The sequence below is a fragment of the Rhinolophus ferrumequinum genome (assembly GCF_004115265.2).
Source record: "Rhinolophus ferrumequinum isolate MPI-CBG mRhiFer1 chromosome 13 unlocalized genomic scaffold, mRhiFer1_v1.p Super_scaffold_3, whole genome shotgun sequence".
NCBI classification, from domain to species: Eukaryota; Metazoa; Chordata; class Mammalia; order Chiroptera; family Rhinolophidae; genus Rhinolophus; species Rhinolophus ferrumequinum.
In genome coordinates this window covers 416,785-469,480 of record NW_022680356.1, presented here as the reverse complement: position 1 = coordinate 469,480, position 52,696 = coordinate 416,785, and the positions used below count along the sequence as shown (strand labels likewise).

Genomic DNA, 52,696 nt, shown 5'->3' with positions numbered 1-52,696 from the left:
TATTTACATTCAATAATTTTTAAAAAGTAGTTCTCCTTGAGAGCAAGACATTTATTCAGTTTTCACAGCTGAAGATGCAGGGTTAAGTACCCAAGCTCTGCCCCTCTTACCTTGAAGTAATGAGGCAACTTCATGTGTTCCAGAGATGACTAACTGTCCTACCGATGTTCTGCTCCCAGCGCAATGCCTTAGGTTCAACCGACCCCGACCTCAAAGTATTTTCAGGCACTTTACACGAATTTAGAGAACAATCTGAGCTGAGAGGGTCGGGGTAGGGGCACGTACAAAGGACTCCAGAAACTGACACACACCGAGCAGAACTTTAGCGCTCAACTCCACCCCAAGCACCCCGCTAGGCGCCCGACCGCTGCCAGCGTAGTCTGCGACCTGAGCTTTCTGCCTCGGGCCGGCCCCGCCCCCGCTCCCTGACCCCTCCCCCATCCTCCGGCCCCTCCCCCGTCCCCCCTCCGGCTCCTCGGCCCCGCAGCGCTTAGCCCCGCCTCCCTAAGCCCCGCCCCCGTGGCGGCCCGCCACGCCCCCGCTGTGGGCACGCCCTCCTGCGGCCCCGCCTGTCCCCTTCTCACGGTCCCGCTCCTCCTCCAGCTCCCGCCCAGCCCGGCTCCGCTTCCGGGGCTCGACCCCCAGTCTCCTCCGGGCGAAACCGCACAGGTGTGGCCGGCGCTCCGGCGTCCCAAGCCCAGGTGGCTTCCGCGTCAAGATGGCCGCTGCACGTCGCCGCAGGCCGGCCGGGGTCCCGCTGCTGCGCGCCACGCTCTGCCTGCTGTGCTGGGCGCCGGCGGCCGTGGGCGCTGTCCCAGAGCCCGGGCGCTGGGCAGCGACGGTCAGCGACGTAAGTGGCGCGTGTCGGCGTCGGGGCCCCCGGAACCCCGGGAGGACTCTGCCTCACGGGCGCCCTTCCTCCGCCGGCCAGGGCGTGGGGGCGACGGGTTTGCCGCTGCAGGGTCGGCTGCCCTCTGACCGAGCCCCGGGCCTTGGCGCTCAGCCGCGTCCCCGGCAGCCCCGGCGCCACGCCGCGAGGCCACACGGGGGACTCCCGGTTCAGTTCCGGCAGAAACGAGAAGGCGCGGGCCGCTTCCGTGTTCTCTGTAACTGGGAAGGGGACACTTGTGGTCACCCACCCTCTTTCCCTCCTTTTGGGCCGGGAACTGCACAGTCCGGGTAGCGTGTGGATGGAGGCGGAGCGTTTCGGGGGCCAGTCTTCAGGCCGGCGGCCGTGCGACCTTCCTTCCAGGCCAAGCCATCTGAGCACTTGGCATCCTGGTTTCACGAGATGATGTTGGGACGCAGGGGTAGTATTTTGGAAAGTAGGACAGGAAATCGGGAAGAGGCCTTATGTCACGTGTTTCTAGATGGGATGACTCGTCCAGCTCTTTTTGACAGGAGTATTTTCCAGCATGGAAATATGTCCAAACTCTCGAGGCAAAACTTCTACTTTGATTTCCTCAACCAGAAAAAGAAAGTAGTACGAAGCTACGATGCTTCCTACGACAGAAAGGCTGTGCAGAGGGCCAGAAGTAGCTGTTTTTCATCTCTCCCAGGACCCTTACGAGTGGGGGCCCCATTCCCGGCGGCAGCAATAGAGCCTGCATATTTCCGTTATTGCATTTCTCTGGTCAAAAAGGAGCAAACTCAGAGAACAGGGTTTCATACTGCTTCTGGAGTGAATGAGCTGTGTCATAAACTAAGTTACAGGGAACAGTATTGAAAGTGAGTCAGCTGTGCAGATTGGTAAACGACTCTCTGTAAAGATCTTTGCCACGTACCCGCTGGATGGTGAGACTCCAAAGGCCATGGGGAAAGAATGACTTTGCTTCCTGTGTGAGGGAGAGACGTTTTTCCTTGGGTCCCTCATAATTGGTAGTCCTGTATGACTCAAGCTAGTAGCAGTCGATAAAACGATTCTCTGCAAAGAGTAGGCTGATTTTTTTTCCCATTTCAAGTGGCCAGAACTTGTCCTTCAGAAGAGGAAAGGAAAGTTGGCATTTCATGTGTACTGCACATCTATCAAGAAATGGTTGTTTTGATTGTAAAGGTCAGCAAAGAGTCTGAGCACCTACTGTGCGCCATGCACTGCACTGGCCATTGCTGTTGCAAAGCTGAATTTCAGACAACGGCCCCTTCTCCAGAAGCCCACACAGTAGGGACTGCAGATTCGTGAGCAGTTATTACATACCATATGTGGCAGCATCTTGTGTTATTACTGGAGCGCCGAGGGGTCACCTGACCCTGCTTTCTGGAGTCGGTGCCTGGTGGGGTCTTAAAAAACCTTGGTGAGGAAGGGGGGAGTACAGAAGCAGCTGTGCAGGAAATAGTGTTTCTGCTGAGTGTTCCGGCAGGAAGGCCAGAGGGGACTCAGGCAACCATAAGCTTTGCATACCTGAGCCTTGAACCTGAGGCCTAGGGTCTGTCAACGGCCTGCAGGGGCTGAATTAAGTCACACGAGCAAGTGTAGATGGTTCAGGACTGGGAGGCTGCGGGCATGCAGTGGACTGCAGATTGTGTACCCCTTCTGATGAGGGAACCTGCCATTTGGCTCTAGCTAGGGGACACCATGTGGCAGAGGACGCACAGAACTGCCAGGTCTACCTTTTAAAAGTGAAGGCAGAATCCATATTTTTATTATGTCAACTAATTCAAATTTTTTTTTAAAGGCCCCCTTGTGGCCCAAACCCCGTTTATTGGTTGGATTAAGCCCCCAGGCCAGCAGTAGAAATTTTGGGGCGTGAATGAGTGAGAGCCACTGAAGGATTTTGGGTATGAATGCTGATCACTGTGGCTGCTGTCAGGATGAATTCTGGGCCCCGATCTCGAGGCAGAGGGGCAGTTAAGTTATTACACAGTGTGGGCAGAAAGTGTCACAGGTCTGAGTCAGGGCAGTACAGCAGGAAATGGGAGCAGGCGCTGAGATTGGGGGTGTGTGTGTGTGAGATAAAGTGGGCATACTTTGGTCTATGGGCAGTGGAGCTGAGGGACTGGAAGGGGCCGTGGCTAAGGTGACAGGATGGCATCACCTACAAGCAGGGTGGACAGTGCAGGGAGAGTGGTGAGCAGAGAGCGATGTCTGACATAGGGCAGCGTGCTGTGGAATGTCTGCGGGCCATCCTGGTGGACGTGACCTTTAGGCAGTTGGGTATGTGGACATGGGGCTCAGACGAGAGACCTGGGCTGGGGTTTTATTGTTACTGCTGTTGAAACTGTTGGGAGGGGAAAGAGTTTTCAGGAAAGAGTTGCCTGTCCCATCAGTGTTTTGCTTTCATTCCTAACCTCTTGTCCATTTAACACAGTCACGTCTCACAGCGGTTTGACTCTTGGTGAGGGCAGACTAACTAAGTAATACAGTGTTTGAATGGTGGAACCCGCATGAGGGAGGGCCTGGCCTGGCGCGGGGTGTGATGGAAGACTTCCTGAGGAAGGCGCTTGTGAACTGGGCTTTGAAGGCTGAGAAGGAGTTACCACGGAGGAAAGAGACGCGGGGTGGAGAAGGGTTGTAAGTTAGCTTCCAGGTAGACCACTAGGGTCTGGAGGGCAGGAAGGCGGATCATGCTTTGGAGGAGCTGACAGGAAGGTTCTAGAGAGGGGCAGCCCTGATAATGCCCAGCCCTGCGAGCTGCAGTGACGCTGGTCTGCTGTGAGTCCTCAGTGGAGAGCCGTCACAGTGCAGGGGGAAGGTTGGGCGCTTCATCAGAAACACCTTCACTGCAGGGGCACAGGCAGTTCCCTGTGGGAACAGCACTGCTGTGCAGTGTCGGCTGCCCTCAGCTCCTGGGTGTGGCTGGCCCCTGGCTAGGTCGCTGGTGGGAGGGGCATTTCCCCTATCCAGCCTTATCAGTGGGGGGTGCAGGGGTTTAAGCAAGTGAGTGACGAGATCAGATTTACCTTTTTAGAAGATAGTCATTCTGGTCATAGGGAGCTGTGCAAGGACTAGAGCTACGTATTTTACAGGTAAAGCTATACTCAAACAGAGAAAAATGTTTAACGAGATCTTTTTATATTTTCCTGTTTTTCACTTTAGAAATCAGGACCTTTGATATTTAGGAAAATTATGTTTAACTCAACTGAGATCAAATTTTCTGGTAAGTATAGTAAACTATAATGCTAATATAACAATATATTATAAATTAGTAACATAATATATTATAAATTAATACATTAATTTAAGCTAAATTAATGTAAAGTAGTATGATATTTTATAAACTAGGCAAATGTTTTGTTTTTAAGTGGTTCTACATTTTAAGGGTTTCTTTTGTTTCAGTCGAGTCTTGGTTATTTTCAAGAACTGATTTTTCTGATCTGTCTCAGAAAATTATAAATTCTTTTAAAACTATAATTAATTAATATGTAATGAAGTAGGCTTAGCAAAAAAGTATTTGACTGCTGTTAAATTTGACTCTGGATCTCAGCCTTTAAAACTAGATAAATTCCTTTTATGAATATATGAAATGTCATGATCATGATAAAGCCTTTATACTCCTCAAAATTTTCTAAATATACACATGATCATATAATAAAGTAAAATAAAATAAAAATTACTGGACACTACCATTTTAATTAGGATTTTGGGGCATCTGGAAGTGATAGTGTTTGTTAGGACTCGTGTTGTCCACATCAGGGCCGCTGTGTGAGGATTAGCAGGTAAGGCCGGAGATTTTCGGTATTTTGAATGGTTGACTTTGGATCACATTTGCTGTGGTCCAACTCCTCTTAGTGTCTCCAGGATCTTGCCTGGGAAGGTTGGTTGTCAGGGGTAAGTTTTGGGGTAAGGAGTAGTTTTTTGTTGGGCAGAACACATTCGCTTCCTGGGAACCCAGAGTCGTGCCCCTTTTCTCTGTCTCCCCATGCTCTGATCACCTGCTGGTGTCCGCCACATGTGGGTCTTGGCTGAGGGAAGTAGGCCCACTGTCAGCTAGAAAGCAGAGGTGATTCAAAGTAGCTCGGTGACATCAGACCGTCAGTGGTCATAAGACCTTGGTAAGAGGAAATTGAGGCCCAAAGTGAGACCTCTGTGCAGAGTTCTTTCACTCTTCTCTGTGTAGCTCCCAGGCATTGGGTGCTCTGCCCCAGAAATTCTGCCCCCTCAGCCTCTGGAACGTCAGTCTCAGCTCTGTTTGGGTTCCTGCTGCTTACTGGCCTTCAAGATGGCTCACAGTGGTCCCTGCCTCCTGATATTCATGACCTGTGTAGTCCCCTACGATATTCTGTCACCGTTGATCTGACCAGTAGAACGTGGCAGAAGGAATGGCATGGCCCTTCTGACACTAGGTCGTAAAAGACACTGTGGCGTCTGCTCTGCCCTCTCACTCTGATGAGTCGCTCTGAGTGAAGCCAGTTGCCCTGTTGTCACAACACTCCCAAAAGAGCTTTCTCTCAGTCTAGACTTAATCCTTTTCAGTCTGTCTAACCATGCTGCTCTCCCACTTGAAACATTTCGTGGTGCTTTGGAAACTCCTAGTGGAGCATAAGAGCCTTATGCATTTCCTCCAGCTTCCCAGCTGTGTTCCAACCACAGGCACTGTTTCCAGGTGGTCCTGCTGGAGCCATGCTCTCACCCACCCTGGGCCTTTGCATAAACTCAACAGGGCTAACGCCTGCTGTTCTTCACGTTAGAGGCCTCCCCCTGCTCCCCCCCTGCAAGCCCAACAGTGCCCCACTATTTGTGCTCTGCTAGACTGCTGGGGGCCTGTTTAATTATTCACCCCCCCTCTCCGGTGCCTCTTATGGCAAGGATAGGGATTGCTCTCCGTCACTGTTATGTCCCTTCTAGGTATACAGGGGGTGTTTACTTGGTATTTTTTGAATGAATAAGTCAGTGAAGAGAACATTTAAGAGTGAAATAAGCAGTGTCTTGGCATCATATCTGGCTACTCAGCTGGTCTTAACACTGGACACAACATGTATATGAAATGAACACTAGTACAGCAAATTTTGGTTAACTATGATAATTTCATTTAATGAATTTGTCTGATTTTGCAGTGACTTTTGGAAAAAGTAGGTAACATTGTACTCAGTATCTCATCGAAGTAGCCTATTTTAAATTACATTCTTGAAACCTTAAGTTTATAATGGAGTATATATATTGTTATTGTAAAATTAGACTTTCTTTTTCTAAACAGTTAAGTCATTCCATTGTTCCGGGCCTGTGAGGTTTACCATAGATTGGCACTTGAAGCATTATACCTGTCAAAATGAATATTCTCAGCTGGAAGTAAGTAAAACAAATGTTTTAAAAGTTATACTTACTGAGGTAGGGTGGGTTAATAACATCATACACATTTCAGGTGAACAGCCTGTAATTCAGCATCTGTATACTCTCGGGCATGCGCACCAGCCAGGGTCCAGTCTCCTTCCAACCCTGTGCATTTGACCCTCAACCCAGTTCACGCTCCCCCCACAGTCCCCTCTCATAACCAATATTCTGTTGTCTGTGTCTATGAGTTTGTTTGTTTGTTTTGTTAGTTTGTGTGTTACTTTTTGTTTCATATTCCACGAGTGAAATCACATGGTTTTTGTCTTTTTCCATCTGACTTATTTTGCTTAGCATAATAATCTCAAGATCCATCTATGTTGTTGCAAATGGCACTATTTCATCTTTTTTATCCGTTGTGTATATGTACCACTTCTTCTTTATCTAGTCATCTATTGACGAGCACTTAGGTTGTTTCCCTATCTTGGCTATTGTGAATAGTACTGCAGTGAACATAGGGGTGTGTATACCTTTTTGAATTAGTGTTTTAGATTTATTCCAATAAATACCCGGGATTGGGATTGCTGGGTCATAAAGTAATTCTGTTTTTAATTTTTTGAGGAACTTTCATACTGTTTTTTATAGTGGCTGCACCAATTTGAATTCCCCCAACAGTGCATGAGGGTTCCCTTTTCTCCACAGGTTCTCCGACACTTGTTTGTTGATTTACTGATGATAGCCCTTCTGACAGGTGTGAGGTGGTATCACATTAACACAAATTTTTAACGTATGTAAATCCATGAAGGAAAAATTATGAGTATAAAGATTTAGTAGCTCATCAGGTGAGGAGGCTAGAAATACAGATTGTAGTTTCAGGGTACCATAGAATTACTTTGGGCCTTATCCAATAAATGCTGTAATTATATCAAGGTGCATGTTTTCTGAGATGAATACAAATCTTTTAGTTTCCTTGTATCTTATGAAAAATGTTAGTAAATGTTTAAATCAGACATGTAGGAACCATTGATAAAGGGACTGGGTCGCATACCAACAAAAATCAATTTAAGAAAGAAATGTAAAAGTTTCACTTTATTAAAAAGTTAGTAATAGGGAACCTAGAATTTACGGGAGTGCAGGTAGATTTTGTGAATATGAGTAGATCTCAGCAAGACATGAGGAGGGAGGGAGCCATTGGGAAAAGTGGGGGGAGGTGGGTGCTCCTGAGAGAGGCCTGTCGCTGCCCTGCCGCTGGGATTCCCCCGACCCCAGGCTCCCATGCCCTCACCAGGTCCTCATTTCTGTGATGCTCCCGTGGTCTCTTGGGATCAGTTCCTTTTCAACTGATCTGTCATCTGTTGGCTCCTAGTTTGAATAATGTGTGGGTTTCCATTGTTTTATTTATATCATCTTTCCATTTGGTGTGAAAGATACCATTTTCCTTGAATATTGCCTTTTTTACTTTCTCCCTAAGTATTTTGCCCCTTTACACTGAATACCTCATGTATATCTGCTAAGAACAGCGGTACTCACTTAGGCGGTGACACAGCACAATTGTCAAGTTCAGGAAATTTCATGTTGACAATGATACCAACATCTAATACACAGACCTTATTAAAATTTTGCCAGTGTCCCAACAACACCTTTTTTAGCAGGTTGTTTTGTTTTTGTTTTTTCTGGTATGGGAGCCATTCCAGGATCACATGGCATTTGTGCAGCTTATTTTTTTCTTTTTTGGTCTTTTGTGACACGACAGTAATATATTTGAAGTGTACACACCACTTATTTTTACAAAATGCCCTTCAATTTGAGTATTTCTGATGTTTCCTCATGATTAGATTCAGGTTATATTTTTGGCAGGCACACCAAAAAATTCTGGTTTATCCTATTTTTGTGATGTTAACTTTGATCCGTTGGTTAGGGAAGTTTCTGCCAGGTTTCTCCACTGTAAAGTTACTACTTTTCTGTTTGTTATTAACAGTCACTTATGAAGAAGTACTTTTGTATTTGTGTGTAGATACCTATCCTATTTCCTCTTCAATCCTTATTTTCACATCCTCTGATTCTTGCATGATGAAGCAGTTATTACTTGGGTGGTTGCTACATGGTGACTTTCTGATCCCGTGTTTTCTACATTTATTAGCGTTCTACGCTGAGAACGAGCTTTCTCTTTTCCTCTGTCTTCCTGTTTGTCAGTCATGGGCATGGACTCATGAGTTTTTACTTTGTTACGGTTATGATCTGTCACTATTTTTATTTATTTCATTCAAATTGTCCTTATTTGGCCAATGGAAGCCAACTTACCTATTCATGATGACCGGAAGCTGCCCTTGGATTTTACTCTTACTTCCGGGATGCAAGAGCCCTCGGTCCTGGTGTGTAAATGGGCATCCCCTGCCTGCAGTCGGGTTTGCACCTTTCTTCATGTTGCTCAGTGTCTGGTCTGTCTTTCCTCCTGGTTAAATGCTGTTTTCTTTCTCTGTAAGACTTTTATCCCTGAGATAAGATGGAAGGAACCCCAGGACAAAGTAGTTTGTATTTAAAACACCTCAATCACTTCTTTACTGTCAGATGATGGTTGTATTATGTATTACTGTATCTGAGCACATTGAAAGGGCTAAAGTGTTATGATTACCTTAGTTTTGCTTAAAACTATATTCAAACGCTTTTCCTGTTTGGTATGTTGTTCTACTGCATATTTTCAAGTATTCCAAACTAGATGAATTTTTGGTATTATTTAGATATTAAATTTTACTTATCTTCTTGGATAGGAAGTGTGGAAATAAATTATAACAGAATTTTACCTTCGGTAGGAGCTGTCACAGGAGCACGAAAATGTTGGTGAAGACTTTTGTGGTCATTATTTTAAGAACAGCGAATGTTGGACAACAAAAAATGAAAACTTAGATTGCAACAGTGACTTACAGGTGTTTCCCTCATTATACGTGAGTATCTGTCTTAGCACATTAAAACTATTTTACTCCCAGTGAATACAAGTATTAACTTAAATTCTGTTTTGACAAAGTTTTAATAAATGTGCTTAATTTGTTAATTTTTATCTTAGTTCTTTTGTGAGTATGGTAGTATATTGTAAGATGTTGGCACCGTTGTTCCGTTTCTTTGTACCCTTTGCAGCAACACCCTTGGAAAAGGGTCCTTTTGTCATCCTCTCACAAACTGCTGTCACTTTGTGTGTTGTTCTCTCTTCTCTCCACTCCACTCAGACCTGCCCCCACCTTCCCACCAAAATAGTGCTCATCAGCGTTGCCAGTAGCCACATTGTTCAACCTCTCAGGACAGTCTGTCTGCGTTGACTTACCAGCATTTCACACACTTGAACACTCTGTCCTCCTCCTCGCTTGCTCCCTCCCAGCATGGAAGACCAGATTCTAGAATGTTCCCAGCAACCATCCCTGGGTAGTAAGGCTATGGTTCATTTTAACTTACTTTTTTGTTGTTCTGAAAATTCTGAAATGAAAATACGTCTTTAGTAAAAACTTTAAAGAGGTTGCTTAAAAATTTTGTGAAGTGTAATAAACATACAGTAAGGTATGTTAGAAGTATACAGCTTGATGAATTTTCAAAACCTGACATGCCAGTGTAGACCCAGATCAAGTACAGAATATTTTAGCACCTGGAGCTCCTTTTAGTTCCTAATGCCCTCCCCACCAATGGTACCCACTGTCCTGATTAAGGAAGTGATTTTTCAAAGGCAGGATTTTGTTACTCATGTTTGGGCTACAGCGAAATTTGTTCTCGTGTTCAGTTTTCAGATTTTACTTTTTTCATAACACACTTTTTTCTTAATTATTAAAACTATGCCCTTAGAAATGAAGTAATATAAAATGGAATTATTTTATTCTTTTTTCCAGAATAAAGAACTAATTACAAATAACAGAAGTGTTTCAAACCAGGAAGGATCAATGGTAAGTCATTTTATTTGTCTTCAAATCAAATATATACAAGTTACAGTAAGACTGAAAGAAATCAGCTGATGGATAACTATTTGGAGAGTGAAATAAAGTAGGATTATTAGAACTGGGAAAGAAAAGAGAAGCCTTATTTGAAACGGCCTATTTCCTTACACACGTCTCTATGAATTTTGTGTATACTGTTTCTGTCTTTGTTTAAAAATCTCTTTAAAGTGACAGTTGAAGGTTAACTTGTACACAACCTTTCTTTTATTTGGGAGAATTACTGAAAGTCGGGAGACAGGAGGTGGAGAGGGTCAGGAGTTGTGTGGGGACTGGGTGCATGTAGCAGAGCACATGTCAGCTTTCTTTCTGGGACTTTGTGCGTCTTGTTTGTTTCCACCATCGTGTGGAGCGCTGCGACAGTGGGGAGCCCTTCACTCTGCAGTGGCGGGACGGGCTCTTTGCTTTGCACAAACTGTGACAGGTGGAGGGGCAGGAAGTGAAAGGGAAGGACAGGGAATATTCTGGAAGGAGTGGGAGAAGTTTGGCCCAGTTACGTGGGGCATTGGAGGTGTCATGGGCATGACGGCAGCAGTTACGGTCCCAGGGGGCCTGCTAGTAGCATAGCACCGTGAAGAATTTAGACAACTCAGCCCACATACCAGAATGCGAGTCATTTCTCACAGTGCTGTCCGACTCCCCCCCCCCCACAGTTCAATTAAAAACACATTTAAGACGGAATGCTTGATGAGATTGGAGAAAACATGGGAAGACTAATAGGAGAAAAACAATTGGAATGGCAATATTCAATAAAACACAGAATGGGAACACTAGGGGAAAACCTGTAGAAATAAGAAAAGTAGAAAACGTTGAAGAGCGGGAAAGGCTTTCTTCCCCCTTTGTCCCTTTTGGTCTGCATGGATGGTGGCAAAAAATGGGGTCCTTCCCATCCACTGTTACAGCCCCCTCTGCCTTTTCTCTGTGTTTTCTGTTTGTGTTTTTTTAAAGTAACCCAATTCAGTTATTAAAAGTTATTTACAATGTGGTGAATAGTTGTTTAGCTACAAGTATATCTTATAGAGCCATTTAAAAAAAAATAACAATAAAGGTTATTTTTTTGTGTTTCAGGATGTTGTTGCAAGGACACAGAGAGATGGGTTTCACATCTTAATTGTTTCAATTAAAACAGACAAAACAGATGCAAACTGGAATTTGAATGGTATGTTTACTGTCTGCTTTTACTGTAGTCACTATTTTTGTCATTGACCGAAATCTACATTCTCTTTTAAAGCACATTGTACGGAAATGAATTCTGTTAATCACAAAAATGAATAATCTATTTACTTGGGGGACTTTAAACTTCTTATCTTAATGGATTAGAAATTTTAAATTAAGATAAATTTAAAAATTTTACACTTTATACTGGGATACAAAATTCTCCATCCTTCCAAATTAAAAAGAAAATGTTTTTAACACATAGAAATGGGCAGGTAGCATCTTAATTGTATTTGAAGTAGATTATATTCTGTTTCTTGAACATGACCATCATTAGGGGTTGGAAACTGTTGTTTTTGAAGTTTTTTTTAAGCATCACTGTAGCCTAGGAGTAGAAATAGCGTGTCTGGCAGCAGAAGTAGTGTGATCTGTGAGCTCCTGCACTGTGTGGCCCTTCTGTGCCCAGGGCAAGAGTGGGCTCACAGTAAGCTGTTTGCAAGGGCATGCATGCCATCACATGTCCCCAAATTGCTGTAGCTGTCATTTTCTAGAGCGCGCATCTGCTGGGCTGACTGTAGCCAAAGCTACTGAGGATCTGCACGCTGCTGGCTCATCTCCTGGGGACGCACAGAGCTGGGGTCCTGTGGTGGGTCTGGTGGAGATGGCTGCTCTGACGGGGGTGACATATGAGCCAGGCCATACCACACAGAGGGAGCAGGGACTTTGAGGCCCTCGTGCTCCTCGCTGGGACCCTCTCCTCCCGGCAGTGCCTTCCCCGACTCCAGCTGACAGGGCTGAGCTTCTGCAGTTAGTAACTGGAGCCGTTGCTGAGCCCTGCGAGACCTGCACTGTACTAGAAACTGTTATCACCGTCTCGGACAGCAACCCGACGAGACGCTTCAGTTCAGGCACTTAACTCCAGTTACATGGAGAGCCACATCCTCAGGAGGTCAGTGACTCAACAGGGCCCAGGCCACTGCCAGTGTGACTTTGCTCTCTGCGTGAGATCAGTTGGCCCAGGTTTTACAACCGTGCGTATACTGGTGAAGGCATCTTGATAAGATCACATGATCAAACAGCTAGAAAGTTTCCAGCGCGCACGCGCATGTGTATGTGTGTGTGTGTGTGTTGGACACACATGTACCATTTGTTAGCCTGCTTTGTATTCTGGAGCCTTCAGGGAAATGAGCTTGTATTTAAAGCTTAAGAGAAAACTGATTGATTGTTGATTTAACTCTTCAATTTCTTTGTCCCCACGCTCACTATCGCCAGTTTCCCTTTCTATGGTGGGGCCGAAAGGATATCTCTCTGCCTCAGATTGGCCTCTCATGATTGTGAGTATGTCTGTCATTGTGAAAAAAAGAATTCTGTGTCCTAATTGGACTATTTTAAGTTCTAAGAGCTCAGTGGTGGTGATCCCTTAGTAGCTGGTGCTCTGATGTGCCCTCTTTCTGGGTCTGCAGTGACTGGAAAAGCAGGGGTTAACACTTGAATATAGAAATGCCGATTCTCCCCCGGGAGTCTCCCTGACTGCCGCTGCTTCTCTCCCTACAGTTCTACATGGTAATGTGCATCGTGTACATTTTGTACGGCGTACTCTGGCTCATGTGGTCTGCCTGCTACTGGAAAGACATACTAAGGATCCAGTTCTGGATAGCAGCTGTTATTTTCCTGGGAATGCTTGAAAAAGCAGTTTTCTATACCGAATACCAAAACATCAACAGCACTGGGCTGTCAAGTGAGTTGTGACTGTCCCCATAAACATGTTGTGACCACAGGGCCCCGGGCACAGCCACATTGTGGAGGAAGTGGAGGGGGCACGGAGACTGTGGGAGCGGCTGCGGCCTGGGCCAGCATGCCCCTGTCCCCATTCTCCGCTGTCCTTCTTGCTGGTGCTCGCTCACTTTCCTCCCGGGGAGAAGAAAGGTCCTGTTCCTTAAGGTCTGGCTCCCCACAGTTGGATTAAGACGACACGGAGCTCAGGACGGCAGCTTTGGGTGCCACCAATGATGTAACGCATTGTGTTTCTCCCCCATCCTGCCCCCTTCCCCCTTCTCCTTCCCCTCCAAAAAAGAGGAGAAATTGGGCCGCAGGGAGTAAAATGGGTATGGCCCACAGCCTCCTTCCATTCTCTTGCCTCTTCCTCGTGCACAGAATTTCTGTGACCCTCCTTGTGAAGCGGGAGGTCATGTGGCTGGGCATCGCAGTGTATGCCCCAGACTTCTAGAAGGCCAGAAAAGGCAGGGACGGTGAACTCTGTTGCTGAACCTTGGAAGGGAGAGAGCTCAGAGAGCTGGACGTACACAGGCACAAGCTCCAGTGGGGGCAGTTACCATGACCTTGGGGTCGATTTCCCACGGACATGTGTCTGCTATCCGTTTTGAAATAACTCCAGGAAAAAAGAGAGTGCATCGGAACACAGATGAAACAGATTTGGCATAACACTGATAATTACTAAAGCTGAGTGATGGGTACATGGGGATTTATTTACTGCTTCTCTGTGTTGGAGAGTGTTTCTAATTTCCTCACATCAAAAGTCTAAAAGGACTCGTACAAAAGAAGAAGGATGGATGTCCAGGGAGGCATGTGAGAGGTGTCATTCTCTGTAAGGACTGCAGTGATGGTTTTGTGTTTGCTCTAAGCAGGCAAGGTAGGAAGGACGGGATGCTGCTGATGGCTGAGGATGGACGCATTCTTAGATGCCGTCGGTGGCCATCCAGCCCCTTGGCTGTTAGAGGCGGTCACCTCTTATCTGAGTGGTAGGGTGGGGGCACTGCAGGAGGGCATCCAGTGCCGTCCTCGGGGACTCCAAGCTCTATGTCTGAGATGACAGCGAGGGCTGAGTCGAGAGTCCCCGGGCCACTGTCAGTGTCTGGGGAGCCCTGAGGAAGAGGCGGGGTCCCGGGAGGCTGGCGGGCTGTGTGACTTCCCAGCTGGGGTTCTGTGACCTTGGCTATCTCGCTGAGCATGGAACCTGGAAGGACAGAGTTCAGAAACCCCCTAAGGGGAGGGAACAGCACTGTTAGGACCCACCAGGGAGCATGTCAGAAACAGGTTGTGCCAGGTCGGCTTCTTTCCGTGGTGCTTCTAAGTTGGCAGTGGGAAAAGGTGGTGACTGAATGTGTCTGACGTCCTTGAGTTATTTGTCGAGGTCTCTCGTGATTCTTGTGCATAAGATGGAGGATTGTGAGCGAGAACGATGAGATGGGGCCGCCTGGTGCTTGAGTATCTTCCTGACCCTGCCCGTCCTCACTGCCAGCACTCTGAGCAGTTTCTCCCAGAGCGACCCTCATGGGCAGTCCGGTGGCCCTCGAGCCCTCAGGCAAAGCAGTTGTGATGGAGCGAAGCTGTCTGTGTGTCCAGGGCCAGCACATTTTTTCTGCAGAGGCTGTATAGTAGATATTTCTGGCTTCTCAGGCCTCCTGGTCTCTGCTGCAACTGCCCAGCTCATCCACAGGCGACAAGTGGGTCGTGTGCCAATAAAAGTTTATTTACAAAACCAGACGCAGAGACAGATTTGTTCCTTTTTTACTGCCTTGTGTACTGTTGCTGCCCTTGGCCTCAAGCCCAGGTGCAGAGTGTGGCCTAAAACCCTGTGCGATGGCCCCTCGTCCCAGCCTCTGTTCCCCGGACCCGTCGCACCCCTCTGTTCCCTGCCAACGTAGTGTACCTCCACTTCTTGGGGCACACTGTGCTCTGCCTCCTGCCTCCACTTGTGTCGTTTCCTTTGCTTTCCCGTCCCTCCCTAGGTAGCTCACTCCTGCCTCACCTTCAGGTCCTGACTTAGGGGTCACCCCCTCTGAGAAGCTTTTCGGGACCCCCATGTGCCTCCCCATGTGTGGATTAGCTTGGCTCCCTTCACAGCTCTGCGAGGCCCTCTGTCACGTCTGGTGCTTTCCAGGCTGGGTTCCATTGGTTCACTTGTCCTAACCAGGGTCCAGGCTTCACAAAGTGGGGCCGTGGTGTCTCTGTTATTGTGACAGCCACACAGAAGCACCAGAGAATAAAAGATGAGGACATCGGGGGGTCCAGATGTTTACAGCAAGGAGGAGGCTGTGGTGCTTGTCGTCTGAAGGGGGAGGATGAGCACAGGGAAGGGAGGCAGGGACCCAGGTCTTGGGTCGGCACAGAGCTGGGCCCAACAGGGTGGGTCAGAGACCAGGGCGCGAGTCCCCTTCACTGAGCTTTTCAGTGTCGCTTGGGTTAGGTGCCCTTTCAGTCAGCCTGAGGTTGGGTGTCGCTGTCCATGGCACGGGTTTACTGTCGGTGGCCGGCGCAGGTGGCACACTGCGAGCTGCTTTCTGTCTTCCCTGCAGCCCAGGGTCTGTTGATATTTGCGGAGCTGACATCTGCTGTGAAGAGGACGCTGGCTCGCCTCCTAGTCATCGTCGTGAGCCTGGGCTATGGCATCGTGAAGTAAGTCCGCTGGGCTGGAGAGGCACCACTTCTCCGGTCCCATGGCTTCCGTGCAGCAGGACACTTGTCAGTGTCGTACAGACCCAAAGGACACGCTCCTAAAGGCCGTCTGCACATGCGGGCGACTTCACACTCAGGGTCCCGAATTGGAATCTCAGTAGCTTCTCATAGTTCAATGAATAGAGTCAGCTTTAAGGGTGTGGAGAATTGTAAGCGATCCTGGAAGTTCAAGCCATTTTCTGTTTCCTGAACAGTGCAGTTACGCTGTTTTGACTGTCTTTGGGCGTTGGCAAGATTTCTGAGTAAAACCCTGCCCCATCAGCACCACTTCTTCCCACCCCCTCGTCCCTGTGCACCACTTGTCCTCGTCAGACCATCCTTTCCTCTTCCCTAAAACCCTGACTCCAGGGGCATGGCCTTCAGCCTGGACCCCCCTCGCCAGCTTCTCCCTGCAGCCCCGTCACCACCCAGCTCTGTCCCCTTGTCCCTTCACGTGCTTTGCTCTGAGGTGGAGGCTCAGGACCGCACACAGGACACAGATCCTGATGTGGCAGCCCGTGGACCTCACTGCAGCCAAGTGTGGGGTGCGCCGGTGTGTGGGGCACAAGGCCTGTGATCGTGTCCCCTCCCTGTCAGCCTGTGTGGCAGCTGTCCTGGAGGGACTCTTAACACTTCTGCTGGTAACTGACTGACTCAGAATTCAGATGAACTACATGAGAGCACTATATAAATATTAATTTTTTTTTTAGTGATTTAATTTTTGCTTACATTTTGTTTTAAAATGATGATTTTAAGTATCTTTTTAAAACCATTGTTTTCTTCTAGTTAACTCTGAGAAAGGGGTTTTGAACTAAAATGTGCATGCGATAAACTGACTTGCAGATGTCACGAAATTTCAGTTCTGTCACATTAACTGCAGAAATCATCATATTTGCATTTTCCCAACTCATTCAGATTTTTAAAGAGTGCAAATGATGTTTTAATTCTTTTCAATGGAAACTGAAATCTGATTTCGGATATCGAGAGAAGGAAGGTCATGGGATTTGATCTCCTAAACATCCCGCTTTTTCTCTGCCCAAGTCGTAAATCAGTGGGTCACCTCCAACAAGTGCACCTCAGAACGATTTTGACTAATGTTAGTGAAGGGTTACAGTATTTCTGCCGGTGACACTCAGAAGTTGGCACTCCTCTTCCCGGGTCTCAGCCTGTGCCACTGGACCTGGGCTGTGGGATAGTGGATCCCAGGCTGCATTCCAGCAGAAAACCCTCTGCTGCTTCCAGTGCCAGAGAAGGGAGGCCCATTTTCCTGAGCCTCTTGCTGCCTTGTTCCTAACACAGCAGCCCAGCTGGCAGCTTCCTGGGGTTGGAACTAGGGCCAGTGACTATGCTGGTGCACCTGGCTCACCTTCCTTTGCTCTCGCTCTGTCTGCCCTCCCCACTCCAGGCCTCGCTTGGGGACAGTCATGCACCGGGTGATCGGACTGGGGCTCCTCTACTTTATCTTCGCAGCGGTCGAAGGCGTGATGAGAGTCGTTGGGGTAAATTCTGCTTAATTCCACTTCTACCCCTGTGTCGGAGCCCCTGAGGTGAATTTGTGAAGATAGGAAGTTTATAAAAAAGGCCCAGTTTTACTTCCTGTGGAATAGTCCTTTTCAAGACTTCCTGAAAGTAAAAGGCAAGCCAGAGCACTTCCTGAAGTGACATGACTGCCTGATGGCAGCTGCCACCTCAGAGATGTCCACGGTCACCCCCAGGAAGGTTTGCGTGTCCTTCTGCAGTGTGCACATGCCCGTTTCTTCCACACATGCCAAGTGAAGATAGTCAGTGTGCCTTTCACGCGTGGAGAGCTTGCGTCTCGCTCTTTAGTCTCATTTGGCCGTGAGTGGTCTCTGACTCTGGGTGCAGTATTGTGGGGGTTCAACAGAGCCCACTCTCAGAAGGACCCCAGCAGGTAGTATTCAGGGGGTGACAGTGGGGGGCAGCGGGTGCCCTGGACAAGAGTCAGTGTATTTACATCTGTGAAGACCCTCAGGGTTCTAGCTCGTAGTTTTTCCTGATCACGTGGTTGATGAGTGAGTGATTCACAAGCTTATTGTACATCACTTGATTTCAAGAATCGTGTCATTTTCACCTCCAGTGTCTTGGCTGACACGTATAGCTCAGGTCACCGCACAGAGGGTTCGTGTGTACGTGGTCACGTCACATGTTCGCTCTGACTCTGAAAGCTGTATATTCGTCCAGTCCTGTTAAAAAGCCTCATGCTCCTTCCTGTTGTCTCTAGTCTGCATTCCGTGTGAGATAACACCTGCTCCTTTCATCTCTGACTCGTGAGGGGTGTTTATTTTCACAATACATAATGAAGAACTCTGTATTTGTATATAACTCACAGGAAACTCCTCTTCCCTAGAAAGAAAACAGAAAAGATAAATACTCCACATACACACATAGTATATGCATTGTATTTCCTTACAATCTGACACAGTCAGCGTCACACCGGTGGTAACCGTTCTCTGGCAGCTCCTGATCAGAGTGAGTGGCTAGCCTACAGTTTGCTTGTCCCCTGCACTCAGTTCCTTGGCCTTATTTTACTTTTTCCAAGTCCTTCACGCCCAGCGGGAAAGAGGAAGGTCCATCTCACTAGTAGCCGTGACCGTGGCTTAGATGTGGAGAGTGGGGTTGACACGGTTGCCCGGAGAACTAGGGGCGTGGTGCTGTTACTCCCATTCCAGAGTTCAGTCTGGTTGTCCTCGAGCAGGCTGACAGGTGAGCAGCGGCTGCTGGGCAAACCGGTTATTTCCATGAGGTTAACCACAGTTGGCGGGTGAGATCCCGTGTGTGGCCTCACACTGATGCTATGAGCTAACCTGCTTTCTCACCAGAAGAGAGTGCCTAGAATGTAATGAAACTCAACTGTCAGGGTTTGATTCCTGTTTTATCTTCCAGGGCTCTAGCCACTTAGCTGTTGTTTTTGGTGACATTATTTTAGCAGTTATCGACTCCATTTTTGTATGGTTCATATCCTTTACCGTGCCCTTCTAAAACAGTTTGTTATGTCTTAAAGTCGTATTTCTTTTAATATGTAATGATCATAGAGAGAAATACAGTTTTGCATTATTGTTACCTCCACATGGGACGTTAATTGAAGGTGAAAAAGTAACAACTCCCCAGACAAACAGTGTCCTTTTTTGCTATTTAGTTCAGTGAACTTAAGTGCTCACGTTGTGCCCCACACTGAGGAGGCAGGAGGAAAAGACAATTCCCTGCATTTAAGGGACCTGTGCTGGGGTAGAGGCGACAGTGCAGCTGGGAGCAACATAGCAACAGTCTCTGCCATTTTAGAGAGGTGGTAACGCAAACAGGAGAGAAGGTGTTCTAGCATGAAGTGAGGAAAGATTTCAGAGACGGTGACATTTAAATTGAGGCTGGGAGGACAAAATGGGGGTTCGGTAGGAAGAGAATTGAGAATCAGGGAACAGGCATTCTGGGGAAAATGGAAGAGAACACATAGTGGGAAGCATGAAAATAGAGGAACAGTGGCAGAGTGTCCCAGAGTAGCTACCTGTAGGTGCAGATGTGGGAGAGGCGGGGCCCGCTGGGGAGAGAGTGACTTGTCCACAAGGAAGCAGCCGTGGAGGCTTTTCTGAATCCCTCGCGGGTGGTCTTTTCTGAGCCCACTCTACATGTTCTTTAAATTCCATTTGTGAATTCTCATATGCTTCCAAGTTAAAACAAACCCTTTAATGTATCATCCTCTTTCTTCAAAGCAGTTGTTGTCATCTGTGCTTGGGAGCTGGGAGCAGAGATGCCCCTGAAAATGTCATGAAGCCGGGAGCCTGTCTTCACAGGTTACAGACGGCGCCCCACACAGGCGTTTGCCTACGGTGGGGCGTGTACAAGCCTCCCAGATCTGTCCACGGGGCCCCAGTCCAGTTAAGAAATAATGCCTGATTTAAAGAGTTGTTTCTAACCAAACTTGCCTAACAGTCTTAAAAGCATTTTGCTTCTGTTCAGCTACTGGTTTAGAGTCCAGTTTATTGAATAAATTTGTAGTTCAGTAAATCGGACCTTTTCAGAGTTCTGTGAACATCTTCCTCCAGTACTTGTCATAGTTCCTGCATGAAAACACACCTGAAGACATTCAGTTGTTACCAAGGAGAAGTGCACACCTCAGCAGTGCACAGGAGCTGCGTTCCAGCCCAGGTGCAGGTCCTGCTCTGAGCAGCAGCCCTGTGGGGAGGCTCCCTGCCCTGGGACGGGCAGGCAGTGTGGACGGACCTGGGATGGCCTGGCAGGACTGCAGGGAGAACCAAGCGTTTGCATAAGGACTCTGCTTCCTTTGCTCTTGTGAATTACTGAGCTGATCCTGTGTGAAGCTGGTTCTAAAGTAAAAGCAAAATAGCCTGAAAACTTCAGAGCCACAGCCTTTCTCATGAAACCCTCCCCCCTTTTTCTGTTTATTTTATTTTTTTGCTGTTTTGCTGCAGGCCAATGACTCTGATCTTGAGCTTGTGGCCAGCCTCCCCCTGTCTCTTCTTGACTCTGGCTTGTGCTGGTGGATATCCTTTCCTAGAGCAGCTGGGTCCTGTGTTTCTCACCTGGGATGATGGGCCGTGTGCTTTCCTCCCCACTTCCTCTCTCACCTGAAGTGAGCTAAGCTCTCCCTTCCTACCTTTCCCTGCCTTGGTAAGTGCAGGCTTAGGCTCGTTTGAATTTGCTTTTGATCTTTTTATTCCTTGGCTTTTAAAAATCACTTTTGAATTAGTAAACGAGGCCAGACATTTTAACACAAAAATTGGTTTTAGTCAAGAATTTCTAAAAAGTATTTGTCTTGGTGATGTTTGCGGGACACGTCACATTTGCATTTTTGTAACTTCTGCAGGAGTCTTAATTGGGTGAGTTGTGCTGTTTTAGACATTGACCTTCTATTGCAAGTTATTGGTCATTTAGAAAGATTGAAAGCAGGTTGGGTAGTATAGGTGCTAAAATGAAGTTTTTGACTAATGAGTATTTAGAATTTAGTAGGAGGCATAAATGTAGAATTTGCCCTCTTTGACTGCGCTCTAATTTCCGTGTGTGGCTCATGGACAGAGCTGGGTGCTGCCTGCGCCGGAGGGGCACCTCCCACCACAGACAGAGCTCTGCTCGTCCCAGCCTCCGAGCTCAGGAGCCCACATGGAAGCTCCTTAGCTTCTTCATGGCGGACAGCGCTGAACTTGACCGGAGCCTGTGCTCCTGGAATACCACCTTGGTGGGGAGCCCCAGGCTTCCGCTTTCTGAGCCAGCTTACTGCAGAGAACCCCTTCTTTGTAGGATTTAGACGGGACACCCCGGGCCCCCTGGTTATCTGGGACAAGGCCAGACTCAGAGCTCTGTACCCACGGACCAGTCTGGACCACGCCAAGCAGTCTCCTCCCCCAGGTCCCTGAGGTTTTGTCCCCCACAGATAAAATGAGAGTAGACTCAAAAGAACAAAATAAGTAAGAAACAGACAAAAAAGCAGAAGCCAAGCGGGATGTCCCAGTGGGGCCTGCAGAGCGTCTGGCGCTTGGCCTGGGGCTGGCAGGGTGTCTGCTCTGCCCGTGATGTGGGCGCTGGGCATTGAAGAGTCCGTCATAGGGCTCCTGGTGCATGTGTTTTCCTCCAAGTTCGTTTAGTTCAGACAGCGGTAGATTGTAAGGCAAATTTGTGATAAAATCAGAATCATGATTACATAGTATTGGTGGCTAACATTACAGTTTCTGTGTTTTTATTAGCTTTAAATTAAAGGATCTATATTTAGCACAATCAAGTTTGGAAATCTGGTAGATGCTGATTCTGTTTTTTATTTTAACTGTTTATTACTATTTAAATGTATTTCCTTAACTTTTTCACATTTTTGTAAGTTTGGCACAAACTATGAAGACTCTGAGGCTGAGAAAGAACACGGTGAAATTTTCTTTATACAGGCACTTTACAAATACTCTGATCTTTGCCGTGCTGGGTAAGTATTGGGCTTTGCTTATTATAGTAAGTTATTTCAGGGTCGCATTCCTTCAAAGGTGACTTTTGTTGTGTGTTTCAGCTTCTGTAGTGTTTATGGTGTGGACAACTAAGACATTTAGATTTGCAAAATGTCAATCAGTAAGTATAATCTTCCTATTTAAACAGTTTTCATTTTTAATTATGTATTTTATTTTATGTAATTCTTTTTTAAATTATTTTTTTAATTGGGGAATATTGGGGCACAGTTTGTTTTTCTAGGACCCATCAGCTCTATGTCAAGTCGTCATCCTTCAATCTAGTTGTGGAGGGCGCAGCTCAGCTCCGGGTCTAGTTGCCATTTTCAATCTTTAGTTGCAGGGGGCCCAGCCCACCATCCCATGTGGGAATTGAACCGGCAACCTTGTTAAGAGCTCGCGCTCTAAACCAGCTGAGCCATCCGGCCGCCCTATTTTGTGTAATTTTGAAGAATTTAGTTTGTCTTTGTAAGTAGAGGTAATTTCAGTGGAGATTTTGTGTTTACCTTGAATTATTTTGTATAGAATTATAAAAACTTTTGCCTCCTTTCAATGAATCTGAAAAAGTTCCTCCTAAATTTGTAAGAGAAAACGTGTAAATCCTTTTCTCGATTTCCTTTTATATATTTTGAAAAATAATTCTCTGCCTATATAATTTAAGGTAACAAGAAATCTTTGTCTTCCTGCGTTCCCTGAACTTGGGCTGTTCCATACCCAGTGGGCCTGTACACCTTCAGTCTGACGTGTCATTTTGTTAAACAGCCCCGTAGAAGCATTTCAAATAGTATATAATAATATCTCCTGTCACAGTAAAAGCAGAGTAACCCGCTGGGAAAAAGACTGCATTGAGATTTTTGCATCAGACATTCTGATGTCATCAATGTCAGAAATACAGCAGTCCCCCTTTATCCACAGGGGACATGTTCCAGGACCCCCAATGGATGCCAGAGTCCACAGCCAGTACCGAACCCTTATATATGTGTTTTCTCCTACACACACCTGCCTACGATAAAGTTTAATTATAAATTAGGCCCAGTAAGAGATTAATAACAATAACTAATAAAATAGAAAAAAGTAACAATATACTGTAATAAAAGTTATGTGAATGTGGTCTCTCTCAAAATTTCTTTTGAATTATTTTGGGAATTTTCCATTTAATGTTTTCGGACCTCATTTGACCATGAGAGCTGCAACCACGGAAAGCGAAATGGCGGATAAGGGGACTACTGTACCCACTATCAACTTGATTCTGATTCTGCTATTAACCTGCCTCATGACTGTTCTGGCCTAGAAAATAGATTAAATAACCTCTGAAGCTCCTTTACACTCTAATTCTTTTTATGATACTATGCTATTTAATTCACATCAGGAGTTTACTCATCTAATTGTCTATAAGGCTGAAGTAAGCATTAACGTTGTTTTTATGAAGATAGCATTTCTTAGTTTTCATTTTTCTTGAAAAAATATGTGCTTATTTATTTGGAAGACTTCCTGGTTGGAAAGATTTCATTAGTACTTGCCATTGTACACTATTTGAATCAAAAGTCTATGTGTCTATCAGAAAATTAACTTTTCGTGTTTGAATTGTCCTTATTGTAGGATTGGATGGAACGGTGGGTTGATGGTGCGTTTTGGAGCTTCCTGTTTTCGCTCATCCTTGTTGTAATAATGTTTTTGTGGAGACCGTCAGCAAATAATCAGAGGTAACTAACCTAGGAAAAGGCATGTTTGGCAAGCATTTGTCAATCACCTGCTACCGTGTTAACCATGCATTTAGAGAGACTGGGGGAAGTGTTCATGCTTTTCAGGTGCTCAGTCAGGTGGGGAGACACACGGAACAAATGGCAGGCAGGGAAATGAAAGATGCATACAGTGAGTGCAGGGGCAGATGGAGGGTGGTGAAGAGGACTCCGAAAAGCCAGCATTTATGTTTCGCCTGAAGGAAAGAGCCAGGCAGTGAAAGCCTGAGCAGAAGGAGTACGTTTCCTGCGTTGTGGGAGACACAGGGTGTGCTCTGGAGGTCACGCAGGCATGGAGTTGGTTAATGCTACTTACACTGGAGGGCGGTAAAGCTGCCAAGGAAAGTGACCAAAATCGTGACGAGCTTGAATGCCAAGTCCAGAAGATCGTGCTTTAGACCACATGTGATGGGGCGCCCCACCTTATTTGTCCCATTCTTCTTCCCCAGGAGAGGCACTGTGAGGGCAAAATAATAAAGTACATACCAGTGTGTGTGTTTGTGTCTTTTTAAAAATACACAACAATAATAAAATACATGCACATGTGCGTGTATGCACTGTCCTGTACTTTGTTGTTCACATTATCTGTATATCTGCCCATTACCTGTAACGGCTGCATGGCATTCCGTGGTATGAGTGAAGCCTCATTTCTGGAAGCAGTCCTAACAGTAGACACTTGGTTTCTAGGTTCTTTGCTGTTACTGTCAACAATGCTTTCTGAATGCTCTTGGACTTATTACAGTGCCTCAGTCATGTGCTTTATTTTCAGCAATCACACAGCAGTTTCTCCTGGGTCAGGGGATGAGTCCAAGGTTGTGGGCAGGGAGGCGGACCTGTCGTGGAGAGGGGTGCAGCAGGAACCCCCCCTCCCCAAACACAGCAGGCTGCAGGACTGCTCTCCAGACAGGTCTCCCCCATTTCTGCTCTTACCAGCAGGTCTGGGGGCTCTTCACAACAGCCTTTCTAATTTGAGAATAAAATAATTACGTTTTTATTATTTTAACTTATGGGAAACTTTAATGTAGATGTGTTTTAATGCAATGACTCTTTTACATAAAAGCTAAAAATTGAACGGGCTTAAACACACTAGTAAGACAACTTCTTGTTTTTGACATAGGTACGCTTTCATGCCCTTAATAGATGATTCTGATGATGAAGTTGAAGAGTTCATGGTAACATCTGAAAATTTAAGTGAGTGATATGTTTGCTTATTGAATGAATGACTGTTGTATATACTGTAACAAAGAAATATTGTACCTTAACCTGTGATGCAAAGTCAGAGACATTTTTTTTCCTATAAAATATTTTTTATACTATATATATGCAGAAACACATATTATGGCAGATACAAGAAGAAAAGTCAGTGATGAAATTTTCAAGATTATTAACATAGTTTGAGCTTTGTGACTTGTTTGCTCTTAAAGTCTTAGTATTAAAGTAGGTACAGTGATTTTCACAAGAGTGATTTGGTATGTTTTGTGCTTCGCTCCTGAATAATATTCATCTTCTTGATGATTGCTCAATTTCTTTGAATCGCCTGTTTAAAATTAGTCACATCTGTAATTTCCTGGCCATGCCCAAAAGCATTTAGATTATGGTTTTAGTGCTAACTTCATCTTTCTGTTAGTGTCTACTTAATATTTTATCATTTTATTAATTTTGCTATAATACTCTAATCAGTATGTAACTCAGTTGTTGAGAGTAATTTTATCTTTGTTCCATTCTGCCTTTGTCTTTGGTTTCTCTTATTAGTAACATTCTTTTTAAGACTTTTTTATAATTTTTTTTGGTTCTTTGTTTGAAATACTGTGAAAATTTTATAATCTACCCAATCAGCAAAAATTGCAACATAATCAATGGGTCTTCAGTGTCCCTACTTCCTTTTACCTCTTCTCATCTTATTCTCACAACTAATTCTTTCATGTTTTTCTGACTTTCCTATTAAGCAAGGAAACCTGAAATAGTTATTCACAGCCAGGATATATTAATTCATGTGTTAAGGTTCTGTTTCCATAATGATGGAAGGAATTAAATTGGACTAACCTTCATGCTGATACCTAGTATAAACTCTGGACAGAATCGTATTTTAATGAACTGTTTGAGGCATGGAGAGCAACGAAGAGCTGGCGGGAACTGGAGATTTGACTGTTGAATGACGAGACTCAGTCTTAATGAGTCCCACAGGCACAGAGGTCTTGGCCGAGGGCTCGCTCAGTCAGTGTGAGAGCCCAGGGACAGGAGCTCGGGCACACAGGGGCAGGCTCACTGATGGGAGGCATCTCAGTGGAGTTTGGGGCGGGAAGAATGCCCAGAAGAAACCCGGAAAAGAGAGAGCTACAAAGGGAAACATTCCAGAAATGTGTGCTTGCTGAGTCTTAACCAGCCCGAGCTGGGAGAGTGCAAAGTGAGATTGCAGGAGGCAGCAGGTGAGGAAGCAGGACGGACATTTCAGCGCTGCCGGTGCACAGCTGGGAATCCAGAGTCAAGCAGTTCATCGTGCTTGGGTGAACACCGTGGGCTTCCCATCAAGCCCTGGGGGGCCACTCCTTGGATGTAAAGACCACATTCTGGGACACTGAAATCACCCTGGGACTAACGCAAACTGAAATAAACCCCCGAAATAAAATCTCAGCGCATGCCCGCACAAGATCAAAGGGATCCCCCAGGAGCTTGATGCCTGCTAGAAGTCAAGGCCACACTTCCCAGAAGCAGATGGGGAACCCGGAGTCTGTATGACACCATCCTCAGCGTCCATGTGCGATGATAAGCTGCTAGACGAGGGAGTGACTGGAAACCGTGACCCATAGTTAATGGAGATGTAGAGGTGACCCAGATGTGACAGTTGGCAAGAAAGACTTTACAAACGACTTACAGATATGTTCAAGAATATACAGGAGTAGGTTGCTGAAGACAAGGGAAATTTCAGGAGAGAGATAGAAACTTAAAAAAGTCAGGGAAAAGGGAGAAAGAACCAAACTCTCGTTTAAAAATGTACATATGATATTATTCCTTGTTGGGTTATTAGACGTGAGGCTACAAAGAAAAATATTTTATATATTTACCTCTATAATGTTTTTCATTTATAGCTGAAGGAATAAAATTAAGAGCCTCAAAAACGGTTTCCAATGGAACAGCTAAACCTGCTACTTCTGATAATTTTGTGAGTAACACACATGTTGAATAGTCTCAGTCTTTGTGCTTGAGGAATTTATATGTGCCTCACCACCATTGACTGTAAGGAGGCCATTTTTTACTCGGGTGAAAACAAATGTTAGCAACCGTGAGACTGCTTATGTCCAACTGTCGCTGCTGCACTTCCTGCCTCTCGCCTTTTCTCGCTCCGGGGCCACCCCCACACCTGGGAACTAGTTAGAATGCAGACTCCCAGGGCCGCCAAGTCTGAATCTACTTCTTAACAGGACTCCATAGATAGGTCATGTGCACAGGAGAGACCAAGAACCCTTGTCGTAGTGAAAGCCTGCATTAACTTTTCAGCATTTCAAAGTGATTTTGAAGCCATTTCGATAACATTTGTTACTTGTTGGGAAAGGACTTTACTGTATGTATTACCAGTGCGGTTAACAAAATTAGCATTTTTAAAAAACTGTGATAGGTCAGCCAGTAAAGGAACGCGCATGGTCGGGCAAGTTAAGAAAGTTTTTATTGTAAGAGAAAAGTATATCGGGCTGAGCAAGAGATGGCTACAGTCCGGGCTGCATGTCTAAAGGAGACTTGCAGCCCTGAAGGAGGGAGTGAGGAGTGTTTTATAGGGGCGGTGCTGATAGGGTAGGATTGTTTGAACAGAAAATGCTGACGGCCTGTAGCAGATAGCTGTTTTGTGGCATTTTCTGTTATCGCAAATTTGGCTCTGTCTGCAGGTGCAGGCCAACAGACATTTTGTTGTTTTCTTGCAGACATGACTCTGTCTGTAAGTCAAGATCTCTGAGACCTAACATTCAGAGACCTAACATTAAGTCAAGGTCTTTAACATTCAGGGACCTAGCACTGGACGCTTAAATAAAATGGTAAAATATAGGGTAGAGATGAGTTTTAAAATATTTTATGCATATTATTTATGCATAAAAGTGATAATTATGAAAGTAAGCAAAATGAAAATTTTGATCGTACAATTTTATGTGGCTTTATAGTTATATATGTTGTGATTAATATGCTATAAAAATTCACATATGCATGTGAGTTCTGACAGAACAACACATGGTATATAAGAACAGTTTTATTTTGCTGGATTTGGTAGATTCTCTAATTTTTATTTTTGGCAATTAATTCTTTAAGCTGTATTCTTTGAGTAGTTTAATGGTAATTTAACTAAACTTAAAAAAAAACAACTATAGCAATTTTAATTATCCAGTGTTAGAGCTTCAAAACTTTCCGTTTGTTAAGATATTTTCCTCTTAGTTTAGGGATATCGTATCTCAGTTTATTTTAAAGCTCACATCAAGGGAAAGCTTTTTCATTTCTCTAAATTAAGTATAGTCAGCTCTTGGCCAGAAGTTGGGGGCCTTGTCTCTCATTGACTTATTTCTACTTGAGTCTCACTCAGAGAATTGGGGTTCCTATTAATACTGGCTCAGTGGCTTTCTCAGTCTCTCTCTCTCTCTCTCTCTCTCTAGATTAAAGATGTAAGTAATGCTAGAAACAGAGTATCCCATGTAATTACTACTAGAACCAGAGGTGTAGCCAGCTACACCACAAAGAAACATTCTAATTTATTTTACATTATAAAACTAAATATTCTATACCTTTTATTTTTCTCCTAGTGAAATAAGCAAGTTTCTGTTAAAAAAAAAAAAAAAAAGATACCCTAACTGACCTGCTTCCTTTCTTTTCTCCTGCAGAGAGGTGAACGACATAAATACAAGTGATTGAAATAAATAGGCTTTTGTTAAATTAGAATATTTGTACCATCATCTTTTTCTTTTGAAAAATTATAAACTTCTGATATAAAAACGAACAAATTAGGAGGCATAATGAATGCTGGGAGTAAAAGTCAATACAAATCAATATTCTTGCTATTTTGTATTGTATAAATCCACTCTTTGTATTTTTACTGTCGTTTTTCAGTACAAAAATTATAACACCATGCATCTAACTAAAACCACGAAATGAAAAATTCTAAATCCAAATTTTTGTTTGTCTGCATGTTTAAGAAAATACTGACATAATTTCTGTCCAGCATTAGTGCCAACTTCTTTTTTTTTTTTTTAAATTGGGGAATGTTGGGGAACAGTGTGTTTTTCCAGGACAAATTAGCTCCATGTCAAGTTGTTGTTTTTCAGTCTAGCTGTGGGGGGCATAGCTCAGCTCCAAGTCAAGTCATTGTTTTCAATCTAGTTGTGGAGGCCGCACCTCACTGGCCCATGTGAGTCTCGAACCAGCGACCTTGGTGTTATGAGCACTACGCTCTAACCACTGAGCAAACCAGCCACCCACCTGTGGCTCAGCTCCAAGCTCAAGCCATTTTTTTCAATCTAGTTGTGAAGGACGTGGCTCACTGGCCCATGTGGGAATCGAACCGGCAATCTTGTTAAGAGCTTGCGCTCTAACCAACTGAGCCATCTGGCTCCCTGCCAACTTCTTATAACATTTAAAAATTAAAGGAATGTTATGCACTGCATTTAAGTGCTTAAATTTAAGATACATTTTATTTTAAAATTCTGCTTTCAGGTGATATTAAGCAAATGCTAATATGTAAATACTTATTTCTACAGGATGAAGATTTGAAGTGGGTAGAAGAAAATATCCCCTCTTCCTTCACAGACATGTAAATATCCTGTTCAAGTTTGAATCTAAATTTAGGCTCATGTGTAAAGGGTTAAGTTCATGCTTTGTGGTGTGCTTCTCTGACTTCTCACCTCTATGTGTTTTTGTAAGCCCCCTTCACTAGTGAATGACTGATTTACTTCACGTCAGATTGCAAAGAAAACACAGTCCTGCCTTGGTCTGTCTTTCTCCCCCCTTTGTCATCTTGCGACAACTATTTTAATGCCTATGCCTTATTACCATCTCCAGCCTTTTCTGATCTAAGTTGATAGGATCAGATTCATTTCTTTTGTTTTAGCTATCTATTATGGAAAAAGTTCAAACACATGTAAAACACTTTTCTTTAACACGTGTAATCACAATATCATGTATGGTGGGGAAGCTTTTGGAGGAAAAACATGAGCGTAGGAAAAACGGTGCAGAGGAAGCCCCTCTGGGAACTTTGGGCTCTTCAGGGTCTTATGTTTGACACTAGAATTCCAGGTAGCTGTTTCCACAGTGGAAAGCAGTCAGGATAGCCAGATAGGATAACGTTTTCACGTATTGTTTCTAACTTTCCCTGCTCCCACTTGCTTCCTGTTTAGACAGTTCCTGTCTCGCATGATACTCTGTTTGCCTGAAGACTTCCCTGTATGGTAGTGTGGGTATCCCAGCAGTGATCTCTCAGATTGTTTTTGTCTCCAGAAGTCTTTGTTTCAGCATATTTGAAAGGTGTTTTGCTGGGTATACAGTTCTTAGTTGACGGTTGTTTTTTCCCCAACACTTCAAAGATTGTCACTTAAATGTCTTCCAGCTTTCATAGTTTCAGAAAGAAGTCTGGTTTAGTTCTTCTTTTTCCTCCATGTGTATGTGGGTTTTATTTGTGTTTTTTGTTATTTATTTTGGCTGCCTCCAGGATTTTCTCTCTTATCTTACGTTTTCATCACTATGAATTTGATGATTCTAGGCAAGTTTGTGGACATATATTTTCATTTCTCATGAGTGTACACTTAGAAGTGGAATTGCTAGATAGTATGGTAACTGTATGTTTAACATTTTGAGGAAGTGCCAAGCTGTTTTCTAAGCAGCTGCATCATTTTTAATCCTATCAGTAACATACCAGGTTTCCAGTTTCTCCACATCCTTGCCGACCCTTGTTATTGCTTACCTTTTTGATTTTAGCTCTTAGTGGCTATGAAATAGTATCTCATTGTGTTTTTGAGTAACTGAAATTTGAACTGTTTTGTGGAAGGCCTGGTGTTATTTAATTAAACTACAGTAACTGAAATTCACACATATCAGATTCACACAAAGTGAGGACTGCCTACACATTATGAAAATAACAATACACTGTTACATTTTTTTTCTTTTAATAGTCAGAAAAGGAAAATAGATGCATACCTATTATTTCACATTTACCTATGCAATCACTAGCATTTCTTTCCTTCCTGTATATCCAACCTATCACCATCTCGTGTAGGGCTTTCTGTAGTATTTCTTATAGTATAGCTCTGCTGCAAACAGATTCTCTTTAAGTTCATTTATATGAAACTATTTGTTTGCCCTCCTTTTTTAAAGGATAGTTTTTGCTGGATATAAACATTTTGGTTGACTTTTGTTTAGGTCTTCCAACATGTTCTTTTGGTACCTTCTTGTTTCTGTTTTTGGAGAGAAGTCAGCCATTAGTTGTATTCTTTTTTCATGTGTCAGTTTACTGCTTTTCCGATTTCCCTTGTATTTGGCTTCCCACAGTGTGCGTGGTGTGTCTCAGTGTGCTTTTCTTTATGCGTGTTCTCTTTGGAATTTGTTGTGCTACTTGGATTTATTAATACCTCCATTTTTTAGTACCTTCAACTACTTATTTTTAATATTTTTGTCCAGCTTTATAAATGTTTCAGTGGGAGGAACCATCTGACCTCTCCACCTTTCCTTCTGTCTTCCATTTTTACCAGTTTCTCTGTGATCCTTCTTTCTTTACATCATTTTCACTCCCTTAGTTGTTTTCCTGTCACAAATTAAATTTGTACTTGTATTTATTGTCCCTTAGACACCTTGCAATTTTTTTATTCATTCCTGGGATGATTTTTGTCTTTTTTTTAATTTTCCTGAGTTTGATTGACTCTGATTTTCTTCCTCTTTTGTTCTTATCCATTTTTGCTCTTGGTTTTTAAATTTATTTATTATAGATTGTTTTTAATATCACCAAATGTTCTTTTTATTTCATTTCATTTCATTTGGAGAGTTGTGTTACAGCTATAGCTTTTTTGTACCGTAAAATGTTTTGATTTTCATTTTCCTTTTTTCTTCCTGCACCATTCTGTAGAATTGGTTTTGTTTATTTTTCCTATTCCTAGGAATTCTGTGGTGAGAGTTCCTAATATGAGTGCTTCCATCAGTTTGCATGAATTATAGTTTCATTTACGGATAATGTGGTGGGATGGGAGGTATTGAGAGGGGAAGGTTGGTGTTGTCTTCTTTTATTTTTTCAGGATCTTTTGCTTCCTTCCTTTTATTTTCTGTGCTGTCATATCTCCAAGGTACACCGCCGCCCCTCTGTGTACCTGACTGTCCCCTGAAAACCATGACTATTCAAGTCGCTACTTCTGGCTCCACTCTCTTTAAGCCCTTTCCCCATGGCAGGTCACCAACCTTTACTCGGTGTTTTGGTGCTTAGTGTTGGATTTTGTGCAGAGGTTGGTCTTGTCTGTGCCTTGGCTGGCCTGCCCTCCCCTCTGCTCTTCACAGTCACTGAAGCGCTTCCCCACTCTGTGCTTGGGAGCTGCAGTGACAGCAGGCGTCTGTCACACTGGAATTTATTCCTCCACTTTAACATAGTCGCATGTTTGTGGCATTATTCTGGAAATGCTGGAGACCACGAGCGGGTGTGGTTTTGTTTGCAGTTGTTGGGGATCCATGGGTTTTGAGCCAGGGCATGTGGGGCGATTCAGATTAGGTGGCAAGCATTGTCTTCTGGATTTGGCAGCTCGGTACTGAGCACTTTAGAAGGAAACCATCTCGGCGGACTCCCTACTTCTTGGTGGAAAGTGGTGAGGCTCCTCTTGGACAGTTCTCTTTATGTCTTACAAAGTCATCCCTCTTCTTCATGTAAATAGAAATATCGGTTTGACTGCAAAGATTCTCTGGAAGGTAAAAGACAGGAATGGTTCATTTTACGTTCTTGCGAACCATTTATGTGAAATGGGTAGAGCTGTAAAACCCAGGTTTCCACTGTTTTATGTTCTTGGGAACTGGTGTGGGTTCACTTCTGAAAACTAACACAAGGTATTTCGCACATGCTCTCCCAATTAGTGTACAATTTACATAGCACGTTTAGAAGTCAGACTTCATACACAGATAAACCCTTTTTTTACACTGTAAAAATGGAACAAAAATTTGGCAAGTCATGGGACAGTTTAAATGTAATGAGTAACTATATGGTCTGGTGTATTATGAGATGCTCGTGTGTATTCATTATGGCGTCTCCTTATCTCTGATAAACCATAAAGGTCAGCTTAACATACTTCCCCTTCCTGATTTACATCCAGTAAATGGTAACAAAAACTTGGGAATTAAATAAGTACTTGATGCCATAACTACCAGTTTTCATACATGTTGCTCATCCCTCTTTTATAATATGCATTTATTTTCATAAACATGGTATACATTCCAACGTGGTCATGTGATATCCATGAGCACAGTGAAGTGACGACTAATTGTCACAGAGAACATGACACGAGGCTTCCAGTGGAGAGCACATCACCACCCAGGTCCTTGTCCCGCTCTCCAGAGAAGTAGCAGCACACACGCAGTGAAGTAGGCTGGGACTCAGCTGTGTTTGGTCCCTCCCCCGACCAGTCCTGTCATTTGTCCCCTCTGGCCCATCAGCCTCCAGCATTGCTGGCCTAGCTTTCCTTGTGTTTTTGTTTCCACTTCGAAGTTATGATTATTTTCATATCTCAGTTCATTTCTAACTGGAATTTTTTAGAGTCTAGCACACATTTTGGAAAGTGTACACATTCTAAATAAGTGCATAGCACAGTAAATTTTTAATATGAGCACCCTGTGTGACCAGCACCCAGATCAAAAAACTGGAACATTGCTCATGCCCCAAGACCTACCTGTTTTCCTCCCAGGCCATGACCCCACACCCCCAAAGGTGCCACTGTCTGTACTCATAGATCACTTGTGTCGGTTTTTCTGTTTTATCCCTTACGAGGCCACACTGTGTTGGCCCTCCCGTTGTATGAGCGTACCACTGTTTGCCTGCTCCAGGCTCCTGAGAACAACGCCGCTGTGAGCCCCTCCCCGTTTCCATGGCCATGTGTCCAGGACACAGGGTGGCGGGTTGTAGGGTGCGTTCACACTCAGCTTCATAGCTGCACCAACCCTTGTTAACACTGTGACTTCTTGTCTCTGTTTCAGGGCTCTTCCAGCGTTGGATTCAGATGAGGTAGAACATGTTTTGCTTCCTTCCTGCTTACTTCCTTGAAGCTGTTTTCACAAAGTAGAAATGCATTTCAGAAAGAAAAAGTTACTTTTTAGAATGAGCGCAGATCATGCAGGGGAGGACAAAAGATGGCACTGATTTGTGGGTGAAGTTCAGAGGAACTGGGTCCTCATTTAAACCTGGTGTAAAAGAAGGGAAGAGTTGTTTTTTGACGGTTTGAGCCTGACTTTCTGGATTCTTTTGTGTGGGTGGAGTTTAGAAGATGGCAGTTTGTCTAAATTAATGTCATACTTACAGATATTTTGCTGGGGTGTTAAATAGAGTTTCTAAGTGACTTTCATTTACTAAGTAGGAAATTTGAATAGAGGATGGAGATTTAGGAAGGTTTTGGGGGAAAAAATGAATTCTAGGTACCAGGACATTGAAGGGTGGCCCAGAAGGCAGGAGTGTGACGTGTAAAGGATAGATGTGGGACCTGAGCTTATGTGACAAGGGCGACAGTGGCGCTGACGGGTACCTGGACTGGCAGCTGCGGGACCAGATGTGGCCGTCTGTCACTGAAAGGCTAGGCCGGTGACTTCGGCAGCAACCTGGTGACTGACTGTCGTGGGTTGGGACGTTGGAGAGGCTGCAGTGCACATGTACGTGGGCACAGAACCATCGCACAGCAGGATTCACAAGTCTGCAAGGGAACTGCAGTGGTCATGTGATAAGTCACTGTCGTCATTTCAAGAGGACGTGGAGGGGTCAAGTGAGGCCCACCCCAGGTGATTTGGAACTCGAGGTGTGGCCTAGCTAGTGGGGCACCCACGGCCCCTCAGCCCGCGCAGCCAAGCGGCTGCACATTCCAGGACGCACACATCAGATGGTTTTAGTCCCCACATCCAGACCACTCTGTGTATGCTGGAATGCACTCAGTTCCCCGCAAAGTCGTGACTGTTAAAAGACTAGAGAACTTTGTTAGGTTCTGGAAGTATCGCCATTTTGATGACCATTGTCTTTCTTCTTAGGAAATCATGACCAGATCTGAAATGGCACAGAAAATGTTCTCTTCAGAAAAGATAATGTGATTGGAACCACATGAGTGAGCCCTAGTTAACGGTGAAGAACTCCCCAAGACTAAGAGCCTCATTCTGATACCGTGTGGCAAGCTTTTGTTGCATTGTCTTGGAAATCTGCGTGTTAAAATGAATCCTGCACAAGTGGGAGTTCTGCAGCCCTCTTTACGCTGACTTGTGGCATTGAGTTGCCTGGACTTGGAAATAGCCTGCGCAAACCAAATGTTATGACAAAGAATACGCCCCATGCCCTGAGCCAATGGGTGCCAGGCGTGTGGGTTAGGTTGTGTCTTTTTGTCCCAGAATATGTGACCATTCCAGATTTAAACCTTTTCTCTACATAAACACTACTGTTCTTCCACGGACGTCTGATGTAGATGGAGTGACTCTGCTGAAGCAGGGTCGAGCGGTGTGTCTGGTCTTGGGTCTAGGGTCACCACGTGCAGGAGAACTTCCTATTCTTTCTGCTAAAGTCATTGGAACATGGCATTTGCATGTGGCCAGTTGCTGTGTGGAGGACATTGCACGCGTCTGACAGAGCCGTTTGTCCTGGTCACCCTGCACATCAAACCCACTGCCTGAGCTCCGGGGACACGGGTACATGGAGAGAGGGTCTTGAGGGTCACTTCCAAAGATTTGCTCTGCCACTCTCCCCTTGCTCAGGCTGTCTGTGCTGCTGAACTGCCTGGGCAGATGGTGGGTACCTGGCCACATGGCTCCCCCAGGGCACCTCCTGCCGGCAAGCTGGGGGCCCTGGGGGAAATCAGAGCCTTACCTCTTATGTAATCTTGGCATCTTTGATTTTGTAATAAAACGTTTAACTGTACAGGACTGTTCATCATGTAATTAATATCTTTCAACCTTGTGTTATACATTATTTTGTTACATTATAATATGTGATTTGAAATTTTTGTTTTAATTTTTTTTAATGCAGAGCATTCTAAACTTGAAAGGCAGTCAACTGTGATATGGAAACGTGAATGTTTGCTGCTTTCGTGACCAAAGGTACAGGGTTGGTGGGCATTTAGAGTAGGGATTAAGGTGACAACCATGTACGTCTTTCTTTGAAGGAGATCTAACTTTATCAGTTGACAATGGCTCCAGAGAATTCTGATTGAGAAACATTAAGTCTTCACCAGTGCAGACACTTAAATACAACCTTTTATATTTTTTCATTGTGAAGCCACAAAAAATTTTTCTTTCAAAATTTTCCCTTTAGAATTTATTTCTCATTTACCCATTTCACAGGAGCTAGGGGAAAAAAAGATCTCTTTCTAGTAGTAGTGTCTCTTGAAAGGTACTTTCAGATTTATTTTCATAGCGAATATTGAACAGTGTCGTACTGAAAGGGCGTGGTGGTCAAATGCCATTGCTTCTCCTTCCAGGAGAAGAATGTCTGATTTCACAGTATGGGTTCCCCGCCTTGCTCAGTCTCTGCCACCATAGTGGGCCCCACCCTATTCACTTCCCAGCATCCTTGACCATTCTGGTGTTGGAGCGTTTTCCCTTGGGCCTAGTGTCTCAGACCCGGAGGTGACCACTGTCCTTCCATTCCTAACATTTTCATCTAATCCCACTGATTGGATTTCATGGCAGATTCACCCCCAATGCCTCCTGCCCTAGTTCAGTTTTGAATGTAGAATCCTGGGCATCCAGCCAGTAGGAGCTGCCACCAGTAGGGTAGGCGTGGGGACTCATAGCCTGCCCCCAACGTGGCCTCAGCAGTGTTGGTGGAAGCCCTGCTCTGTGCAGGAAGGGGAGTGGTGGCGCCTGGTCGACCAGCTGCAGCTGAAACGCAGGCTGTCTTCAGCCTCACCGTGCAGGAAGCAGGGCCCCTCCCAGAGGAAGGCCTGTTGGATTGTTTTCCAAGGGCATGCACTGTGTCTCACTGTTGATGTGGCCTGGCTCAAGGATCTCTGTGGAGGGCGCCTGGGGCTGAGTGTGGTTCACACAACGTGACACCCAGGGCCACTGTGCAGCTGTCCTGCTTCTGCTCAAAGGTTCCAGAAACTGCTCAAGGTCAGACTGATTGATTATTAGGAAGCCACCAAGATGGGTCTCCTGTTAACAAAGGGATCTGGGGACAAGAGTCCAGCTTTATGTATTTCTGGGCTGAATGCTTCAGTGTTCTCATGCAGTTCATACTGGGTTTATATGATGTGTGAAATTTGCTTAAAAGGGAATTTTCATGATTTGCATTAGATTAGTATTAGTATCTGCTTTAAAGGATAAAGTTAGTTTATTTCAAAAATAAGAAAAAGCAGATGAGTATGTGATGTTTTTAAGCCTGGGAGATCAGCTATTCCCATAAAGAAAATAACTGTTAATCTTTTATGTGCTGTGGAGAATGCCGACCTTCCCTTAGTAACACAGTACGTTATGTTTGCACTACTGTCGTGTCAAGACTAAAAGTATACAAAATATACAGATAAGGTTGATCTGTATTTCCTTTTTTAAAAGGGGTTTGAGTCTGTACATGACAGGTTTAAAGTTGACAGATATGATGCTAGCGTTTTAATAAGTCACTAATTTTGGTACATGTGTCTGTGTTATCAACAGCATGCAATACAAACACCAGGCCTTATACTGTTAGTTAAAGTTCTAAACATGTCACATGTATATAAGTGACAAAGGAGACTTTTAAGGAAACGTACATTGTAATACAAGAGCTCACTGCTGCACTAAGAAACTTCTTTAGAACAAAGAAAACATGTATTTGGGGAGAAAGTTTAGGGCTAAAGTTCTATTTTTCTATTTAAAATGGTTAAATTATTGTATAACTTGGAAGAAGTTGCTTTGAATGTGGGACAAAACTATTTCAAAGGTTTTTGTTTGAAAAAAATGATGTATTTTGTGCCTTAATATTTGTTTTGACTTTTAAATAAGATTTTCATTAAAATATAGCTAATGTACAATATTTTATTAGTCTCAGGTGTACACCATAGTTATTCAACATTTATGTACCTAAAGAAGTGATCACCATAACTCCAGAAACCATCTGACACTGTACTATGCTATCACAGTATTATTAACTACCGTGTTTCCCTGAAAATAAGACCTAGCTGGACAATCAGCTCTAATACGTCTTTTGGAGCAAAAATTAATATAAGATCTGGTATTATATTATATTATTATATTATTATATCATCATATATCATATCATATTATATAAAGTCTGGTCTTACAGTAAAATATGACTGGATCTTATATTAATTTTTGCTCCAAAAGACGCATTAGAGCTAATGATCTGGCTCGGTCTTATTTTCAGGGAAACACGGTATGTTCCTTATGCTGTACTCTGCATCCCCATGACTACTGTGTGACTACCAATTTGTACTTCTGAATCTCTTCCCCTTTTTCACTCACCCCCAGTCCCCTTCCCATCTAGCAACAAAATGTTCTCTGTATGTGACTTTGTTTTTGTTTTGTTTGTTTATTTTGTTCTTTAGATTCCATATATAAACAAAACCACATTGCATCTGTCCTTCTCTGTCTGACATACTCCATTCAGCACAGTACCCTCCAGGTAGATCCATGCTGCTGCGGATGGCAAGAACCCATTGCCTTCCCTAGCCCAGCAATAGTCCATTGTATATATGTACCACCTCCTCTTTATCCATTCATCTATTGATGGGCACTTAGGTTGCTCTGATATCTTGGCCACTGTAACCAATGTTGCAATGAACATATGGATGCACACGTCCCCTTGAAGTAGTGTTTGGGTTTCTTTGGATAAACACCCTGAAGTGGGATTACTGGGTCCTCCTTTCTCTCTTATTATTGTCTTTGTTTTAAAGTGTATTTTGCCTGGTATAAGTATTGCTACCCCAGCTTGTTTTGTTTTGTTTTTTGTTTCCATTTTCATGAAATATCTTTTTCCATCCCTTTACTTTCAGCGTGTTGTGTGCCTTTCATTCTTAAGTGATTATATTGTAAGCAGCATATGTAAAGGTCTTGTTTTCTTATGCATTCAGCCCTCCTGTCTTTTGAGTGGAGTATTTAATCCATTTACATTGAAAGTAATTATTGATAGATATCTAGCTATTGCCATTTTATTATTCATAATTTTGATCTTTTTTTCCATCTTAAAAAATGTCCCTCTAACATTCCTTGTAATACTGGTTTGGTGCAGATGAACTCCTTTAGCATTTTCTTGTCTGGTAAGCTCTTTACCTGTCCTTCAATTCTAAATGATAGCTTTGCTGGGTAGAGTAATTTTGGTTGTAGGTCCTTGCTTTTCATCATGTTGAATACTCATGCCAATCCCTTCTGGCCTGCAAAGTTTCTGTTGAGAAGTCAGCTGACAGTTTTATGGGAGCTCCCTTATAAGTTACTGGTTGCCTTTCTCTGCTGCTTTTAGGATTCTCTTTTTGTCTTTAACCTTTGCCATTTTAATTATAATGTGTCTTGGTGTGGGCATATTTGGGTTCATCTTGTTTTGGACTCTGCGTTTCCTGGGTATGTATATCTGTTTCTTTCACCACGTTAGGAAAGTTTTCAGTCATTATTTCTTCAAATAAGTTCTCAATCTCTTGCTTTCTCTTTTCTCATTCTGGTACCCCTATGATGTGAGTGTCGTTATGTTTGATGATGTCCCAGAGGTCTCTCAAACTATCCTTTTATATTTTTTTTTTCCTTTTGCTATTCTGGTTGAGTGTCTTCTGCTACCTTGTCTTCCAAAACACTGATTCAATCCTCTGCTTCATCTAGTCTGCTGCTGCTTCCTTCTTGTGCATTCTTCATTCCAGTTATTGTTTTCTTCACTTCTGACTTTTTCATGGTTTCTATGTCCTTTTTTATGCTTGCTGTCTCTTTGTTGAAGTTCTCACTAAGTTCCTTGAGCATCCTTATAACCATCGTTTTGAACTCTGTGACTGGTAGATTGCTTGCCTTCATTTCATTTAACTCTTTCTGGAGTTTTCTCCTGTTCTTTCATTTGGGATGTATTTCTTTGTTTCCTCATTTGGGTTGTCTCTCTGTGTTTTTGTTTCTATGTATTAGGTAGATATGCTATGTCTCCCAGCCTTGCTCTGGTGGCCTTATGTAGTAGGTGCCATGTGGAACCCTGGTGCAGTCTCCCTGGTCACCTGCTCCACGTGCTCCAGGAGTTTCCCTTGTGTGGGTTGTGTGTGCCTTCCTGTTATAGTTGAGCCTTGATTGCTATTGGCACATCAGTGGATGGGATTGACCCTCAGGCTGATTGACTGTGGGGTTTGGCCATGTCCATAGTTTATGGGCTGCTGTGTGGGGAGCTTACCCCCCTGAGTGGGATTCCCCCCAGCGGGCTCTGGTGCTTGTTGAAACTGCCCTTTGGGTGTGCTACTTGTGGGGCTAAGTGACGATGCTCTGCTGTGATCTGAAGCCAACCTCCAAGTGTGTTAGTTCTGGGGTCTCTTGGGAGGGACCCCAGTGCAGCCCTGGATCACCCAATACCTATGACCAGTCAGGGCTACCTGGTAGGAGCTACAAAATGATCTGCAGTTGTTTGCTGCCTGTGCTGACCTGGAGGCGCCTGGGAGAGGTCACACTGCAAACCAAGGACATCGGCCACCAGTACTGGGCCTGGGGTCACTCCGCAAAATGCCAGGACACCCTGAGGCCTGCAGCCACCTGCCAGCTCCCTTAAGTTTCAGCCACTGATAGAGCCTCGTGTGATACACAAGTTGGGTGAGGCGGGGTCTCAGGGAATCACTAGAATGGGAAGAATTGTGATCACCAGGTTAATGTAGACTGTGGTTTGGTGCTAGTGCTGAGCCTGGAGCTACTCAGCAAAAGTCTCAAAGCACACCAAGGTCAGTGCCGCCCACCTGGAGCCCACAGACTCTGATAATTTTCCAAGAAAGAGTGTGATGTGGTCAGAGAAAGTTCCTCTGGTGTTCGGGGGTTGTGTGGGGCAGGGTGCCAGGGAGTCAGCAGGGTGGGGCCCTGAGCTCACCAGACCAGTCAGATTCAGATTTGGCTATAAGCATAGGGGCAGGCTCAACACAGGCAAGATGGCAACCGCCTGCCGGCTGTACAGGAGGAGGACTTCACACAGGGAAAATGCCAACTGGCCTCCAGCCCTCCTGTCGAAGCTACACAACTCAGTCTGTTCCCCGTATGTCTCTGACACTCCCCAAGTTGCCATCCTTCTGCTGGAGCCCAAGGTGAGTGCCTATGAGTGAGTAAGTCTATACATGGGCCGTTTAAGAGGAACTCTGAGTTTCCCACAGCCTTCCATCCCCCCCAGATGGTCAGAATCCCCACTGTTTTTCACAGCCAGGTGTTGTGGGGGTTCCTTTTCCTGGCACCAGTACTCTAGTCTGGGGAGCCTGGCATGGGGGGCTGGGGTCTTTTGCTCCACTTTTGCTCCACTCCAGCCTGGCGTGGGGGGAGGAAGCTCCACAGCCAAGATATCCCTCCTGATTCTCACCCACCACCCGGAGGTTTGGGGCTGACCTGTTTTGTGTCTCCGCCTCTCCTACGAGTCTCGACATGGTTTATTCTTTATAGCCTTAGTTATAAAACTTCAGCCAGACCCAATGGTTCTCCAGGTTTATTGTTCTATAATTTAGTTGTAATTTTTTTGCCCCCTCCCCCATCCATTTTTCCCCCACCTCCCTGGTTTTTAAGCCAGTGTTTCTCCGTCTAGTTGTGGGTTGCAGCTCCCTGGCCTTGCACTCCACCCAGCTGAGGCAGTCGGTCACCAGTCGTTGGTTGGCCACTCACAGCAGCTCATGGCAGCTCTCGCCGACTGCTGGCTGCTCACGATGGCTGCTGGCCACTTAACACTGACTGCCAGTCACTCGTGGCTGCTGGCCACTGCTACCACCTGCCACCCATGGTAGCACATGTCAGCACACAGCAGCTCACGGCAGCAAATAGCAGCCCACGGCAGCACACAGCAGCTCACACTGAACTCCGGCTGTTCACAGTGTCCCTAGCTCCAGGGAGAGCCATTGTTCACAGCTGCCCTTTAGAGGGCGCAGCTTACTGGCCCATGTGGGAATCCAACCGACTGACATTTGGCGTCAGGAGCATGGCATTCCAACCGCCTGAGCCACTGGGCCGCCCCCTAGTTGTAATTTTCATGTGTTCACACATTAAAGAACACAAGCAACGTGTTTATCTACTCCATCATCTTGGATCTCCTTTTTCCAACTTTTAATAAATGGCGTTCTGAAGTTTTAGACAATTGGCTCTTGATAACATCTATTAGTGCTAGATTGTGTAAACCTACAGGAAACGGATCCAATTGATGGCAGGACATAAAGCTTTTAAAAGCGGAGGTACAACTAATCAACAAACATGGAAAAATGTTTAATCTCAGTAGTGATCAAACAAAAGCACAATAAAAGATAGGGGAAATTTTAAAAAATCAAATTGAGGGATGGCCAGATGGCTCAATTTGGTTGGAGTGTGGGCTCTGGACGGCAGGGTTGCCGGTTCAATTACCATGTGGGCCAGTGGGCTGCGCCCTCTGCAGCTGGATTGAGGACATGGATTGAGGGTGACGAGCTGCTGCTGGGCTGCTGGAGGGGCAGCCGGGTGGCTCGGTTGGTTGGAGCGCAGGCTCTTGGCAGCAGACTTACCGGTTCAGTTCCCACATGGGATGGTGGGCTGTGTCCCCTGCAACTAAAGGTTGAAAACAGCAACTGGACTTGGAGCTGAGCTGCACCCTCCGCAGCTGGGTTGGGGGGCAGTGACTTGGAGCTGATGGGTCCTGGGGGGGCACGCTGTTCCCCAGCATTCCCCAATAGAAAAATTTAAGGAAAATCAAATCGACATCAGTTTTATTCTTAATAGATTTGTAAAAATCCTTTTGCTTTCAAAGTCTGATGAAATGAGCATACCATTAATGATGATGATGCAATTGATTCAATCTTTGTGAAAAGTTCAACACTGTATGTATAACCTGTGAATAATGCCAATGTTGATGATGTTTTTTAAAATGATTCAAAATATAGAATAAGCCTTTGCACAAAAATGTTTATTATCGCATTTAGAGTAGAGACAAAATTAGAAACATGTCAACAATAGAGTAGAAAGTGACTTACAGTTTAACCAGCTACTTTATATACTCTGAATACTCTGCAACCATTAAATTATTAGGAAGAATATAGGATATGCAGAAAATACTTATTGTAACAATATGACACAAAGTCACATGTGAACTCTTACCCATGAGAACACAAAGTAGTGGAAGGACCGAGTGGAGATGCCTCATGACGGCACACGCAGTGAGTGTTGTTTAGGTTCAGCTTGGCTGTGGTCACAGCCTGATGACATGTTCAGTAGTTAAGACAGACAGACAGAAGTGTTTCTTGACCATGTGGCAGTTCTAGGGAGGGTGCAGACGTGCGCAGGGCGCCCTTATTTCCATCTTGTGGGACACCGTCTCCAGGGCCTGTCACATGCAGCCAGCAGCAGGGGGCAGTTCATCCAGCCTGCGCTCCTCCTGGAAGTGGTGCCCATCACTGCTCAGCATATCCCACTGGCAAAAATGTCACATGGCCGCACCAGACTGCCAGTGAGACTGGGACTGTCACGAGCTCCGCCTGCTGCTTTCTAGTTGTAGGACTGGAGAGGGTGGGTTTGGGTAACAGTGGCTTCTGCCACGGATTATTTTCCGATGATGGACTGTCTTACCCACTGTAGTCTCATAGTAGCCAATGAGTACAGCCAACAAGATTATAGATAAGAAAGCTGAGACAGTGGTTAAACAACTTGCCCCAGGTCACCCTCCCGGCAAGTGACAAGCTGGGGCAATGCTGCTGGGAAGCATCGTTGAAGGCTTGTGAAGGTCCTGGTCGGGAGAAAGTTTCATTTAACAAATCCGTGTTTGCTTGTTAGATTAAGTAAGATGATGTGTCCAAAGTGTCTGGTGCACAGGCCTTCACAGGGTAGCCAAGGTGGTGATAAAAGACGTGGCGGTGACGGTCAGCTGACAGCCACCTCCAAGGGAATTCCAGCACAGTCTAAGATTTCTTTCCTTGTGCTAAAATACAGTCACCTATGGCAAGTTCTTTGCCCCTCCAGGGACACTGAATTCATGCCTAAATTCCTACTAACGGCTGGTACTGAATTCAGATGGAGATGATTTTGAACATGTTTCCTTGAAATCATTCTGGAGACGTAATGAAAGTTCATGTAATAAAAATTCCAAAGCTCTCCAGCAGGTGTTGCCAGAGTAATGTCTGAAGAGTTCCAGCGGCAACTTTTTTTTTTTTTTTTTTTTTTTGGTGTCTGATTCTTGCTTTTATAAAACAAATTGACTTTTACTTACCAAAATGCCATTAAACAAATTTAGAGGTGAAATAAAAACTTTTTTAAAAAAATGTATACACGGAGTACCGTCATCCTGGCAGAATGGGGCCTTGTGTATTTTCAGGATTAAGACTTGCAAGCTGGAAAGGGCCTCCAAGACCATCTTCCAGACAAGAATGGGAGCCATGAAGCTGCTGGAGCCCAGGTCCCTCAGGCAGAGTCGAAGCCCATCTCCTAGGTTGCTTTTCTCACCTCTGCCTCCTCGGGGTCAGAGGGAGAGAGGTACCACGGGAGGGCTGGATTCACATCCAAACTTGAAATATGCTTTATATGCTTTGGTTATCCCTTGCTACACAATTTTCTATGACTGCTTTTTTTGTTCTAGCCTCCAAATTCGTGTCTCTTCATAAACAGCCGTAATTCTGATTTTCTGCTGCTTCATTTGATAAGTGTCACAGAGTCCAGAGAGTTAATGACAGTGTCTATTTTATGTTTAGCACTATGAACATACTGAAAATAAAACATCCTATTCCATAAATTTTATCTTCTCTTTTTAAAGAAAGAAAGTTGGGGCATTAATATATCTGCTCCCAAAGAATTGTTTTAAATATTTATATTAAGAAGAGAATGAACAAGCTAGTCTTTTCACTAACTGTGAAATTGCTTTTTTTTAAATAATGAATTCATTATTACAAAATGCACTTGTGGATTTCAAGTTCTGATAATGAAGTACCTTCTATTTGGGCCAACTTTCCTCACAAACAACTCCGGACAAAATTAAATAATAACCACTTGAAGACAGTGCAGAGAGACAAAAAGCAGGAAGACATTGGAAATTACTCAAAACTTGCATGAAAGGAGCTGCACTGCCTGGATCTCCCGTTTTTATGATACTTTTCACTGATAGCAGGCCATAGTTTGTGCCAAGTGGGGAGCTTAAATCCAAACATGAAACCTGCTCTTGTACTTGTTGAACTGGAACACAGACATTAGAAGAAGCATAGCAGTGGGAAAGTAAAAGGTTGCCGGACGAGAGAACCAAAGAAGGTAAGCACCACATTCGGGGTCTGTCCACCGGCTCACCCTGAACGAACTCTGCATGTGCGGTGCGGCCTCCACGCACCCACTAAGCCTGGAGCTGGCGTTTCTGCTAACAGGAGACAAAGTTAGCTTGAGTCCAACCCTGTAAACCCTGCTTAAAAATAATTTGGGTGGGTAAAGAAAATGGGGGACTAAGGACCTCTGAAAATTTGTCCTTTCATTAAAACAAAACAAAACTCATAAAAACTTTCAGAATTAACCTTTTTGGAACTCTGAAAATAAACCAGTCTTGCAACAACCTAAGGAATATTTATTCAAGAAAAATGCCTGCATTTCAGTAAGAAGAGCAGGGAGTGTTTTAATTCATCCTACTCCCCTACTCGGTTCCTCAGTTCAGCAGTAGCTTTCAAAACTAAGGACCCACATTTCCAATACTGCAGGGATCAGAATGGAGCTGGAGATCCCTCAAAGCCTTGTTTCCGAGGAATTGTCATGATTGGACTTGTCTAGTGCTTCCTTGGAAGCCCCTACTAGAAAGGCTTGTCTTTATTTGACCCGTGTCAAGAGTTTGCTCAGGACTAAAATCTTCCTTGGTGATGTTTATTAAAAAAACATTTGCAGTTAAGTGTTTCAATGTTGCAGCTACCTGAGGCAATAAATAACAATTGAGGCAAACAATAGGCTAACCAAAAAAACTTAAAAGGAAAAAAGAAAGGGATGAGCTAGAGACATAATTCTGAGAATCTCAAAGGTCACATGCATGGACCGGGACAGGGCTCTGCACGCTGAGCAAACACTGCAGAGAGCAGGAAGTGAAGGCTAAAGCAGAGTTGCAAACCAGCTGGATGAGAGTTGAAGGTGTCACATACACACACACACACCCCTTGAGAAAGACCAGGAGATTTATTGGCTCCAAGAGTTTAAGGAAATCAATAATTAGCTGACCAGTAGATAACTGAATAGAGACTTAAGTGGCCAGGTATTACAAAGAACACAGACTTTACAGAATCAGTTCAGAGAAGTCACTAAACAAACGAACAACTATGACAATGAGCAGTGACAACAGAAAGCCCTGGGGAGGGGAAAAGTGATTTCTAGAGTTGCCACATTACATTTCTTAAAATATCCCATTTTCACCAAAAAAGTATTGTCCATTCATGAGGTAAAAAATAATCCATGTAAAATGTTCCTGAGAAAGACCAGATGTTGGACTTAACTACATAAGAACCTTCAATCAGCTAAATATGTTGAATGAGCTAAAGAAAACTACTTCTAAAAAAGTATGAGAGTAATGTCTTACCAAGTACAGAATGTCAGTAAAGAGATAGTGATTACAAAAATGAACCAAATCAAAAGTAAATGGAAATGTTCTTTTTGTTGAAAATTACAATAACAAGTGAATTTTTTACTAGAGAAGCTCAACAGCAGTTTTACGCAAGCAGAATAAATCAGTGAACTTGAATATAGGTCAATTGAGATTATTTAGTCTGGGGAATAAAAACAGAATAAAGAAAAATGAACAGAGCCTCAGAGATCTTTGGAACATCATTAAACATAATGGGAAAAGAGAGAAGGAAAGAGGCAGAAAGAATAGTAAAAGATGTAATGGCTGAAAACTCCCCAAATTTGATGAAATGCCTTAATCTACACATCCACAAAGGTTAACAAACTCCTAGTAGAATAAACTCATAGAGACCCATACTGAAACAAATCGTACTCAAACTGGTAGAAGTCAGAGACAGAATTTTTAAAGCAACAAGGGAGAAGTGACTCATCACATACAAGGGATACTCAATAATAGTAAAAGCTGATTTCTCATCAGAAAACTTGGGGGCAAAAAGGTAATGGAATGACATATCCAACGTTCTGAAAGCAGAAAAAAATACTGTCAGCTAAGAATTCTATATCCAGGCAAACTATCCATAAAAAGTGAATAAAAAATAAAAGACAAAAAAACCCAGAATTTGTTGCTAGCAATTTAGAGATACTACAGAGAGTCCTTCAGGCAAAGGATTCTTAGATGTGACATTAAAAGCATGAGCGATAGAAGGGGAAAAAAATTGGACTTCATCAAAATTAAAAACTTTTGTACTTCAAAGGACACCATTAAGACAGTGAAAAGTCGACCCACAGATGGGGAAAAAAAAAACCTTGAAATATCATATATCTGATAAGGGACTTGTATCCAGAATATATAAAAAACTCCTTTGCTAAACCGTAGTTGGAGAAACTAATAAATATCAAGTCAGTTTTCTGTAAAAGAAAAAAGTAAAAATTTTCAAATAAAGAATTCCTACAATTCAATAATAAGACAAATAACCCAACCAAAAAAAAAAAAAATGTCAAAAGACCTAAGTAGATATTTCCCCATGGAAAGATGCTCTATATCACTATTCATCAGGGAAATGCAAATCACAACCACAATATAGCTTCATCCCCACTCAAATGGCTATGATAATAATACGGTGGTACCTTAATACGGTGGTACCTCATTTTCCTAATGTAATCTGTTCCGGAAGACCATTCAAGTTCTGAAATGTTTGAGAACAGCCGACAGCTAGGCCTGAGGATCTTGCACTCAGCGGAAGCTGCGTGACATGTTCGACTTCCAAGGTGTGTTTGAAAACCAAAGCATTTACTTCCTTGTTTACAGCATTCGTAAACCAAAATGTTCCTCAATGGAGATGTTTGAAAACCGAGGTACTACTGTATTCCTTTTCATTCATTCTGAAAAAGGGAAATCACTAGTGTTGCTGAGAATGTGGATAAATTGGAACCCTTATAAATTGCCGGCAGGAATGTAAGCTGGCACAGCCACTCTGGAAAATGGTCTGTCAGTTCATCAAGCGATTAAAGAATTACCATGTGACTCGGTAATTCCACTCCTAGGTATACACCTGAGAGAAATGAAAACGTGTGCTTCCACACATGATCACAGCAGCAGTATTCATAACAGCCACAAGTTGGAAACAACCTGTGTCCATCAACTGGCAAATGACTAAATGAAACATGATAAATCCGCACAATGAAATATTAATCAGCCATAAAAAGGAATGAAGCGCTGATACACACTACAACATGGATGAGCCTTGAAAATATGCTAAGTGAAAGAAGATAGTCACAAAAAGCCACATACTGTATGATTCTATTTTTACAAAATGTCCAGAATAGATAAATCATTAAGACAGAAAGTAAATTAGTTGTTGCCAGGTGTGGAAGAGGTGAAGGGATGAAGGATGTGGAATGACTGCTAGTGGGTATGGGGTTTCTGTTTGTGGTGATGAAATGTTCTGGAATTAGTGGTGGTGGTTGCACAGTTTTATGAATATACTAAAAAGCAGCATTGAATTGTACCCTTTTACGTGGTGAATTTGATGCTATGTGAATCACATCTCAATTTTAAAATGATATTCAGAGTAACATAATGGAATAAGGAGTACCTGTAAGATGTCATTCACAATCCATGGACACAACCCAAAATAACTAGGTGTACCGTAAACCAGAAAGATCCATACTCAGAAAGCAGTCAATGGTTAATGACCCTGAGAGGAGAGCAGATGGTGAATTATCAGTCAAGAATTCTAAAAGGACCTATGGTCAAGGACCTAAAGGAAAACGTCTATACTAAATGAGTAAACAGAAAAGCCCACCAGAAGCCCCACCCAGTAGACTTCACTTACATCTCATTAGCCAGAAGTAGGTCACACAGGCTGAAATAAGGGAGTCTGAACTGCTGGGAAGTCTGAAGGGATGGGGGGCATTTTTAACTGGGTACGTTACCACCATGAACAAAAGTCCGATTGCGTTGGGTAGTGATATCCTCTCAGTGCCTCCGCCAGAGAGTATGTGTACAAACTCAGTCAAGTGTGTATTTCACCTCATTTCCTGTTACTGCCACAATTTAGAAGCAAAAAATATTTTGACTTATTGCCGATGGTCACTCTATCAGTGAAAAACCAGGAGATGGCTTGCTCAAATGAGGATACATATATATTTTTTTATTGGAGAACAGTGTTTTTCTCCAGGGCCCATCAACTTGAAGTCATTGTCCTTCAATCTAGTTGTGGAGGGCGCAGCTCAGCTCCAAGTCCAGTCACCATTTTCAATCTTTAGTTGCAGGGGGCACAGCCCACCATCCCATGTGGGAATTGAACCGGCAACCTTGTTGAGAGCTTGTGCTCTAACCAACTGAGCCATCCAGCCGCCCCTCCAGCAGCTCAATGGCAGCTCATTGTCTTCAATCTAGTTGGGGAGGGCTTAGCTCACTGGCCCATGTGGGAATTGAACTGGCAACACTGTTGTTCAAAGCTCGCGCTTCAACCAACTGAGCCATCCAGCCTCCTGAAATGAAGATAATTTGAAGAGGACTTATTTACAAAGGTATGAGCAGGACGTAGAAGTACCAATCAGAGGACACCCTATCCCAGGGCCACTAACGCAGATGCCTGAGAGGATGAGAGGGATGGTAACCACTGAAATCCCAAAGGGGAGAGTGTGGAGAACTGGTCACCTTGAAATGGGCCGTGATCTTCTATCAAGGGACACAGCCAGCTTGACTCAACCTCATGACACCACCCTCGTCCAACTACTCTCCCAATGGGCCTCCCCACTGGCCATACCCAAGTGGAGGACAGAGGGCACGCACCTTTTGATGCAGTCTGTGCAGACTGGCCTCAGAGATGGAGAGCATCTGAGGGGCAGAGTCATCTGGCAAAGCCGTCCCATTTTGAACAATGCAAGACCCAGGAATTACTTCCAACAGTTCCTTGGAGGTTATTGTAATTAGGCCTAAGCTGTATAGTTGTAATCTCAGTTTACATCCACAGTGTGCCCTAGGAGTTTGCTCCTGAAGCTAATTCTGACGCATCCGCCTTAGGAACTATCCAGCAGGGGCCAGGAAACATAGCAAGTGACTCCCTGAATCTGGGTCTTCTGCAGCCTGGTGCACCAGACAGCACGCTCCCCCACCACACACCCAAGCATCAATTTGTCTCTCCGAACTACCGCCCTGATGTCTGAGCTCAGGTGATTTGCTGAAACCTCAGTTTCCCAACCCATAAAATGGGGGTGAAGGGGGACCCATTCACTGGGTTGTTGTGAGGGCATAAATGGGAACACTTAGCAGAGGGTCTAGCCGACAGGGGGTGCTCGAGAAATGTTGGTTCCCTTCTTATGTCCCCATATGAAGGACCCTCAGTCCAGTTGAGGCAAAGCCCCCTTAACTAAGCACCTACTATGTGCCAAGCATTGTGAGATGCTTTATATTCATTATTTTGAAACTTCATAATAATTCTTCAGTTAAATACTCTTCCCATTTTATAGGTGAAGAAACTGAGACCTGCAAAGATTTGGAGACTTGCAAGGCCACACTGGCTGCATGTGGGGATAGACTTGGCCCGTGTGTGTCAGAGTTCAAGGGCTGTGTATCCTTGACTGCACCCACCACTCTGCCACTTCCAGAGGCATTTGGAATGGCATTCATGGATTCGCAACGCTTTCCTCCTTTTGGCAGATAACAACAAGGTTTGGTCTTTAATCATGGCACAAGTAAATGTTTTCCTACAGGTTCTCATTTTATAAAACCGGAAATGGTTTTCTAGGGGGAAATGTCTCTCCTAGCTGTCATGACATCATACATGGGCAGACAGTCTCTTCAAAGTTCAACACAGGACGGCCCTGTTTTGTTGATGGGGTCCCTAGACATATGTGACAGCACGACGCAGCCACTGGCACAGGGCCGTGCCTGAGTTACACTCCGCATGAGTTTGTGAGACCCGTGAACTGCACTCCTGCTCGGCCACCCTCTCCCGTGATACCCTGTCATCCTGCCGCAGGCTGACACATGGGGCTCTGTTCCTGCAGCCCCACTGGAGGTGCTCAGTGGGGCCTGATGACATATAGAAGCACAAATGGATGTGGGCTGAAGGAGGTAAAGGCAGAGAAGTGGCCCCAAACGAGCCATCAGGCAGGGTTAGGCCACAGGTAAGTCGAGAGAAGCCCATGAAATCCAAAGGGTGAGCACGTGGCTCACCGTGGACCACGTGGGACCAGAGGGCCCTGCAGGCCGGCTGTTCCCGCCTGGTTGCCACTTCAGGTCAGGTCTTACATTTCCACAGCAAATCCTCCTGTCTTGCTTTGCGTCCCCACATTACACAAGGATGTGGGCATATCGGAGAGAGCACGGAGTCCTGGAGATAGCAATTGATTCTGCCAAGACCTTTAAAAATATTTTCTTTATTAAAATAAATAAAAATATTTATTTTAAATAAAAATAAATATTTATTTAAAAATATTTTCTTTGTAGACCCCCCCACAGTTCCCCAACACTCAAGAATATTCTCTTGAAAACTAAATATAAAGGAAACAAGGGTGGGTGAAAAAGGAACCACATACTGAACCTGACAAGCTCAGGGGAGGCCAGCAGGCGGGCCCTACAAACTCAGAGACCTAAGCAACAACATAGGAAGTTTCATCTAACAAATAGTAGATAGGAAAACAAACAAATAAACAAAACACATCCCCTAGAGCCCCCAAACCTCAGTTCCTGAAAATAAAATTCCTGAAGTGCTGTGACTGTGTATTTAAGTGAAAGATGGGATGAAGTTGAAGGCAGCCTCCTGCTCTGGGGGCGCCGAGACCCGAGTTTCCACACTGAGCCAGGCACCCAACCATGCCGGTTTCAGTGTCTTCATGGGTGAAACCGGGCCTCTTCCAGTTGTATGAACCCCTGGAGAGGGCCAAGCAGAGGAAAGATGGCCAGAGTCTGGTCCCAGCGGCTTGGCCTTCCAGAGGAGGCCACCAGGTAAACACACCGTGGGATAAACAGGGCCACACTGGCCACAAGGAAACCTTCGGTAGTGGGGTGAGGGGGTACAGAGAGCAAGGAGACACTGGCTTGAGCACAGGCAGCAAACGCATGGAGATTGAGGCAGAAAACCACCATCTCTGTGGGCTGCCTGGACCCCTCCACCTGGAGGGGAGCAGCAGCGCCTCACCAGGAATGCAGAGTGGCTCACTTCCTCCTGCAGGAAGGTGGCTACAGAGGCCAGGGTTCCCTGGGTAGTGAAGCTCAGGAGGCCATGCTTCCCAGGGAACGCCAAAGTTCCTTCTCCCTTCTCCCTTCCTTAGGAGGAAACAGCTCACAGCTCGCGCTCTGAGGGGGGCTCTGCTGAGTGACCTGCGGAGGAGAACAAGATTTGAGGGTGGCACGCCTGGGTGCGCCTGCCATTGCAGCAGTGCCTTCTGCAGACATTTTCCAGTAAGAACTTAGATAATGTTTTCCAGGAGAGCCGGGAGGCCATCTGGTTCCTCCCACAGCCCCCCGGCGCAGGGGACTGGGGCTGCTTGTGTCTGCCCTGTCCAGAGCTATTTCCCACCTAGTGAGCAAGGCGCCCGGTGTCCCCATAGCCCGCCTCCATTTTAAACTTTCCCCTTCTGTCTGGTGCGCGAGGGATTGTAGGTTCCTAGTCCTCGTGCATGGATGTCCCCTTACCCCCACTTATTATTAAGAACACGAGTCTGCTCGGATGGAGAACTTAGTCTGATTCCTGTCGAGTTTGTGAAGCCATCTCCCGGCCACAATGTAGTGGAGGACGGTGTCCGTTGGTAGCCGTGGAGTGGACAGACCTGGGTGGGAGTCGCGCACTGCCACTTGCTGCTAGGGGG

The 52,696-nt window shown here is 44.6% G+C and overlaps 1 protein-coding gene across 2 annotated transcripts; it reads left to right on the top strand.

Moving 5' to 3' along the window:
• The first annotated feature begins 517 nt into the window (after positions 1–517).
• TMEM87B (transmembrane protein 87B) lies at positions 518–35,571 on the top strand. 2 transcript variants are annotated; one of them, XM_033100863.1, is made up of 19 exons: positions 518–850; positions 4,034–4,094; positions 6,132–6,223; positions 9,013–9,144; positions 10,072–10,125; positions 11,242–11,332; positions 12,601–12,662; positions 12,883–13,066; positions 15,645–15,744; positions 17,189–17,282; positions 18,688–18,759; positions 21,616–21,724; positions 21,806–21,864; positions 23,340–23,443; positions 24,597–24,670; positions 26,566–26,639; positions 29,209–29,261; positions 33,662–33,689; positions 34,697–35,571. In XM_033100863.1, the coding sequence occupies exons 1-19, from the start codon at positions 719–721 to the stop codon at positions 34,754–34,756; spliced, it is 1,635 nt and encodes a 544-aa protein (XP_032956754.1). In that variant the 5' UTR covers positions 518–718; the 3' UTR covers positions 34,757–35,571. The 2 variants fall into 2 exon arrangements, with proteins under 2 accessions (XP_032956754.1, XP_032956755.1); XM_033100864.1 differs by lacking the exon at positions 18,688–18,759 and adding an exon at positions 20,229–20,300 and having other exon boundaries at positions 536–850.
• Positions 35,572–52,696: the final 17,125 nt, after the last annotated feature.

Bases quoted from the DNA above. Each gene is read 5' to 3' on its own strand.
- TMEM87B (XM_033100863.1), top strand. From the start codon at position 719: ATGGCCGCTGCACGTCGCCGCAGGCCGGCCGGGGTCCCGCTGCTGCGC. The intron at 21,865-23,339 runs GTAAGTATAATC...TCCTTATTGTAG, and splicing joins GATTTGCAAAATGTCAATCA to GATTGGATGGAACGGTGGGT. The intron at 23,444-24,596 runs GTAACTAACCTA...TTTTTGACATAG, and splicing joins CCGTCAGCAAATAATCAGAG to GTACGCTTTCATGCCCTTAA.